The sequence below is a fragment of the Pinus tabuliformis genome, chromosome Q, assembly GCF_031772625.1.
Source record: "Pinus tabuliformis cultivar Carrire ecotype Pingquan chromosome Q, CPIR1, whole genome shotgun sequence".
Lineage (NCBI taxonomy): Eukaryota > Viridiplantae > Streptophyta > Pinopsida > Pinales > Pinaceae > Pinus > Pinus tabuliformis.
In genome coordinates, this window is record NC_142296.1 from 335,488,277 (window position 1) to 335,560,365 (window position 72,089).

The 72,089-nt window shown below is 39.7% G+C and overlaps 1 protein-coding gene across 1 annotated transcript; it reads right to left on the bottom strand.

Annotated features, from left to right (window-relative positions):
* Nucleotides 1-19,673: 19,673 nt before the first annotated feature.
* On the bottom strand, nucleotides 19,674-49,881 carry LOC149219557 (uncharacterized). Its single transcript, XM_089386859.1, has 3 exons — nucleotides 49,451-49,881; nucleotides 49,088-49,364; nucleotides 19,674-19,778 (listed from the first exon to the last, which is right to left on the bottom strand). Exons 1-3 carry the CDS (start codon nucleotides 49,879-49,881, stop codon nucleotides 19,674-19,676), a joined length of 813 nt encoding a protein of 270 aa, XP_089242985.1.
* Between the last annotated feature and the right edge of the window lie 22,208 nt (nucleotides 49,882-72,089).

The window sequence follows — 72,089 nt, forward strand, 5'->3', positions numbered from 1 at the left end:
TTATCACACTTCTTCGAGCTTCAAAGTATAGAGGGGTCTCCCTCTTTCTCTTCTCCTCTGGCTTAGGTGGCGTGCTGAGGGTGGCCAGCACAGCTGCTGCCTCCCTTGCTAGAATGTCTGCCTTCTTCTCCTTGGGTTTCACTTTTTCAGGGCTTCCTGTAGAAGACCCTGTTTTAGTCAATTTCGGGCTTCCTGTAGAAGACCCTGTTTTAGTAATTTTCGGGCTTCCCGTAGAAGACCCTTTTTCAATAATTTTCGAGCTTCCTGTAGAAACAGGTGTTGCCACCTTGGTTTGCTTTGCTGCATGGGTTTTGCTTTTTGGTTTGGTTGCAGGTGCTAATGAGGTGCTTTTGCTGATGTGGACCTTCTCAGCTTTGTCCGTTCTGCCTTGCAACCTTTTCTCTCTTGCTGTCAAGATGGGTGTGTTGTCTTTCTCCTTGGCATCCTTTTTCTCGTGCTTCTTCCTTTGTTCTTTCTTCTGCACTGTGGTCGGGGTCTTCTGGCCTGTTTCTTTCTTTCCCGCGGCCACTGATTCTTTTTCCTCACTGCTGGAGGAACCACTTTCTTCGGTCAACATCCTTATGTCTCCATCTCTTGTCATGTTTCTGAATGCTTCCCATGAGAGGGGAACCTTGTATGAATGAAGCGCATCCTCCACGAGAAGTTTGATCAATCCATGGTGGGCTACCTGGTCTGGTATGCCTTCTTTTAACTTTGTGGCACACTCAATTAGAGACTGTAGCAGGAAATAGGGGATGCTCAGTTTATTTTCTACAGGAAGATCAATCTGGTGCCTCAATTTAGTGAGAAACCTAAAGTGATACACATACACAATGCTAAAACAGCCTTCACAGGTTATATACTTCATGATCTGCAGGCTAACTTCATTCCATGGTGGCAGCAAACTGGTTCTACGCACCCCATTCTTGTCTTCCGAGAATTCCTCCTCTGGGGGAAAGAATTCTTTCTTGGCCTGTTGGCTCAACTTCCTTTCTTCCTTATCCCATGGCAAACCCATTGGAAGTTCAGTAATTCGATTGATATATTGCAGGGTGAGCTTGAGGCTTAGGCCCCTGAAGTTCACGGTGGCCAATGTTTTGGATTTCGGCCTCAAAGCCTGCAAAAACTCTTCTTCCACTTCGTCGTCCTAACCCTTCAATTTGTCACAGAAGGATATCCATTGTGCTCGTGTGAAGAGCTCCACCACCTCAAGATTTTCCCTTAACTTTGTTGGATCAGTGGGTTCCCTTCTAATGAACCCACCCGGCATGATAAAAACTGTTGCTTTAGCTAGAGGTGGCGATGCAGAAGAAATTTGGTCTACTGAGACAGAGCGTAGAATTACGCTTCTGTCATGCACAAAATCCACGAAGCTTATCTCTGAGGACCTTAACATAGCTTAATTACACTGACATCCTGTAGAATGACAGTTTATGCACAGCAGACAACAACTGCAACAATTTTCTACAACCAGACTGTAGACGACGATTCTGCCACCTTCAAAAGCCAATTGCATGGAGAGTTTAGGTTTACCTTTTTAATCCGCCACCTTTGACATGAGGAACCCGCCTTCCTATAGAAACAGCGTTCCTGTAGAAACAGCGTTCCTGTAGGAGCAGCGCGTGATTTCTGGGAAAGATTGCAGTTGGTCTGCGCTCTTAGTGTTGCTTCACAGGCGTTCTGATGGCCAAAGGCTCGGCATATCGAACTACAGAGGGATCCAGATGATCACTCAAGTTCCAAACGGTGAATGATAAATGCATGGGGCGATCTAGCCCATTAGATTTGAATCGGCGAAATCCGTGGCGCGGGGGTGAGCTGTCCCCGCCGGACCGTTGGATGACGTCGTCCCATCATTTGCCTGCGAGTTCACTTACTGCCGCATCATCCCCCCGCAGATCCGCCGCCGTCTCTTCTGCTAAATATGTTTTTCCCGATGGGATTGCTCTCACATGTGTGCTGCCCATTCCTTTTTCCATGGTCGCCACCCAAACATCCAACTAGACCATTAACTGGTCGACGTGGCCAGTCAAATGGCCATACAACCGCTCAACCCATTCACTTCACACTTTGCAAACAATTCAAAGTAAAATTCATGAAATCTGACGGAAGAAAGGGTCAAGACACTTACCTGTGCGTCCGCAACACGATTTTTCGGTTTTTGGACCATGATGAGTGGATTCGTTTGCCGCTGATGAATTTGCACAGGCCCGGAGGTTCATGTTTACAGGCTGCCGACGATGGATTGGATGCTGTGGCTACATGCGCCCGCGTTTTCATTGCATATGACTAGCGCTGTGATTGGTGTACACTCTAGCGAGCTTAACTGTTACAGGACTCCCGCGGGATGTCTTGTAATAGTTCTTCCTCCTCGGGTGCATGCTACACGACGAAGGATTTGGCCTCACGAACACGCTCCCAGAGCTCATGGATGGCTGGGATGGATATGGTGTGACATCTCAGCATTTTTTTATCTTGAAAATTGCTTTCTCTTTGATAACTCACCTCTGCTTTGCTGGTGCAGGTAACTTCATTGCATGTCGATAAGGATGGTAGAACGAGGTGAGAGCGGTGTGCAAGGGTGACAACAGTAGGTTGCATGCGTCCAAACCGATCCTTAGTCGTTAGATCTCCTCATAAAATGAATTTTGGGCCGTCCTGAACTTCTACAGGAAGTTTCCTGTAGAAATACAGAGCTTCCTGTAGAAAATTTGCGTTTCCTATAGAAAGTCTGCACCTTCCTATAGAAAATCTGCATCTTCCTGTAGAAGACTCAAGCCGTGATGAAATTGTGCACATACCTTGGAGAAAAGGAGTATTCTTGGAGGAGGTGCTGGTGATGTCTCCTGATAGCATGATAAGGATCCTTGGCTCCGAGTTGAGAGGCCTCCTCTCCTCCATAGAACACCTGCAACCTGCATGCAATTTTACATGATGAACTTGTTGTCCTTGTCTTTTTTTTTTATTGTTTTTTTCTTCTTCTTTTTTTGAAAGATAACAGGGGTGCCTCGATGAAGTTTTCACCCTTGCCATCTGCCTTATGCGCCTCAGAGAGGTTTTCACTCAAGGATCTTTTCAAATAATTTTTTTTTTTTTGAAAGACAATAGGGGCGCCTCAATGAGGTTTTCACCCCTACTACCTGCCTTGGGCGCCTCAGAGAGGTTTTCACCCAAGGATCTTTATTATTATTATTATTATTATTATTATTATTATTATTATTATTATTTTTATTTTTTTTTAGATCTTTCAAGGTATGCCCAAAGCAGAGGCAGAACCCTTCTCTATGACCATCACTGATTTCTCCATAGTTTTGATGAACTCTTGTCTTGAGAGAGGCTTCCTGTAGATCTTCAAGCGATGCCCATTGACAAGCATGGGGATGGCTTCCTCATCAATGGTTCGAATAAGAACAGATCCATTGTCATGGCATTTTTCCACTGCATATGGCCCTAGCCATTTGGTTCTCAGCTTCCCCTTGAAATCTTTGTATCTGGAGTCATACAACAAGGCCCAATCTCCCGGCTGGAATTGCTTGTCATGGAGGTGTTGGTCATGCCACAGCTTTCTCTGAAGTTGAACCACTTCCGAGTGAAGGAGGGCCTGCATCCGGTGGTCGTCCAGTCCATTCAGCTGCAATAACCTTTCTTGTTGTGCATGGCTGAGATCTAGATCTAGATGAGCTGCCATCCTCAAAGTGTTGTACTCGAACTCAATAGACAGCAAAGCTTTCTTCCCATAGACCAGCTCATAAGGTGTGAAGCCGGTGGTGGTCTTCCAGGTGGTGTTGTAAGCCCATGTGGCCTCAACCAGGCGATCTGCCCAGTCCTTTCTGCTGTTGCTCACCACCTTAGTCAAGATCCCTTCTAATGCTCTATTGGTGCCTTCCACCTGCCCATTTTCTTGAGGGTGATAGGGGGTGGAAGTCCTATGCTTGATCTTGTGATGAGCTAGTAGGTCTTCAAATAGGTTGGATGTGAACTGGCTCCCTTGATCGGTGACCAGCTCTCTTGGGTAGCCAAACTTGTAGAAGATGTTTTCTCTTAAGAACTCGGCCACCTTCTCTTCTGTTGCTGCTTTGATTGCTTTAGTCTCTGCCCACTTTGTCAGGTAGTCAGTGCACACAATGATGTAATACCTTTGCCTCGAAGGAGGGTTGATTGGAACCACAAAGTCCATACCCCACTTCTCAAATGGCTCAAGAGTCACTTGAGGTTGGAGAGGCATCTCATCCCTTTCAATCAGTTTCCCCATTCTTTGGCATTGGTCACATTGGCTGATATATCTTCTGACATCTTGATGAAGTGTGGGCCAATAGTAGCCTGCCTGCAGGATTTTGAAGGTAGTCCTCTTTGCTGCAAAATGTCCTCCACAAGGCCCATCATGACAGGTGAGGAGGATATCAAAGACTTCCTCCTCCCTTACACAATGCCTTAAGATCTGATCGGGGCCAAGCTTGAACAGATTGCCCCCGATCCAAGTAAATGAGGCACTTTCTCTGATGATTCTACTCTTCTCTCTTGAAGATAGGTGCGGAGGGAACTGTGCTGAAACAAGGTAGTTGGCTATATCAGCAAACCATGGAGAGAGTGTTTAGATAGCAAACAGATGTTCATCGGGCATCTGGTCATCCACTGTCCCATCCTCATCTGTAGACAAATCGAATCTAGATAAAAAGTCAGCAAAAACATTTTCTTTACCTGGTTTGTCAACAATGGTCAAATCAAACTGCTGCAACAAAAGTAACCATCTAATAATACGAGCATTCACATCTGGTTTATTCATTAAATATCTAATTGCAGCATGATCTGTATGTACAAAAGTTTGATAGCTAGTAATATAATGACAGAACTTGTTGAGTACATGGACCACAGCCAAAAACTCTTTCTCGGTTACAGTGTAATTCAACTCAGCTTTGGACAAGTTTTTGCTAATAAAGTAAATGGCATACGGAAGTTTTTGTTCAACTTGTCCTAAAGTTGCACCTATGGCTTTGTTCGAGGCATCAGTGTGGATGTGGAAAGGTAGGGCCTAGTTTGGACCTCTCAAGATTGGGGCTGACACCAACTTGTCCTTTAATTCATTCAAAACCCTCTGACAATCGTCAGTCCATTTAAACTCCACATCTTTTGCCAACAAGCCAAAAAATGGCGAGGCTAGCTTGCTGAAGTCTTTAATGAATCTCCTGTAATACCCTGCTAATCCTAAGAAACTCCGAACATCCCTTACCTTTTGAGGAGGTGGAACCTTCTTGATAAGAGCAATTTTGTTAGGATCCACCTGTAACCCTTGGCAAGAAATGGTATGGCCTAGCACGGTCCCTTCAGTCATCAAGAATTCACATTTTTCAGGACTAAGGGACAGGTTCATCTCAATGCATTTGGTTAGGACCTTTCCCAGATTGGACAATGCTTCCTGGAAGTTGGACGTGTAAGGGGTGAAGTCATCCATATAGATTTCCACCGCATCATGGACCAACTCTGAGAAGATGCTCAAGACAGCTCTCTGGAAGGTAGCAGGATCATTGCATAGCCCAAAGGGAAGAACTCAGTAGGAAAAGGTACCCCAAGGACAAGTGAAGGTGGTCTTATCTTGGTCTTCCGGGCTGATTTGGATCTGGTTGTACCCGCTAAACCCATCCAGGAAAGAGAAGAACTTCTTTCCTGCCAGTCCATCCAACACTTGATCTATGAAAGGTAGAGGGAAATGGTCTTTCTTGGTAGCTTTGTTCAGTTCTCGATAGTCCACACAGATTCTCCACTTCCCATTTTTCTTGGGAACCAACACTAGAGGGGACACCCATTCGCTATCTGAGATGGGGTAAATGAATCCGGCATCCAACAGTTTTTGCAATTCTTCCTTGACAATGTCCTTAAGGGATGGGTTCATTCTCCTCTGAGGTTGCCTAACCGGTTTACAATCCTCCTTGATGTATATGTGATGGGTACAGACCGAGGGATGGACTCCTTTCATCTCCTTATAGCTCCAAGAAAAAGCATCTAGGTGACTCGCCAACAGGCTACACAGCTCCTTTTCCTAGGAAGGAGATAGGGAGGAGCTGATCTTTAACGATCTCTCAGGGCCGAACTCCACATTCTTGACTCTGGGAGTAACAGGGTTGGTGGTACAAAGATCCACTAAGGTGCTGGCTTGGGCATCCTCCACCAATTTCTCTAAGGATAGTGCACTAGAAGGTGGATTTTGGATCAAAGTCTCAATCAAGTCATCCTCGGTTGGGGGGTCTCTTCTAGTGGTATCTAGGGTGCACAGAGGTGCTGAGTACACTTCATCCTCTTCTCCTTCCTCCAACCAAAGTGGTAAGTCATGCTCTAAGGAAGGTTGGGCAGGAGGGTATAGGACTAGTTGCTTGGACATAGGACCGCTTTTGATGGTCATGTTTCCTGCACGACAACTGATGTAAGCATCTGCAGTGGCTAACGAAGGCCTTCCCAAAATGAGAGGATATCCAGTAAGCTTTGCCTTGGGTTGCAGATCCAGGAAATCTGTAGGGTATTCCCAAGAGTCGACAGAGACCAAGAAATCCTCCACAATCCCTTAGGGAGTCACAATGGAGCGATCTGCTAGTTGCAGTACTGTCGAGGTCTTCCTCAAGGAACCCTGAAGATTGAGTTTGAGCATGGTATCCCTGGTCATCACATTAATGGCAACCCCCAAATCAATCAAGGTGTGAGGTATGATGGTGCCATTGATGTGGACATCTACTACAGGACTCCCAGGATCTAGATACTTTGGGTAGATGACTTGTCCTAACATAAGGTCAGACAGTTGTCCTAAGACATTGATGGTTGAAGCATCTCTCTTTCGCCTGCCTGGGTGTTTGAAACACTTTTCCTTAACCAGTTTGTTGTATATAGGCACATCCTTGATGGCTTGGAGAAGTGGTATTTTCACACACAACTGCTTGAGCTCTCCCAAAAGCTCATCCTCTTCTGGGTTGGGTTGTGTGGTGGCTGTTAGTCTCTCAGGAAAGGGTGGAATAGCCTTTGGTTCACTTTCCTGTTTATCCTCCTCGTCCTCTAGGGGAGGAGGTTGGCGATCTGGAAGAGTCTTTCCAGATCGAAGATTGATCTCCTGGATCTCCACAACATAGGTAGGGCATGATGTTTCCCCAGTGTATACCTGTTGGGCCTGTCTATTGTTGGGGTTCAGGTTTGGTTGAGCAGGTATTTGAGTTTGCCTTGGAGGAGCAGGAGGTAATGGCTGAGGTTGAACTGGTGGTGGAGGCAAAATGGTGGGAGGAGTGTTGTACTGGGGCCTCCACCCTGACTGAGGTGCATTCCACTGAGGCTATGGCTGGGCATGTGAGTGATAGGAATGAGTAGTGGGTTGAGTAGGGTACTGAGGTGGGTAAGACCATGGAGGAGGCATAGACCAGGAAGGATGATCAGGGGGACCCCAGGAAGGCATAGGAGTCGATTGGTTGGGGTTGTAATAAGCTTGATGTGCCCCTTGCATCCCCTGCTGGTAAGATCTAGGTCCTTATGGCCTCCTTTGGTTGAGGTAATAGAGAGGTTTAGTGGGAGCTTCTGTCCCTTGGTACATAGCTTTAAACCTAGGTAAGGATGGACATTGATTTGTGGGATGGTCCTCCTCACAAACGAAGCACACTTCAACCGAATGCAATGGGCATTCGTTCTTAGGGTGTCTCCTTGTGCATCTAGGGCAGAAGATAGCCAAGGCCCTCTCAGCTTCTTCCTTCTTCTGCTGGATCCTGAATGTGTCCAATTGCATGGCAATGGTCTGTCTCACCTCACTCTTAAGATATTCTAATTGATTTGCAAACTCATGCTTGCAGAAAGGAATACTAGCTGAGAGAGGGTTTCCTCTAACTCATTTCCGGGCTGCCCTAGAGTGGTTTCTGAACACAGTCTTGGTGTCCTCATAAGGTAGCTAGTAAATATCTCCCCCAGCTAACATGTGAAGGGTATCTAAAAGGTCTTCAGGGACGCCTCGGAGCAGGACCAACTTGAGGGATTCAGGGTCAAGTGTGCACCTGGCCCGCTTATAGCTAAGTTGGAACCTCTCCTCATAATCCTCTAAGGACTCATCATTTCCCATGGTCATCCGAAAGATTTCTCCCTTGGTTTCCTTAGACCTACAGTAGTCCCGGTACTTGGTATTGAAAGCTTGCTGCATCTGAGCCCAAGTGGTGATACTATTCCCAGGTAAGCCCATGAACCAGCGTAATGCTGCATCCTTAAGAGTGGAAGGGAAGAGTTTCAGCTTCTGCTCATCTTCAGTATAGTCATAGGTTCTACAAAGGATAGAAAACTCAAACAGGAAGGTATCAGGATCTTCAATAGTCAATCCATGGAAGTGAGGCAAAGCGGAGGGGCTAATGTTTTTCATTTTCATTTCTCCATTGGTCTCTCGGATGGGAAAGGCACCTTCTATTCTCTCATCTTCTCTTCTATTGTCAGCCATAGCTTCAGATGGGATGGTCTCTAATTCTTCTTCTGCTATAGGATCTTCGTATATCTCAGGAGGTTCACCTATAGGTTCTTCTGGATCACTGTCACCAAAGAAGAGAGAAGGGTGACTCAGTGATGTGGTGGGGGTGTTGGGTAGGAATTTGCCTGTTTTATCTCAGTTCCTACGAGGCATGAAACAGAAAGACTTTTCTTTTTTTGATTGCTTTTGTTCTTCTTTGGTACCTGCAAAACTGAAACAGATTGATCTACAACTAACTATCTTACTGAAATAAAGATGCAGAATTAAATTGAAAGCAGGAAAGAACTAATCTACTTTGCTCAAATGAAATTGCAGGAATGGAAATGCTAGTCTACGCTTGCAGAATTGAAAGGTTAATCTACGCTTGTAGAAATGAAATTGCAGAATTGAAATGCTAATCTATGAAAGCGAGAAATGCTAATCTATGAAAGCAGGAAATGTCTATGCTACTTTTGCATAATGGAAATGAAATAAACTACTTGGCAGAAGGCAAGAGTAAGAAAATAGAAGAAAAGCAACAATTACTAATACTCTGACGCTTCCCCGGCAACGGCGCCAAAAAGATGGTGGGCTCCAGTATTGTAGCAATAATGCTACAACTCCTGGAGCTTCCTATCTCTAATTTTATCAACCCGGTAGTTCGTAACAAACTTGGAAGCGACGGTGCTGTATGCACAAGTACTAGCTCTTGTCGCAGCTATCACTTGGTCAGCTGGCACAAGTCCGCTAGGGCTCAAGCCAACTTCTACATGTTCTCAGAAGAAGCTTTCTAAATGATGAACGAAGACTATCTCAAAGGAAATTAACCTACTTTGCAAGAATGAACTGAAAGACAACCAAACATGGAAACCCTAGTAAACCCTAATCTGACTAGCTTAATCCTTAGAATTCAACGATGGGAATGTAACTCCTAAAAATGATGCCATTACTTCTAGTGATATGAGATGCATGAATATAAACTACTTCCATTGAAAAGAACATTGTTTTTATATTTTTGCTTAAGTGGTTGGAGTTATTATGACTTTGTTTCTTATTAGGTTTTGACTGTGCAGGGGTAGTTCGAAGGGAAGGAAGGCTTGGAAAAGGTCAGGAGGGCTAGGGGAGGTTCCAGGGGGTCCCTAACATCATTCCACAGGAGCCCACAACGTTCAGGTGCTTGGAAACTGAGTTTGCAGGCTTCTACAGGATGTCTGCAGGGGATCCTACAGGAAGCTCGGGATTTCTACAAGACGTCTGCTAACTTCTACAGGATGTTCTGCGGTTGGAGTTTTTGGTGATGGAGGAGTGAAGGAGTAGTATGGGTTGATAGGCAGGATGAAAAGGGGGCTAGTGATGGCTCAAGGACAGAGAGATGGGATGGAGAGAGAGTGCATGATGTTGGTTGGTGGATAGAAGGGTGGAAGCAATGAAAAGTCAAAAAGATGGAGCTACGTGAACAGTAGAAGGGTTGGAAGGCAAACGAGCTGAACAGAGGTTAAGCAGGTGGCTTAGGCACGGTTGAGAAGAAGAAGAAGATAATAGAACAATGTTGCGCAGTGTAAATGGAACAAATCCTCTATGTCTTGCACAAAACCGAGAATTCCATCAACCTATTTTAACTGTGTTATTAAACCAACGAACAGCAATGTAAACTTCAGAGAGAAATCGTGCATGGTGTTGGAACGAAGAAGTACTGCTCAAGATCAGAATGCATGGACGGTTCTATGACTGAAATGATTGTGTTGCAGCTTGCATGAACGTATAAGACTGCGTTTTTTTTGTGGTTGGTACGGTCTACACCCCCAATCTCTAAACAGAGATGGCAGTGAGTGCACTGTCAACCTTTTCTTGGAGCTCTAATGAATGCTAATCCTCCTACTCTAATCTAAGCTACTGAAAGCACTTTAACCATAAACTAATCCTACTCAATCACATTAAAGAAATTAAATCAGCAGACTGTGTTTTCCAAATGCATGTCAAAACAAAGAAATGAAGTGCTGAAAGGAAAGACAAGTAACAATACAGGGAAAAGGAGGTCTATTGCTCTCAGGTTGGGCCCTAACCTGAGAGCTATAGCTCCTCTTAAGAACTCAGGATTGAATCCAAATATGCCTGCCTTTATTAAAAGATCATAATCATGAGTCTAGCATCATGCCAAAACTGGCTTACAAAAAGCAAAAACCGAGCTGTAGCTCGTGCTTACAAATTGCAACAGTAGTTCAAAAGTTCAAAAAGCTTCTACCAAAGGCTACGGCCTCAATATTTATACATGATGAGGATCAAGCTGGCTTCCTCAATTAGTGGAGTTCAGCTGTCCAACTAAAAGTAAACTGTTGTTCCTGTAGAATCCGTTGGCTGCCTTTTAGCTCGGTGGGGATAGCTATTGGAGCTCGGGGTTGGGGTGGAGATCACGAGGGAGGTCATTCAAGACTGTGGACAACCTCCCTATAAACCTGCAATGCCACCTTTGTTGTCTCCTTGTCTCCTTCTGCGTGGTCTTTGCTCCATTTAATGTCAAAAAAACCTGAAATCATCATGCATTAGTCACATAGGAATAATGCCTGCCCTTCTTCCTACAAATAACACGAATATACTAAGAAATGATGCATAAGTGATAAAAGATGAAGGGTTGAGCAAGGTAAGTAGGCCAAATGAGCCCAAATTGTTACCAAAAATTGGGGCTCATCAGTCATTTCCATGGATTTCATTAAATTTTCTTCGACGACATCTAGCCAGAATGATTATATCATGGTTTTGGTAGACAGGTTGACAAAGGTAGCACACTTCATTCGAGTGAAGTCTACTTATTTAGCTAATGATGTAGCACAAATCTTGACCAGAGATATTGTGAGGTTGCATGGTGTACTGAAGAATATCATTTCAAATAGAGGTTCCAAGTTAACTTCCAAGTTTCAGAAGGAGTTATTTGTAGGTTTGGTTACATAGTTGGACTACAACACAACTTATCATCTGTAGACAGATGGGCAGACCGAGAGGGTCAACAGGATTTTGGAGGACATGATGAGAATGTACGTCATGCATCAACAGTGAAAGTGGGAAGAGTATCTTCTACTGGTTGAGTTCGCTTATAACAATGGAAATTAGGAATCTCCGAGGATGAGTCCATTGAGGCACTCTACGGGTGGAGTTGTAATACTCCCATCAATTTGAGTGATCCAATGAATAGGGCATTGATAGGACCAAACATGTTGGCAGAGATGGAATAGGAAATGTAGGTAATCAAGAAGAATCCAAAGGCAGCACAAGATAGACAAAGATTTATGCAGATCAGAATAGGATGCTTAAGGAGTTTCAGTTTAGGGAACAAGTGTACTTGCGCATCAAGTCCAAGAAGAGCTCCTTGAGGATTGGATCATGTGCCAAGATGGCACCTCGGTATTGTGGACCTTTCAATATTCTTGAGAGGATTGGACCAGTATCCTATCGACTTGCACTACCTCTGATAGTGAAAGTCTATGATGTATTCCATGTGTCATTGCTTAAGAAGTATGTCAAAGATGTTTATCATTTGATTGGCTGGTCTATATTGTAGGTGGAGCCAGAAGGATAATTCTAGCTGGAACCTCAGTTCATTTTGTAGAGAATTATGATCATGCTCATGAACCGAGAAATCGAGCAGCTTAAAGTGCAATAGAAGCACTTTAGGCCCGATGAAGCTACATGGGAGATGGCTTATCAGATTTGGACTATGTATCCTTCTATATTCATTGGTTGAGTAGATGGCTTTTGGTATATGATTTGGTGTAGTGTTTTGGTATATGTATATATGTATATAGATGTAAATACTTCCATGAGATGTGTTATAAATCTCCAATAAGCGGTATGGTTGTCATGTTGTTATGTTACTATGCTTGTCATGTTGGTTTGATTTTTAGTAGGTCATTTATTGTAAATAATGCAATGACCTAAGTTATAAAACTCCATGGGTAGTATGTTTTTATTTTCAATGGTATTGTAGGTGTCATTGAACACTGAGGACAGTGTTCCCCCAAGGGGGAGGGTTCGGTAACAACTCTGGTAAAAAATCCATGTAGTAAAGTTAGTAAAGGAAAAATAATAATCGAGGTCATGGGACACGTATTCCAAGCTGAATGTTGGGAAAAAACATAGTGATGGTGATCAATTGTGATTAATAAATGGCTATGGAAATTAGCAAAGGAAATGGAAAAGGCTTTGGAAAGACATAAGAAATTCATTGGAATTTTATTTATGAAAATAATGGATAATAGGAGAAAAGGAATGTGAAAGGTCACAGGTTGCATGTGAGGAGGAAATTGAAGGAAAATAATGGAAATTGAAGAAAATAAAGGTCTCATTAATAAAAAATATTATGAGGATAGGTACACAACTTTTTTTAGTTTTAGCTTGGAGTTCTCTCTTCTATTCTCTCACTCATATTCTTGTTTGAAACTTAAATTTTTCTTGGAGATTTCTTGGAGGAGTGTGGCATACTTGGGATTTGGAGAAAGACGACAAAGGAAAAGCAGGAAATTGCAAGGGGACAACGGATCAACAACTAAGCAGGATTGCTTTGAAAGTACTAAATTGCATGTATGATTTCCTTACTAGTCTTGGCATGCATGACACATGCATGTGGTTTCTTTGTTATGATATTTCATTGGCATGGGGGATTGCATGGATTGACAATGGTTTTACCTAGCCTTGTCATTTCCCGGATAGCCATAGTGTTGTGGGTTTATCCTTGTTTTCTAATTGATTCTCATGTTCCTTATGGTTTTGGGTTGAGTTATTAGTTCCTAGATCCTTTGTAGGAGAAATGCTTTGGAAGACCTGTAACAACTTGGGTTGAGTTACTAGTCCTAGAACCCTTGGTTGGAAAAATGCTCTGGATCCCTTTGTGGGTTGAGTTAGTTGTCCTGGAAGCCCTGGTTGGAAAAACGCTCTGGAGTCGGGCAACAACTGCGGGTTGAGCTATTAGTCCTAGAAGCCTTGGTTGGAACAAATGCTCAAAAGCCCTAGAAAACTTGGGTAGAGACCGATCTGGTGATGGTTTGTGATGTTTGACTGTGAGGTGGAATCACTAGTTGAGGGTTGAGGTGGTTTTGCCTCTTGAAGCTCTAGTTTGGTTTTGTTTTGATTATTTCATGAGACCCCACATTCATGCTTGGAATATGGCATGGGGGTGATTAGATGAAATATAGATTTGGTTCAGCCCAATCTATGGTCGGGTGGTACGTGGAAGTCCCTGGCTTGGTTGGATTTGCATATGTTAATATAAATTCGTTTTCCTTTGCTGTCTCATGAGTAAATGTGATTGTCATTATGTGGCTTTAGTGGTTGTTTCATCATTGATATATCTTTGGTTATTTGCTAGTTATAAGCATGTCTTATGATAAACTTGATGTATGGATCTCATTATGTTTTGGTTAGTAGATGAAATATTAATGAACGAATGACCTAATAAATAAGAATACAACTATTGGGAGGAGACATCAGTCCTCCTTGATGATTCTTAGATAAATATGAGACCCTATGCTCATATCTATTGTTATGACCTGTAGATTTCATGTGTATGATATATTTGAAAAAATTCTTGTCATGGCTGGTAGGGGTTAGGTCAAGTCCTTGTTCAATCTTTTTGCATTAATAATTTTGTTTTGACGTTATTTATCAATTTTGGATGTTTCATGAAGTTCTAAGCAGAGGCCTGAGTCCTAGCCCCAGAAAGGTGGCTCAAAATTCAGGGTTGCTGGCAAAAAACTTCCTAAAAAGGCCATAATTTCATGGAAGCCTTGCTGTGAGAGCGAATGCAAGGTCTTAGTTGCTTGGAAGACTTGTCATGGGAGAGACTGGGGGTCCAGTTCAGCAGAACACCAAGTTGTCTCAGGGTTGGGAACTTGGAGGGGTTGGTTGTTTCCTATAGGTTTTGTAGCTCCTGAGGAAGGTCAGATTAATATTGCCTTGTCGGTTCCACTTCCTTAACTATACATGGGGCATTGAATCATATCATAGTAACTCTTCGTCACATTTTTACCCCGACTAGTCAGTTAGCTTGGGTAACTGTGGGAGGAGGTTGTTATACCCACATGTTACTCACATGCAAAGCATGCATACTTGAAGACATAGTGAAGTGAAAAACTAATAGTGAAATTTCCATCACAACACTTGTGATGAAGATATCACAAAGAATGTGATGAAATAGAAGTTAGGCGAGGATGCACCAACTAAAGTGTCAGAAAACTAATATTTGGGGTTCCTTATGGAGAGCACACATGGGATTTGTGATACAGGCACCGCAAGGGTATAGTACGACCAAGGAATCCCGCCCAAAATGTGAGTTGTAACGATTTAGCTCGAGTGTGAAGGGACCAAGCCTTAGAAGGAATAAGTGTGGTTGGACCAAATGAGGTACATTGAACATGGAACGATCCAAGCATTAGAGTTTGGCTTGAACCAAACCATTATTGTGAGAAAGAGCCACTCATAGGGACTAGTAAAGACAACCTAATGGATGGGCCACAAGGGAAAGAAATAATCGAGTGGGTGGGATGCATATATATTTAAGAGAGGATGCACACAGTGGAAGACATAACTTGAGAGATGTGAAGTCACAAGAGGAAGTTGCAAGATGAGAAGGAGGAGATAGCTAATAGTTCAAAGCTGAGTATGAGTAAAGGATCGTGAGTGCATCTGCAGTAGGGAAAACCCATCAGCAAGCAATGAAGACAAACTGAGTAGGGACACAGTCAGGTGAAGGGGACCCATGTAGGGTGGTAAGTTGGGTGACAGGTTTACTAGTTATTGTTTTATGGTTTTGGCATTACATTTTTATGAAGATCGAGCCATTTTCACAGGTTTATTATAACTTATGATTTCTATATAAAAGAGAAGGTTGGTGGGTCATTCCTATATATAAATTGTGTACATGTGTATTGTTTTATGTGGAAGTTGAATGTTGCAAACTAAATCATGGAATGTGGTAGATGTAGAAATATGATTATTGATCTATATTGATGATCCCACAATATAATAATATAGAAGTTAACAAGAGTAATATATTTTCAGACTTATTCTAGATGGATCAACATTGTGCAACTCTAGGCAGTTACAAAACATGTCAATGCTACACGCTTGATGGGTCACGGTGCACTGAGTTCACCTTGTAACATTGGGGGGCCCAAGGGGTCGTGATAGGTGGTATTAGAGCAATTCAGTAGGGCACCCAAGATGGAGATATGCAAGAAAAGAGGTATCTCTAAGTTTTGTGATTCTTGTTCCCTTAAAGACTTTATTAAGAGGATAGGTATCTTGGGGAATGAACAAGACAACCAGAGGCACAAGTTGTGCTTTGCAAACATGGAAAGTAGCAAAAGGGTAGAACTAGCACTTCTTAATGCAAGTTCATCGCACAATTTCTTGAAGGAAAGTTTGGAAAAGCAGTTTGATTTGGATGTAGCCATGAGTAGGACGATGTTGAAAGAAATAAAATCCAAGGAAAAAGTATTGACAATGTTGGAAGTATATGTGTTAGTTTATATTGATGGTTGGAAGGGAATTAGAGTGATACCAATGGATGCTTTTGTGGTGAGTTGGGATATGATTTCTTGAGAGAAAATTGGGTGGTTCTGATACCATGGATGGATCGATTGATTATCTTGGATGAAAACAATAAATTGGTCCAAAAGAATAATTAGTATTGTTATATGTAATGTATTACAATTCAGTCACCATATTCCCTATTAGATATAACATAATATATATATATATATATATATATATATATATATAGATAGATAGATAGATAGAGAATGCATATTTTTGGAGAATCAATAACTTCAATAAATTGACTTCCACTCTTACACCAGATACAAGTATTCATAAATATTATTAACCTTTCTTTGATTTCCATAGGAAGTAAGAGAAATTAGAGATGAATGAAAGCAAGGTGACACACAACTATGATTATGTTGGAATAGCCTGACTATTGAACATATAAATCTTGCAAGAACACAATAAAAACAAGAATCTATGAAAACGTGTGGCATGGCGCTATGATTATGCCATAGCGCAACTACTGGACAAATATATCTTTCAAGCATAAAGGACATACACAGTAAAAAAACCATCTCAAAAAAGATCACAGGCATTAAAAAATGGTCACAAAGTGATTAGTGAACGACTTTAGATCTAGATCTTTCTGAACATAATATGAGTTTCATTAATGCAATTTCAACATAATGTTTCAAAAATCAACTGAGAGACTAATAGAACATGTGTCATGGAACTTATGATTTACTTCAAAAGCATTGAAATAAGAAAGTTTACCCTAAAAGATACTAAGAACATAGGCCAATTTAATCATTAAATTACTCCAAAAGAACAATTAATACTGTTATATTTAATGTCATAAAATTCAATCACCATATTCCATATCAAGATAGAAGATATTATATACAAATACGGTAAATTTAATTTTATTTAATTTTTAACATTGATGAAAATATTTAGAGAGTTTGTAACTTTGATTAATCAGTTACTACTATTACATCAAATACAACTACTTATAAATTTAATAAATGACTTAAAGTAAACTCTTTACCAAATTTCCCAAACTAAAAATATTTAAAAATAATATTAAATATTAACCCACATATATTTGTTGTATTATTTTTTGATATTTTTTCTTAAAAAATTAATTTAAAAAACCATAAAGACATGAAAAATATAATAAAACAAAATCCTAATGGTTAAACAAATCAAAATTACATTGGTAAAATTTCAAAAAATGGAAAAAGGAACAATTTTTTTACAAACAAACCATACATACAAATTGTGAAATAGAAAAACGAGGATTTTTTTTTCCCGGAACAAACCTACATAGAAATTGTGAATTGAAGTGAAGTTAGGAGAATTTGACTTCTAATTAAAAATGATAATAATATGGATTATAATCTGGTTTAAAGTGTTTGATATGTGCATGGATGGTTTGAAATATTATTTACCTTTACAAAATTCTTGAATTTTCCACTGCCACGTGTTCAAGTGCGATTGGGAATGCCAACATCATGATGATGTCACCTTACGGTTATTGTTAATGTTAGCTCAAACAAATATTATTTACGTTTACCAACTTTGATCCTCACAAGTATGGGTGTGAAGCTACCCAAATAAATAGGTTAGAAATCTTGATGTTAAATTATTTTCAAATGATAGATTGTTTTAGTTTGTCGTTACATTGCTTATGCGGTCTGATTTCTGATGTTTGTATTAATCAATTGCAAAAAAATATAGGAAGCAACGCGTTTTCAGAATGGTGATTGCGAGATAAATGCCAACTTGAGGAGAGTGCGAATTATTACAATGAATGCAATGAAATATTTATTGAAACAATGATGGTCAGACGGTACAATATGGTAACTGCTTTATTGCCATCCATACTCAATTAACGAATTAACAAACTGAATTTAAAAATTGAAGAATCGATCGCATGCGATCAATCCATCTCTATCTCGTCTCACCTCCGACAATCAATTTATGGCACTCGCATCGCTTTTATTTCTGAATTTATGCAACATTTTCATATGACGTCCTGACGTTGTGAAGAAGGATAAGGAGCTCCACTCACTCTGCAAAACCAAAAGCAGAAGAGCACACGATCGCTTGAAACCAAAGCAACCAAATTTATGAAGAGTTATAGAAACCAATTACATACTGAGAACTTCTATTATAATCTATAGTAAGACAGTTGAAACCTGCTACTATTTGAAATTCTATTATAATCTATGGTAACACAGTTTAAATCCGCTACTCTAAATAGCTTGCTGGCTGCACCCAAGAATTTTGCAACAATAACAAAAGTACCTTCACGTTCTCATTAATAGATTGGTGTTGGCGGCGGAGAGTTGTAGTAATAGGGAGGAGGAGGGGACCATGATGGTGGTGGGGGCGACTTGTAGTAATACGGGGGAGGAGGAGGGGAGTTGTATAAGTAGTTGTTAAGCAAGTTCAGAGGGGACTTGTAGTACTGTGGGGGAGGAGGAGGCGGGGACACATAGCGATATGGTGGAGGAGGTGGTGACTTATATAGGTATTTGTTGAGCCAGTTCAGAGATGGAGACGACGGTGGAGGAGATCTGTAGTAATAGAGGGGAGGAGGAGATGGAGAGGGTGGAGGAGGGGACGTGTAGTAATAGGGAGGAGGAGGAGATGGGGATGGCGGTGGGGGAGACTTGTAGTAATAGGGAGGAGGAGGAGATGGGGATGGCGGTGGGGGAGACTTGTAGTAATAGGGAGGATGAGGAGGAGATGGGGATGGCGGTGGGGGAGACTTGTAATAATAGGGAGGAGGAGGAGATGGGGATGGCGGTGGGGGAGACTTGTAATAATAGGGAGGAGGAGGAGATGGGGAGGGTGGTGGTGGAGACTTGTAGTAATAGGGAGGAGGAGGAGATGGGGATGGCGGAGGGGGAGACTTGTAGTAATAGGGAGGAGGAGGAGATGGGGATGGTGGAGGGGGAGACGTGTAGTAATAGGGCGGAGGAGGAAAAGGGGACGGTGGTGGAGGGGACTTGTAATAATAGGGAGGAGGAGGAGATGGGGAGGGTGGTGGTGGAGATGTGGAGTAATAGGGAGGAGGAGGAAAAGGGGATGGTGGTGGAGGGGACTTGTAATAATAGGGAGGAGGAGGAGATGGGGATGGTGGAGGGGGAGACTTGTAGTAATAGGTAGGAGGAGGAGGAGATGGGGATGCTGGTGGTGGAGACTTGTAGTAATAGGGAGGAGGAGGAGATGGGGATGGTGGTGGGGGAGACTTGTAATAATAGGGAATTGGAGGAGATGGAGACTTGTAGTGGTGCCTTCCCGTCTCTTTCTCGGCAGATGACTCGTATTTGTAATAGAAGTTTAAGTCTCCCTCAAAGCTGTTTGAAGAGTCGGCAGCCAGGGAAAGCATGAATGCATGAACAGCGAAGAAAACAACGAGAAGAAGAACAGGAGTTGTTCTTCTCAACCTCCAGTATTCCATCATGATCAAGTCCTTTGGCTACTCTTAAATCTCCTTGAATATCTGATGGATGCATGTTCAGGTTCCGAGATGCGGGGTGTATTTATACATTTGAATGAGGATGCGGGCTTTAACGACGTGCTTCCCACGCTCGAGATGTAATACTCGAGACTCCACCAAAAGGATAGCTAATATGTGTTGGAGATTTCAATGTCGTGGTAAACATGCTTGCGACTCACTCTAAATTTTAAAATATGAATTGATAAACAAATTGCATCTCTGTAAACGGAAGTCAAAGATTGATGCTTGCCACGTCTCATTACTCTGCTTTCCTTCTTTTTGCCCCTGCCCCAAAGAACAGCAAAATATGAATTGAAATGATCAGCAAACTACATCACAATAAAAGAAAGTCAAAGATTACTCTTCTTTTCTTTTTTAGCCAAAAGAAGTGGCCTTCTCAAATTATGACATCAATTTAAAACACAATATCAGTTAAATATCAACATTTAGTGCCAAACTGAACAATGACTTATATTCTTTCTTCCGCTTGCGCACTACATTTAGATTAACTTGAATTTGATAGCGAAGAGATGACTAAGTTAAAAATTTCCCAAAAAACCAAAACATAACACTTGGCCAAATGTGAAACACTAACTCATGACAAAATACTTAGCAATCATGAAGGTGGTCCATAATGTGGTAGACATCCATCCCTATGACATTCATCTCATCACTACCATGATCATATGAAGAGTTACTTGCTATCTATAACACCTAGCCATCAACTCCATACATAAACCTCAAGATACTACACCCTAATATTTGGAATAATTTCTAAATAGATTTATCTCATTTAAGATTAATTTTATATTGGTAAGTAATAACTAATACATTAAAATAAAAATGTGAAAATGAAATGGACTAGAGTAGATCCATCTTAACTATGGATCTACAGAGATCAAATCTCCCAAGGTGTAAAACTTGAGGAAAACTTTCCACCTCAAAAGATGTGATCCCTCTCTATGCTTGATAGATCAAAGTTAAGATGGATTTACATTGGTTTCATATATATGTATATATGTTCTATTTTTTTTTTTATTTTTTTTTTTTTATTTTTTTTTTTTTTTATGTAATTTGACCAAATCAAAAATGTTGGATAACATAACATGCCAAGGCATTACATCATCTCTTCCATAGTGCAATAATTATGTTTATTATTTGTAATAATGAAAATATAAAATTTATGATATTTTTAAGTTTACAAATAATGAAAATTTATATCTATGTTACAAATTCTACATTTTACAACAAAATGACTGTTTCTATTCGTTGAAATAGTTGTATAGGTATAGGGCCTTGCTATCAATATTGGAGAGTAAATGAACCCTAGAAAATGACCAACAGTAATGCAAAATATACAGTTAAGCGAGTTCAATTAAATATGATACTTCTGACACTAACAAAAACCTTTTGAATATATTCTAGGTGCTATGAACATTTCTTTCAATGAGCCATTAGGTCATTGATATACGAAAGAATGATGCCAGCCAAGTAATTTAAACACTATTGCACAACCCACTAGAAAGTGGAATTGTGATTTTTCAATGGAAGGGCATGGCATTATAGTTGATTGTTCACCAAGGAGAGGTAAAAGCGGTCATGTACTAGTCTTTGGGATGAATTCAAATCTAATTATAGCCATAGAATCCATCAATAAATAATAAAACTCCATGCCCCACACAACCATAAATAAATTTGTCAATTAATGGAGTAGGGTAATTATGTTTGCCATAGGCCCCATTATGATCATGGAAACCAATAGAGACATGAACAATGCATTAATTCTTATTGATCGACATCAAATTAGATATAAAAGTGGTGTAAGATATCCAATAATTGAAAATATGTTGAAAAGGTTTGTTAATGTAGGATTTAATGCACAATGCCTTATTATGATTATGGAAATCAATGAAGGCATTAACAATGCCTCGCTTCTTGTTGATGGGGACCAGATTAGATATCAAAATGGTGTATGTGATCCAACAATTCAAAACATGTTGAAAATGTTTGTTAATGTAGGATTCAATGCATAGAGTCTTACTAATATAAATAATCCTTCATTTCTACCATAATGGTGATGTATTAGGACATGTATCAATATGGTATTTTAAAATGATAGGCTCAAATCTAGGAATTTCTAAATAAAATGAATACATCTCAAAAATATTAGAACAAGGCTTTATCAGCCACAAGCTTTAGGGAATATAATGCATAAAAGAGAATGTGTTTGATAATGTTAGGCTTAATAAAAATATCCACTTTAATAGTGGGGGAAATGTTAGCCATGTTACTTCCTTGAAGACATCCAAAGTGATAGATGGGGTTTTAAACCAATCAACATGACCCCAAGGTATAGAATTCTTAGATTTTATGGTCAATTGATCATAAGAATTATTGGTGATGAATGCATCCTGAGGGAGAAAATAAGCATAGTGATGCATATGTTGTACTTCACTAGCTTGTATCACTTTAGCATAAGCATATTAAAAGAATTCCTTAATGAAGTTGTGTAACAAAGAAATGAATACACACTCATAAATGTTTCAGATATCCATCTTGAAAAAAGGATGGACTTGAGCTGCAAGAGGAAGGATTAATGTTGCATAACGAGCTGCTATGATTGGCCTTAAGCTAGCCATTGAATGTGGTTATGTAGGTGAAGATGAAGAAGAAGAAGAAGAAGATGAAGAAGGATGTCAGGAAGATATTACTTGAGATGAAGAGGTATGATAGGAGATAGAAGGGGGTTGAATAAGTTGAGAAGGGATAACTAATTTCTGAACTTTTGGAATAGATTTATCTTCTTCCTCAAAATCGAAAGGATTGGTATAAATAGTAAAACCTTCCTCAGGTTTGATAGAATTAGGTGGGTAGGTATGTATCACAGAAGAAATTAGTTGGTTTGAAATTAGGTAATTGAAGCCCTAATTGAGATTCTGGATTAGGTATCTATGAAGTAGAAATGGGAAGGTGAATTGATTCAAATTGATGAACCAATAGAGTTGATTGAAGGTCAACTCCTTTAGATAATACTTCTAACACATTTGGTGGTAGATATTATAACTCTGTAGGAATTGGAATAGGTTTAAAAGGATCAGGTTGTGATGTATTTTCAGGTGGAAAAGATGTAGGAATAAAAGAATATGATTCTAATCTACGCTTGGCAGTGGCATTTCTCACTAACCTTGCAGGATCTGATAATGGATATTGAAGGTCAAAGCCAAAATGAGACCTAGTATGCTTCCATGAAGCCAGTTTTACCTAATGGAGTCACCGGGTGAATTATTTTAGCCAACTAACTTCTTATTCACTTTTAATAAGAAAGCTTTATCATTGTCCTCAGGAAAGAAACATCAAATTTTCGTTCCCTGGCAACAGCGCCAATTTGATGTTGTCCTTTGTAGACAATTCTAGGCTAAAGAATTATGTCAAAACATCTAAAATGTTTTTTTTAATTTGGGGTTTGGATGACCAATGTTTTAAACTATTAAACAAATGTAGATCCTAATTATCTCTTTTATATTAAAAGGGTTCATTCTTCACCTTTAACATAATTAATCTTTAAATTATTTATGAAAGGTAGAATTTAAGATGATCTTTATGATTCGTTAAACATTCAAATAAAATGTTTAACTTGTCATATATAGATGATGCATGTAAAAACCTTTTACAACCAAACATAAGATATGTAAAGATAATAGGAAGCAACAACTAAATTATGTAGAGGAATCAACTTAAACAAATAATTTGAGTTAATTAATCATTGTAATTGATTATAACTTTGTAGGGGATTTCAGAAAGATTGATATTCAATCTTATCTTACCTAGATTTCCTATCAACTTTAAGCATGTGTAGAAACAAATAAATATGGAAACATAATAAGAAACTCATAGGAGAACACAAGCTACTTCAAAATGAGTCGATAATCCTTCTATTAATTTCAGAAATAGCTCAGAAAATTACAATCGTTCTCAATAGCTTATTACAAGGGTTCAACCCTTCTTAGTTCAAATTATAATATATTTATAGAGTTTCTTCTAAAAATATCTAGACTTAATCAAAAAAATTATTATAAAATATCTAGTTCAGCGGATTTGAATTTTTTACAAAAATAGAATTAGAAAATAGGAAATCTGAACTAATTTGACATCTTACATAGAATTCGAGGAAAATTGCTGATGAATGGAGCCGAAAAAGTTGTTGTTATGTTTTAAGTTCTTGGAATTCTGTCTTTTGTTTCTGAAACATCTACTACCATGTCAGTCGATTAGCTCACATAGTTTGTCCCATCTTTCCTCATTAGGAATGGAAAACTTTATTAGATTTCTGTTTGCTTCATCAACTTCAGTATACTTCCCAAAAGTTGGTTTAGTTATGAATAAATGTTTTACCTCATGTTGAATTAGTAAATCATAACTCAAACTCTCGACGAAATCTTTACCATTGATGGCCCCTTTAAGTTTTGCAAATTTTTCCTTATCCACTGCAATGTGATGTAGTCTATGCTGATAATATTCAAGAGGAATTAACTTATCACCAATGCCCTGAAGACCTGGAAGTCCCTTTTGGTGTAAAATGTCAAATTTTCTATGAAACTTGTTAATACGAACTTCCATATTATGACACTTATTTTCTAACTGAAGAATTAAGTTTCTTTTGCTCAACACTCTTCTCACTTCGAGGAAAGTTTTTGTTTTGTCTTCAATTCCACATTCTTCAAGCTCGTCCTTTGTTTTAGAGTTTAGAATTCTGATTAATTTGGTAGCATCTCCTTGTTTGTGAACCAGGTCTCTCTTCACCTCTGCCACTATTTCCTTTGACTTCTGCAACAATTCTTCCTATTCAAAAATCATCTCTATAGATGGCCACAAGTAAATCATAGATTCATTTATATCTAACCATATGCTTTCCTTTTCTTGAGAAATGGTCTGAGAGCCATTACTGATTCACTTTCACATGTAGCTATTTGTTTTGTTAACTTAATTTTTTTCTTTATTTTAGCTACATATGCATTATGAGTCTTCAGTTTTTGTTCCTATAGTTTTTGCAATTGTAAATTGAGTTTTCCAATTTCTTGACCTTTGAGTGTCAAGTCTCCCATGGGTTTAGATAAATATTCTTCCATATCACCTGAGTGTGTGTCTGCTGGAATAATTGTTGTTATGGATGTTCCTGCTATCGAAGTACCTTCAATAGAAGTTGTTGTTATGGGGATAGCTACTGAAACAATGAGTTGTTGTTATTTTTATTTTAATAATGTTTCCATTTCATCTTCCATTTTCTGTATTTGGAGGTTTTGTTCAATTACCATTTGAACATATTTTCCTTATCGATCTCCAACTTTCCAACTTCTTTGGCTTGTGGGTGTTTTGTATTTGGAAGATTCAACTACTTCCTTAGTGCCTGGATATTAGCATTCTTACGTTTTATCATTTCCTTTGTCGCTTTGACATCACCAGGATTATATCCTAATTTTACTACAATATCCTCCAATGATTTTATCTTGGTATATTTGGCTAGAGAAGACATCTCCCCCATATTTAACTGTGAATGAATATTGTTCAGTGAGACCTGTAGTTTTGTTGCTGCCATGGCTAAAATGGTTAAAGTGGAATAAGTCATTTCACCTGCTTGTTTGTACAAATCAATTTGGTCAATTTCATGGATTTGTTTAGTGTAAAAGGAAAAAATAGATGTCTTGTAATAATTACCAGTTTTAGGAACTAGAACTTTGGGTTCTGAATGTAAGATAAAATTGTCCCTTCTCTATTTACAATGCAAAAAGAAGCCTTTGTTGAGTGGATGAGGTTTGTTTCCAAAAATGAGAGTATGTAGTGGCTTTGAGTGCCTCATTTTTTCTCTTGATTTATTTATACCTAGCAAAAATATTTTGATGCTATGTACCCCGGGAAACTGATGACATAGGACAATCAGGGGATATCTCCTCAATCCTAGGAAATGTTGTAGTATGTAAACCTATTAGTACCATTGTTTTCTACTCTTCTGAACTTGTTACTTGAAAAGTGTCTCCATGAGTATTATTTTTCTTTCTTCTTTTAAACACCTAAAATTTTGTCTCTTGAATTTCTGAAACTGAAGGAGATAAACTTTCTCTTCGCCTTTTTTTTCTTTCTCCTATGGAACTGGATTTTGTGAAATTGTTGAAGTAACAACTTGATCCTCTTCCTCTTGCAGTGTATTCTCCTGCCACTCCTCTTGATTTACATATTGTTCTATTTGTAGCCTTAGTGTATGTACATAAGGAGTTGTCTTTTTTTCAACGCTTAATTTAGAAATAATGCATAAGCGGTCATAAGACTAGGTGAAACTCAATTTGAATTTCATTTGCTTTAACATAGAATCTGCCTCCTTTGTCATTGCTCTAGTATTGACAATGAATGCTCCTATCTGTGCTTTCAATTTGAACTGAAACCTCTTCTTACTAGAAATAAAGTGTAGATCATCCATATTCATCATTTGTCTTATATATTGTAGTGCAAAAACCCTGACTGGTACAAATTTAGGCAACTTGTAAGGAGGTAAATCACATCCATAAACTTTGATCTCTGTGTAATTATGGTAAATATACCAATCTCCAATTTTTGTTTGCTTGCTGAGGTGAAGAATTCTTTTAATTTCAAGTGAAATCCTCATAATTACATCACTACTCAAAATACATAGGGCCATGTGCAGAAATTGACTTACATAGTCTGAGATAGAGAACTCTTTTGTATTCTTCCTTGCCAAGGAAGTCCAATGAACTATAGGCTGGGGGTTTCCTTGTGCATCTAATCTCTGTAATGGAAACTTAAAATTATCTTCTTAGAAGAACATGAGAAAATATATAAGGACACAATGATGTGTTAGTTCCCTATACTACTAGTGTAACCCCTTATTTTTATTTGTGCAATCCCCTTCTTATATTGTTGTGCCCCATAGAAGCCCACTCTTGTTATTTTTGTGCCCTTACATTATTATTGTTATGTCAGCTTTGATTATATTATGACCCCTTAGACTCCTATATACAGAAAGGAGGTTTTGTCATTTGTATCATCCAAGAATTGTTCATTTGTGTAATTTAAAAGAGATTGTGCCCTTGAAGAGGTTGATTTTGAAGTTGTTGATATATCTTTTCTATCTTTTTGTGAGCTCGTTTCATAACATTTGGTATCAAAGCCTTGGCTTCTAGGGTTTCGCTGTTCCAAATGGGTCATCGTGGAATGTTCGCTATAACTTTGTTTCTACGATGTTTCAGAAGCTAAAAGAGAAACCGGAGCTGAAATCTGGATGATCCTCGGGTCTAAATTTTAGATCTTGTCTCACTATACTTTCGGAGATATACTCTGAGGAAGTTATGGTTTTCCAAGCTCCAAACTTCCATCTCAAATAGGTCACCGTGGAATTTTCTGTATAAGTTGTTTTCTACAACTGTTCAAACACTGAAATTAAAAACCATTTGAGGTAAATTATTAATGAAACTCTGGCCTGAATTTTAGATCTTGGTTTGCTATATGTTCGAAGATATGGTTTAGGACATTTATGGTTTTTGCAGGCTCTCGAATTACATTCTAAACAGGCGATCTTGGGAAAATCGTCATAACTTTCTCTCTAAATATCATATTGAAATTTTGTAAGAATTTATAGAAATAGGATGGACTGTAGTTTTTTGATAATTTGTTTCCGGTCCGAAGGTCAAGAAAGTGACACGTGGCAGGTCATACAAGTTCATTCTACTGACCCAGTCTATAATCAGGTCATCATAGGGGATTTGGCATCACTCTTTATTGAAGAATCCAATATTGATTAGACTGGTGGGGTTAGAAAGAGGACTCAGATGGTTACCATAGGCTAAAATTTTAGAACTTTAAGATCTGAAATTACAAAGTTATAGTTGTTTAAATATCGAGCTCCTAAATGGAAGAAATATAATGACTCAAATCAAGAAAATAGAAACAACTAGTAAGCAAAATTGGATGGATGATTTGGAGAATGCGATCGAAACTAAGATAAATAGTTTTATATGTGCCATGGAATATAATATCGATGGTATGGAAGCAGATTTGAAGAAATACATGGAAGGTTTGAAGGAAGGTGGGACAAGGTTGCTACAAGAAAGACCTCCTAATGACGAAAAGGTAGTAGAGGAAACTCATGATGAGAAAAAAATAAATGTTAATACCGTAGAATCTAACATTGGATTGAAGACACACCATATTCCAAATATCGATATGAGTAATTTTGATGGAAAGATCCCATAACATCAATACTACATATGGAGAAATATTTTCATCTACATGATGTGCCACTGTTGCAAAAGGTATGTATTGCATCTTTATATTTAGAACCGAATAAATTTTTATGGTATAAAGGGATTTGTTCTCGTAAACCACTTGTCACTTGGTCAATTTTCATGGAGGAAATGATAACACATTATGAGGATACGAAGAGAAAAACCTTCTTTAGCCAGTTGATAAATCTCAAACAAAAGGGTTTAATGGTAGAGCACATTGAGGATTTCCAAAAATTGAATATAAGGGTAAATGATATTCCAAAGAAGCAGAGGATTGATGTCTTCATAGGGACTTCAAAGGATAACATTAAACATGATGTTTGTCTTTGGGAACCTGATTCACTGGAGAAGGCATTTAGGCTGGAAAAATAAATTGAAAGCAAAATTATGGCAACAAGAAATCCTACCACTCACAATTATAAATATGGAAGTGTTGTTGCTCCTAGCCTTCCAAAACCTACAAGGTTGACGCCACAATAAGTGGAAGAAAAAGGAGAAAACGACTTTTTTTACAGTTGTGATATAAAATACACTAAAGGTCATATGTATGCTGAGAAGAAATTATTTTACATTGGTTGTGAAGAGGTGGAATAAAAGGATGAAGAAACATCAAAAGAAGAGGATATACACCAAGAACCAACCCCGGAGAAATAACAAATGAATTTGACCATATCTTGTAATGCATTAGCAGGAATTACCACTCCTAAAACTCTCAAGGTAGAAGGACATATTAAGAAGAAAAAGGATAACCTCACTTTCATGCAGAATCGAATGAAACAATAGGAAGATCAACATTTCAACGAAAGAAGTTTTGATATAGGTGACTGGGTATTTTTACAAATACAACCATACAAACAAATGTCCCTCAAGCAAGCTAAGAAGGATAATAAGTTATCACCAAAGTAGTATGCCCTTACAAGGTGTTGCAAAAGATTGGTACTATGACATACAAATTGGAGCTTCCCGCATCTTCTCGAGTGCCCCCATTTTTCCACATTTGATGCTTAAAGAAGGTTATAGGTGACAAGCTCCTGGTTTAAAAAATATTGTCGAAACTTGATGAGGAAGGAAAAATCATATTGGAACCTAAAGCAATCATAGAAACAAGAACTTGACAGCTACAAAATCGATCAATTTCAGAGTATCTTATCAAGTGGAAGAACTTAATACCCGCTGAAGATTCCACATGGGAGGAGGAGAATTTTATATAGAAGAATCCACAACTACTCAAGCATTGAGGACAACACTTTTTGAAGGAGATGGGCATGTTAGCTCCCTATACTACTAGTGTAACCCCTTATTGTTATTAGTGCAACCCCCTTATTATATTGTTGTGCCCCATAAAAGCCCATTATTGTTATTTTTGTGCCCTTAAATTATTATTTTTATGTCGACTCTGATTATATTATGAACCCTTAGACTCCTATATATAGAAAGGAGGTATTGTCATTTGTATCATCCAAGAGTTTTTCATTTGTATAATGTAAAGGACGTTGCTCCCTTAAAGAAGCTGATTTTGAAGTTGTTGATCTATCTTTTCTATCATTTTGTGAGATCGTTTCATAACATGATGCTTGAAGGTATTTCTAGTAGAAAATTTGAGAAATTGATCATGAATAGATTCTACTAGAAGCTCACTATAATTGAAAATATAAGATGTTTTTCTTCTTGTTGAAAATACCAATAAAAACCCTAAAATTACTTCATCGACCCACTGGTCACTTGGATAGCCTAACAGACACGAAACCATGGAGATAACCTTCCCAGACATCTCTGGAAATATGGAAGAGGAGTAAGGTGGATTTGTTTTTAGTAATTCATAATTTTCAGGTAAAAAGGTTTCAAAGATTTTAACTCTCTGAGGGAATGTGAGTTTTTGATATATCTCCATAAGAGAATCTACAAAAAATGGGTACAAGGGGACTGTAGGATTGACCTGAAGGATTTGGGAATCCGACTTAGGGGTGACAGTGAATAAATATTCATTATTTTGGGCAATAAAATCCCTATAACTTGGGAGGTACCTAAAATTACACCAGGTAACAAACTATGGAAAGAAATGGATTTGAGAAAAAATGAATTGAGGCAAGAAGGAGTCCCACATACTTAATTCATCACTGACATCAAGATATTTCTGCTTTTCCCAATTGTGGAGATCATAGAGATCGAACTCACATTGGGTTTCACAGATTTTGTACTCCTTGTATAGTAAAGGAAGATTGTCTAAATTCATGATAGGGGCAATACTGGACTCTCAATTACTATTTTAGACTTTCCCTTTGAAGAAGTCATGTTGAATTGAGGATGGGTGTATTGAATTACCAGGAAATTCATCATTCGTTGATATGGTGACTGACTAGAGCTTGATGAAAATCAGATTAGCAACATTGCTACAAAAGGACGAGAGGAAAATAATTCGAATGGTGGTGGTATGATTTAAAGCTTATTCAGGAATATTATCGTTTTGGTGCATCTAATTAATGCAATTAGACATTGGTGAGGAAAATACAATGGTTAATTGGTTGTTGGATGAAGGGATAATGGTATCATAGGTGAGAAAATGAGTGAGGGACATGTGGAAATGTGTTCAGAAGTTATGTTGGGAATGGAGTGGTAGAAAGGTGGTTTTTAGGGGGGGGAGGCAATAAGTAGTTTCAGAAGGGGGGGGGGGGGGGTTGTGGGGGGTTTGATGTTCTGATGCATACACAAACCCCCCGATGATATTTATTTAGACCAATTTTCAGTTCCACCCCTCCCCAATTAAACATCGAAAGTGTGTGGGAAGGGGGGGTCAAGAATGCATCCCCCACCATCGATCAAAGCAGGGATGATCTTGACCATGAAAAATTGCGCGATTATTACAAATAAGGATAAAAATTTCAAATCCATCATATCAATCAATGATTTATTATAATAAACATAAATAATTAATCCCTCATTAATCTAAACTAAAGGATTAACTTAATGAATGAGACTTATGACGACATTTAAATGAGCGAGTCAAATACTTTGGGATTTTTTTATATTTTTTCAATTTTCACACACACACACACACATAGATATATTTTAAATCCAAATTACTTTTTCTATTTTTTCATTTTTCTTATTTTAATTATTTATTTTCTCTTTTTCATTTCTTTTCTTTTCAACTTTTTTTATATATGTTTTTATTTTTCTATTTTTTCAATATAAAAATAAAATGGAAAATATGACATGATAAAAATAAGTTACAACATTGGCTCCATGTGGGGACTGCTTCCCCTGCAGGATGTAGAGAACTTGCAGATCCATGTGCCTTCTCCTAGGGATATGGAGTCCTTGTTGTAAAAATCACACTCTGATAGTGAAATTTAAGGAAAATTGGAAATTTACAATGAACCATGGCTACAAGCATATTTAATATTGAATGTAATGCTTGTAGTGTTTCTCATTGACTGGAAATGAAAAGTATTGTCCTTCTGGGTTCTGCAAAATAAAAGTGTTATTATCTCTTACTTCTATAATGTTGAATGGTCCCAACCACAAGTTGTCAAATTTACAATGCTTTCCTCTGTCTTCTCTTATGGTATCCCATCTTAAAACTATATGACCTTGTCTGAAGTCTATTTCTCTAGCCTTTCTGTCAAATAATATTTTCATCTTATTCTAATATTGTCAAAGTTTGAATTGAAATTCATATTTTTCTTGATTTAACTCAATGATATGATTAATCCTCCTTGAAAAATCATCAACTTCCTCATATGATACTTGTTGAAATTTCATGACTGGAAATGCTAGTTGTGTATGTTATGAAACCAACTCACAAAAAGATAGATCAATGACTTAGAAATCAACTTCTTTGAGGGGGAACCTCCTTTACATTACACAAATGAATAATTCTTGGATGATACAAATGACAAAACCTCCTTTCTATATATAGGAGTCTAAGGCGTCACAATATAATCAAAGCGAACATAACAATAATAAGATAAGGGCACAAAAATAACAATAGTGGGCTTCTATGGGGCACAATAACAACAATATGGGGGAAATAGGGGCACAAAAATAACAATAAGGGCTACAATGACAATAGTAATGGATGAATCACTAGTATTATAGGGACCTAACATTCCCCTCTCCTTCAAAAAAGTGGTGTCCTCAATGCTTGAGTAGTTTTGGATGCTTTTGTATAAAATTCTCATCCTCCCATGTGGAATCTTCAGCGGGCAAGTTCTTCCACTTAATGAGATAGTCTGAAATTGATCAATTTCATAGCTATAGAGTTCTTGTTTCTATGACTTCTTCAGGTTCCAATATGATTTTTCCTTCCTCATCAAGTTCAGGCAATATTGTTTGAACTAGGAGCTTGTCACCTATAACTTTATTTAAGCATGAAACATGGAAAACTGGGTGCACTCGGTGTTTTGGTAAGTCTTAGTGTCTATGGATAAATGCCTAAACCCCTAGACTAGTAGCTAAGTCTAGAACAACAGTGCAAAGAATTCTCTACTTTTTCTATAACCAACAGATTAAATAAGACAGTAAAGAAGCCTACCTGAAGCTTTCCCTTACTCCTTATCTCCCTTGACCAATTTTGTTGGACCTTTCCGTACTTAATCCGCTTGAAAAGTACCTGCACACAGACAAAAGACAAAAATCGATCAAGGCATATGATAATGATCTATTGACTAAACATAAAATGGAATCAAGTGCATAATACACATATGAAAGCATCAATAAACAATACAAACATATGGAAAAAGCTTTGAACACTTTATTAGTAAAAGGAAGAGTTACAACCGAATTTGCTTGATTCAGTGCCACTCCTCATAACAAGCAAGACATTTTGGCATCATTACAATACTTGAAACCAACTCAAGTCTCATACTAACACCATCTCCATATAATTCCATGATTTCCATCCCCTGGTCACTTAGATGAGTGGTCTTTTTATAGGTGAATGAAGTTGTGCCATAAATGGTGACAATGAATGCCCTCCCAAACTTAGGATTTAGTTCCATGGAGGAAGGGATAAAGGGATTGATGTTCCTTAACTTCCTCCCTCATCCAATTTCGATCGCAAAGGAGTGGATAGCCTTGGGAAACTTCTAGAAGCATCCTATGGATAAGAATATTCCAAATCCCAATGCATATTTCGCTCAAATTTGCCTAGCGCAGGCCAAGGAGGGCTCAAGTGTGTTGCAATACACCCTGGCAATGTACTAGGCTACACTGCAGTGCACCCTGATAAAGGCCTGCCTGCGCTGATCTTCTTAGAGGCAGTTTTTGGATGATTTCAATCATGGAATATCTTAGGAAGGAGCCATTCTGATGGTTGATTTCATTAGGGCATGTAACAACTGAACTAGGGTTTGATGGGCCCTAATGATCTATAAATTGAGGTTGATGTGCCCAAATGGATCTATAACAATTTCCCCCTAAAGCATGAAGTCATAAATATGTATGTTGAGTGAAATACTTTACTCTGTGGAGAGAAGGTTTCGAAGTGGAAGGTGACCTGCATCAATTTCAATACATATATCATGATAATTTGTTTTTTTCTCATGAACTTGCTGAGGGAATGTTATGAAACCAGCTCAAAAAAAAGATAGAAAAGATAGATCAACGCCTTAGAATTCAGCCTCTTTGAGGGGGAAACCTTCTTTACATTACATAAATGAACAATTCTTCGACGATACAAATGAAAAGACCTCCTTTCTATATATAGGAGTCTAAGGGGTCATAACATAATCAGAGCCGACATAACAATAATAATGTAAGGGCACAATAATAACAATAATAGGCTTCTATGGGGCACAATAGTAACAATATGGGCACTACATGGGTACATCAATATAATAAGTGGTTTGTACTAATAAAAATAAGGGGTTACACTAGTAGTATAGGGGCCTAACATGCCCCTCTCCTTCAAAAATCATTGTGCTCAGTGCTTGAGTAGTTCTTGATGCTTTTGTATAAAATTCTTGTCCTCCCATGTGGAATCTTCAGTGGGTACGTTCTTCCACATGATGAGATACTCTGAAATTGATCAATTTCGTAGCTGTCGGGTTCTTGTTTCTATGACTTCTCTAGGTTCCAATATGATTTTTCCTTCCTCTTCAATTTCTGGCAATATTGTTTGAATTGGGATCTTTTGCAACTTTTGAATAAGTGGCCATACTTCTTTGTCCTTCTTCCATTCATCCCTTGCTTTGTTTATCCAATCTGGTTGGATAATAGAAATAGCACAAAACAATGCTTCCACATCCTCATCCTTGAAGAGTCTTGCCACTCGGTAAGGTTGCCATTTTTTAAGTGCATGTAGTATTGCCAACATTTCCTTATCATAAATAGCTTGCTTGAGATGTAGTAGTAAAAATACCCAATCACCTACATCAAAACATTTTTCACTACGATGTTGATCTACCTGTTGTTTTTTTTGATTTTGCACTGAAGTGGCTTTATCCTTTAAAATTTGGAGAACCTGTTGTTGATGCTCGATGTGATCTTTCACTGCTTGAACCTTTTTCTTCTTGATATGTCCTTCTATCTCTATAGTTTGAGGAGTGGTAATTTCTTCCAATCCTTTACAACATATGGTCAGATTCATTTCTTGATACTCGATCTGATCTTTCACTTCTTGAACATTTTTCTTCTTGATATGTCCTTCTATCTTGATAGTTTGAGGAGTGGTAATTTCAACCAATGAATTACAAGATATGGTTGGATTCATTTCCTCTTTCTCGATGTGACATTTCACTTCTTACACCTTTTTCTTCTTGATATGTCCTTCTATCTTGAGAGTTTGAGCAGTGGTAATTCTTGCCAATGCTTTACAAGATATGGTCCGATTCATTTCTTCCTTCTCTGGGGTGGGGTCCTGGCGTCTATCCTCTTCTTTTGATGTTTCTTGATCCTTTTCTTCCTCCTCTTCATATTCTATGTAAAATAATTTCTTCTCAGCACACTTATGACCTTTAGTGCATTTGCTATCACAATTGTAACAAAGCCCTTTTTGTCTTTTTTCTTCCAATTGTTGTGGTGTTGCTCTAAAGAAGGTGTTGTTCTTTGTATCCTCATAATGTGCTATCATTTCCTCCGTGAAAATTGACCACGTAACAAGTTTTTTACGAGAACAAAGCCCTTCATACCATAAAAATTGATCTGGTTCTAAATATGAAGATGTAATACATACCTTTTGTAATAGTGGTACACCATGTAGATCAAAATATTGCTCCATCTGAAGTATCCAATTTACCCGATCCTTGCCATCAAACTTCCTCATCTTGCTTTTTCTTGATTTTAGGAGCTCGGTCTTGAAACGATTGTAACTCTATACTTTTGAATCTTTAAGTTCTCAAATTATGACCTGCCGTAGCCCTTTATGTCCTCTTTCCAATGCCACCACTCTGATCCAAATTGGATTCTCCAAGAAGGAGTTATGCACAATCTCCCAAGATGACCTGATTATAGACCTTCCTAGAAGAGCGAACTTGTATGAAGTGTCACGTGTCACTGTTTCGACCTTTGGCACTGAAAAATATATACAAGAAACTAAAGTCCATCCTTTTTCTTTACCTTCTTATGAAATTTCAATCTGATGCTCAGAGAGAAAGTTATGACTCTTTTCCCCAGGTCACCTGTTTGGAATGTAATATAGGGGTCTACAAAAATACCAACTTCCTCAAATCATATCTCCGCAAATATAGTGCAAAAAGATCTAAAATGCGGATCTGAGATTCAATGCAATGTCTTCTCAAATGGGTTTTTTTTTAGCTTCTGAAACGTCGCAAAAAAAACATTATAGCGAAAATTCCACGATGACCTATTTGGAGCAGCGAAACCCTAGAATCCAAAGCTCTGATACTAAATGTTATGAAACCAGCTAAAAAAAAAGATAGAAAAGATATATCAACGTCTTAGAATTCAACCTCTTTGAGGGGGAAACCTCCTTTACATTACATAAGTGAACACTTCTTTGATGATACAAATGAAAATACCTCTTTTTTATATATAGGAGTCTAAGGGGTCATAACATAATCAGAGCCGACATAACAATAATAATGTAAGGGCACAATAATAACAATAGTGGGCTTCTATGGGGCACAATAGTAACAATATGGGCACTACGTGGGTACATCAATATAATAAGTGGTTTGTACTAATAACAATAAGGGGTTACACTAGTAGTATAGGGGCCTAACAGGGAATTCATACCCATGCTCAGCTTATAAACTTTCATTACATGTACAAATATAATTGTCCATAGATATAGACACATGAATGGATGACCATGACTGTAAGGCCATTGTACACTTGATTTACTACTCCTGAAAATATTGCAGCCCTGATGGATGAAATTAGGTTCGGGGTCTTCAATCTCCTTCAATCTTTTGCTCAAGTACAAGTCTAACCTTGTGAATTGATGATCTAAAGTCAAACACAGGAAGACATCGTCTGATTAGCAACCAATGATGTAAGCTATTAACAGATGCGAGAGGAATCACCGATAATGATAATGACCCTCAAGGTACTAAAGTACATTTCGCATGGTGTGAATAAATGATTTGATGTCGAACACCATACAAAGTTTTTCGGTCAAAGGCCAGTGATGTCAACCTATCGTTGGAAGCGAGAAACCTGCCATTGATGTATGCAAGCCTCAAGGTACTGAAGGGATGTTTCTAAGTCAACGTCTTGGATAATGTGCTGATGTTGACAAGAAGTGACTTATCGCAAGAGGTCCTTGATGTATCCCACATCAACGACATGAAACGAGGTAAATGATTTTAGAGATGAAAATCAACTAACGACAGAATGTTCAGGAATGGCGGTCATGAAAATGAAGGTTTACGGTATTGCAAAGGATGAAGTTTGAACTGAATGACTTCTCTTGAACATGTCGACGATGCCAACATGAATTGGTAGCATTGACCCAAAACAAAGTAATGGATGGTATGATAGACCAATGGTGTGATAACCATCAAGCTGAATGACCCAACCCACATAGTCATGGTGATGAGGTGAAAGTGTCATGTTCAAGAGCGACTTTCTACCATAAAGTGTTCCCCCCCTTTTCCCATTTTCCCCAGTCATTGCTGACCAGTACCTCTTTATTTTTATCAATTTTGAGTATGCGTCTAGCGAAGGTGAAACTCAGTCTTGTCTAGATGGACAAGTTTGTCATTATTTGATGTTTTTAACGAGTTTAACGAAAAATATAACTTGGTCCTTTTCATGTTTAGAGAGTTCGGAAAGGGACGAAAAGGAAACTCCAAAAGTTCTTTTTCGTAGATTTGTCTCTCAAGTCCAAAAAAGCATAAAACAATACGAGAGAGAACCTATTGACCATGTTCAATCAACTTATTCCTTTTTCGTAGTTAATCTATCTCAGCCAGAAAAAAGGGTTAAACTTATACTGAGTAGATATCAATTACAATCCATTAACGAGCTGGAAATGACAAGAACTCAGCAATCTTTTCATGTTTAGAGAGTCTAAAAAGAGCTTAAAGAGGACTCCAAGGGGGTCCCTTTTTCGTTTTTAACAAAGCTCGAAAAAGAGATAAAAGTTTGCTTTGTGGTCAAAGATGTTCAATTTACATTTGAACACGTCAAATTCTACATGTCATTTGTCAAACCTACTAAAAACACCATAAAAATAGATTAAAAACACCTGTTTCATGGATAAAATGAATAAAAACTAATGTTTACTCGATTAATGTGCAAGAAATAAACATAAAAACAAGTTTTACCATCCATTCTTACCATTTCACATTTACCCTTTGATTTTGGTGCTTTGGAGCAGTTTTTACCTCGAAGTTGACCAGCTTATTGTGGGAGATTCAGTGGACCATTCCTCATACCGCCTGGACCAGGTAGGAGCTATCTCTGTTCTCTTTCATTTCATAGCATTCATTTTTAGTTTTAGGCAAAAATTTTGAGTTTTTGGGGCCCCTGGGGTTTTAATTTTCAAACTTGGGATTAGCACACCCTTTCATCATCGAAAGGTGCACTGTAGTGCACTTACCTAGAAGGTTACCTACATTGTAGCACACTATCCCTAAGGCTGGGCTACGTTGAGTGCAAAACCCAATTTCATTCAGTTATTTTCACCCAAAAATTATTCTGTTTTTTGCAAGAAATGGATCCTAAATTACCTTATGATTGTCTTTTCAGGTATTCATCGGATCAGAATGATGATTACATGGAAATAATGAGAGCGCGAAGAATAGGATATGATTTACCTAAACAACTAGGGCACGGTTGAGGCCCTAAGGAATTGCGGGTTACTCAAATATTTCTGATTATCTGGTATGAGGAAGCAAATTGAGTTTTTGCAATTCCTTGTTCATTCATGGGATCCTACCGATCAAGCATTTCACATTAGAGACAAAGTGGTCTCAATTACCATCGTTGACATGTACTTTCTTACTGGACTGTCAAGGTGGGGTGCCCCCATCTCACTTTCTGGATTTTCCAAAGAGGGTGAATCAATGAGAGATTACATACAATAGTTCTATCAGCCAGATGCACAACCTAGCAAGGATGGAAAGATTAACATTAGGGATGTTAGTGATTTACCATTGAGGACGATCCTCTTTACCATTGCCAAATTGGCTGGCAGTGTGACACTACATTTGGCAAACAGATCATACATGCAGTATGCATTAGAGTGTTTAGAGCCAAAAGTGTTCAACTGGTGCGAGGCAGTACTTTCATCCTTGAAAGAACAACTGACCAAGGTGAAAAGTGGAAAGAAAAAGAACTTTGGCTATGGGTCGATCCTAATTTCTTTCTCCTTGGAGAGAATTCCACTTATGCAGCCACAACTTGTTTCACTGGGTGTATCTGGACCTAGGGATCCATAGATGCAGAGATGGGTAGATCTTATGGCTAGGCATGTTGGTCATTCATTGATTACATTTACGCTTGCATTCTTTGAGTGGCTTGATCGACAAGATATGGCCATCGAAGAGTATCCATGTTCAGGGATGGATTTCCATGAAGATCCAGACTTGATGTTACCAATTGGAGCACAGTGGGGTGCTATAGATAAATTGTTTGACCAAAGTGTTTCTTGATTTTAAAGTTTCTACATTTCCTTTGTGTTTTTTGATTATTTCCAAGACTAAACAAAATCATTCTTTATGTATGCAGATGTTGGACTTGTTTGACCTGTGGGGCACCAATGAGAGGCAGGTGGGCGAGCACAGAGACCTGTTGGGAGAGCATTTCTTTGAGACTTAGATTTAGCCAAGACACTAGCTGAACTACAGGACCACATAGAGGGTTTGACCCTAGGCATTCCAGATGTCCGGATCGAGGAGTTTCTTATGCAACTGTAGTGCCACACCATTGGTGTTCTAAGTCATTGGATGAGACTTTTACACATGATATCATAGGATGTGACCTGTTATCATGAACACCACTAGTCTACTTAGACTTTTTCTACATAGATTTTGAGTTTTCGGGAAGATGACCAATTTTTGTCTTGGACACAAACTGTTTGTAAAAACTTTTAAAACAACTATCTATTTTACTTTCAGAGTTTTATTATGGTTATGTGATGCAATCCTATTCAACTGATGATGTGAATTGAAAATATTTACTTTACATATGTCCCAAATGTCTATTTAACACATAATTTGCTAGAGAATCGGTTAATGTGTTTAGATTTATGGAAATATGTTGATATTGAATGTGTTCAAAATACCTTTCCAAAATATGAACTCTAAGGAACATGCAATGTATTGTTGGGTTTCAAATGGTATAAATTCCAGTAAGTTGTAGTACAACGAGTTGTGAGTCCAACCTAATGATGATTTGGCGTATGCCAAGTGAAATGGCATTAGAGAGAAGTTCAATCAACGCGCTATACTCAAAAATATTGTTCGTCGATCGACCAATACAAATCCCTCTAAAACTCACTAAATCATTGCTTGGAGTGAAAATGGCCCATGCTATAGAGGATAGGTTTTGCGTATTACAACTAGTACCATCGGTGTAACCAACAAATGGTTCCAAAAAGTTCGACATCTACAAAAAATGCAAGGTGGATTACTTAACCAAATAAAAAATCTAAAAGAAACACACACACACATGCAATCAAAGCATATATACAGTGAGTTTTACTACACTAAACTGAGCATAGTAACGTTTAAGGTACAACCCGTTTCGGGGCTACGACAATGGAATCCCATCATAGTCCACTAACTCGTAGGCACCTTTCATTAAAACACGCTTAACAATATAAGGGCCCATCCACAGTGGTTCAAATTTTCCTGCTCCAAGTTTATCATTCTCCTCATCGTAAAGAAAGACTAGGTCACCTTCTAAGAAGACACGAGGCTTGACATTTCTATCATATTTCACCTTCATACGTTTCTTATGTGCTTCATTAGCCAATGCGGCATCACGACGGGTTTCATCCAGATGGATTAACTCCAAGAAACATGCTTCTTCTTTAGAAGTGTCGGGTAACAGGTCAATTGCGAATTTGAGAGATGAGATTTCACATTGAATCAGTAAGATTGCTTCCAAACCATACACCAACTGAAAGGGTGTGAATCCGGTCACATTTCTCATCGAGGTTTGATATGCCCACAGAGCCGATTATAGGATTAAATGCAAATTTCTTTTATGAACTCCAATCATTCTCTGCAACATGTGCTTAAGGACTTTGTTGATGGCCTCAACTTGTCCATTAGCTTGTGGGTAGTATGGAGTAGAACTATCATGTGACAGTCCTAACTTGGCAGTCAACTCAGCCATCATGTGATTGCAAAAATGTGATCCATGATCTGTAACTATGGCTTGTGGTACACCAAACCTGGCAACCGTTTCGCCACTGTTGGTCAATGTTGGCATCACCTCGGCCCATTTGGTAAAATAGTCAATGGCGACTATAATATACCCATTTCCCCTGGCCGAGGTGAGGTTACATGTCATGAAATCAATGCCCCATTTGGTGAATGGGCCAACAACAACGACTGGATGCAAGGTTTTTCAGTCATATATCTGCATGCATGACAACTTATGATAGCAATAATGCAATCATTAAATATGGTTGGCTAGAAGTAACCAACATAGAGAATTCTTTGCACAGTAGCATACCCAGATAATTTTCCATGACAAGCACCTGAATGACATTCATTCAAAGCTTTCTCAGCTTCCTCATGAGTGAGGCACCTACTTAAAATTGTATCGACACCACGACGATAAAGCGTATTATCAATGATTAGAAATATTTGGCTTGGTATGGGGTACATCATTGTTCAGAGCGAGAGGTATTATGCTGAAAAGATTGGGTCTAGAGATAGACCAGTATATCCCCATACCATGGATCACTTGACGAGATAAGAAACAAAGACTCATTCAAGATTGATGCTTCTGATGTTGAATCATTGGAGGATGAGGGAAGGTCGCAAATTAATTCGGCGAAAATAAGAGATTTCTTTGATTTAGATTTGATGAATTCCAAATCAAATTCCTACAAAATAACTATCAATTTTGAATATTTGCCCAGCAGCAATTGACGTGAAAAAGTGTGTCATAGGGTTATAATCTGAAACAATAGTATTTTTACAGAGGAGGATGTAATGATGAAATCTATGCACAGCTTGAACGGCTACCAAAGCTAACTTTTAGACATAGGAATACTTACTTTCTGTATCATTGAGATTACAACTCAAGTAATAAATAGGATTCTTAGTTCCAATTTCTTTGTGAACTAAAACCATGCCAACGGTTGAATCTACAACAACGAGATGCAGGTAATAGTCTTTTTGATAGTTTGGGGCATACATTAATGATACTCTAATTAGGGCATCTTTAAGAGCATCAAAGGAAGCTTGCACAACCTGATCCCAATGGAAGGGTACCCCTTTCTTCAAAAGACGAGTAAAGCCTTTAGCTAATTCAGCATAGTTTGGAATGAACCTCCTCAAAAAGCTTTCCTTCCCTTGAAGTCTTTGTAACTGTAATAAGTTTAAAGGTGGAGGCAAGTTAAGGATTGCCTGAACCTCAATTGGATTGAGTCGAATTCCATCTTTTGAGACCACAAATCCAAGCAATTGAATAGAGCCATCACAAAACACACACTTGTGTACATTGAGTCGTATCTTGTAGTGTCGGAACCGTAAAAATATTGCTCTCAAATGTTGTGGGTGATCAGTCCGCTTTCGTGAATGAGCAGGCAAATCATCAAGATAAGGTTGAACAATGTGCTTGATGTCATGGAAGGCATAATTCATCACCCTCTGAAATGTAGCACCTACATTCTTCAAACCAAAAGGTAACTTTCGATAGGCAAATGTGCCCCACGAACAAATAAATGTTGTTTTAGATTGTTCCTGTGGGTGGATATTGATTTGATTGTAGCCATAAAATCCATCCATGAATGAGAAGATTTCACATCCAACACATTATTCAATAATCTAGTCGATAAAAGGTGTAGGGAGATAAGGAGTATGTGAAAGCTTTAGGTAGGCTTCTTTACTGTCTTATTTAATCTGTTGGTTATAGAAAAAGTAGAGAATGCTTTGCATTGTTGTTCTAGACTTAGCTACTATTCTAGGGGTTTAGGCATTTATCCATAGATACGAAAACTTCCCAAAACAAATTGGCGACTCCGCTGGGGATCAACTATCTATCATAGTAGCTTATCAGCCTCTTAAGAAATTTTTACAAACTGTACTTTTGGTCGTTGGTTGAATTTCAGTCTTATTTCATTTAAAATTGAGTCAAAACTGTGTCAAATTGCCTTCAAAAATGGCTTACTGTCACTAGTGCAGCCCAGTGAAGGACACAGTGCGCTACAATGCACTTCCTGCATAGAGACAGTGCACTGAAGTACACTGTCTTTCGCTGCAGCCTACGCTGATCCCTTGAGGGTTAGTTTCCCATCTAGGAGATGAAGTTTTTTGCCAATTTTGTCATGTTTGAATGATTTTCTAAATGTCAATGATGTCTTGTCTCTGAAAATATTTTTGATCTCCTTAGTTGGCCCTACATAGACTAGGATTGATAAATGTTTCTTATGTATTTACTTTGTCATTTTTAATCTATAGTCGAAAGTTAGTTTTTTAGTCGATTGATCTTTGTCGAAAGAAAGTGTCATAAAATCGTCTTTTCCTTCGAAAATTTAATTGTCGTAAAGTCTTCATTCATGAAAGATTGATTGATTGAAGTGTGCATATGATTAGTATTTTCATTAAAAGTGTCGTAATTCCTCATTTCTTTGAAAATGAAAGTCGTAAAGTCTTCCTTTCCTTGAAAAGAAATTGTCACAAAATCGTCATTTTTAGGAAAAGAGTTTATTGATCGATTGTGCATTAGTTTCCTTTTTTTTAATTCACATTAAGGGAAATCAAAAATAAATACATGCATGTTGCATTAAAAAAGTTTGTGTGTGCTGATAGGAATAGTGTAGGGAATTTGCATTTAGATTGTGCTCTTTTCTCTTTGATCAAAAGGAATCTGATCACTCTATCCCTAAGTAGCTAAGATTTTCATCGTTAAATTGAATGGAAAAAATGCTTATCATGATAGTTGCATTCCTAGGAATTTCAGAATACATCACATGGTGAACTGTAAAGGAAAATTCCTAAGCAAGATCAACTTAAAATAAACATCAATTTACCTAATGGAGCATTGTCATTAACAAGAACATTTAGTGGTTCTAGGATAGAGACGTGTTCCAGCGCTGTAAAACAAAGCAGTTGTCGCTAACTTGTCTACAATACATCTTGAGTGTGATACCTCATTCCACGTACGTGAGTATATCATATCTCATCCACGTACCTTCAGGTATATAGGGCGGTGTTACAGTACGTAAAGTATGTGAGAATTCTCTCACTATGCAGTTTTGCATTAGACAGCTCTTATATGGATAGGGCCTCCACGTACCTTCGGGTATATATGGGAGGACAACTCTAGGTTGCTATATATCCTTAACTAACCGAGTTGTCTGCCTTGTAAACTGTGATACACCAAACACAACATTCGGGGAGATTTCCTGCCCGTACTTCTTGGTTCACCAGGAGGTATTCTGCAGTTCAGAGTTTCTTGGTAAACCTTTTGCCTAGTATAACCCCTTTTTTTAATTTCTTTTTTGATAATAAAATTAATCAGCAATCATGGAGGAACATCAACCCATACCCCATCGTTCGTGGAGAATAGTGAGCAGACTGCCTTTTCCTCCTGAAGCGACACCAATTCGGGCAAAGCGATGTCGCTTAACTAAGTCTAGTACATAAGAACTCCTAGTTCTTCATCTAAGTTACCCTAATTATCTATTTCGGTAAGTACAGAAACTCCAGTTACTCCAACTATTTATGGTACATCTGTTCCTGAAGAAGAAGTTTCACAATTACCTCAAGACATTAGCACTGATCCTAGTGAAACAGTAACCGAAGTTGTTCAACAACAAGTTGATTCTCAACTTGAAATTACTCAACAAGAAAGTACTTTTGAACTTGAATCAGTTCAACCAAAAGTTAATCCAAAAGTTGTCCCAGTTCAAACAGAAGTTACATCTGAACCTAAAGTTGTTTAGGAACCTCTTTCTGAAACTGTTTTTCATTTACCTGAACATTTAGACTTTGAATTTGAACATTCAAAAGTTGTTACTTTACCAAAATATGATCAACCGGTTACCCCTCAGACATTAGTGACTATTGAAACTTCAATTTCATCTACACCAGAAATCTTTTATGGACCTGACGGTGAAGTTCTTCCACCAGGTTTAATTGCTATAGAGGAGGAATTGGAAGAAGATTCCACACCTAGAACCCCATTTCACTTTGGAACTAGGCTTTAACTTTACCCTAATACTAGTGATTTTTTCGCTTCATTTGATCCTGCTTCTTTTAAAGTACTCGTCGATTCTTTAGGACAACTTTTGGGTCAGCTAACTATGGTTTAACAACCATCAACATCTCAGACTATATCATCTGATGTAGTTGCAACAAAATATTCTGTCGTAACCTCTTCGATGTTTTCTACCACACCTGAGTCACACCTCTATGGTGAATCGTCCATCCCAATTGGTTACCAATCATTATCTAGAACCCACTCAGGGGTTGCTTCTACACTATGGTCATCACCCATGTCCTCAACTAGAATTTTACCTGGTTATTCTCTAATGGGAACTCAACATTTTGATCGTGCATATCAGTATCAAGCTGGGAAATTTGGTCAACAAATACCTATATATCCATTAAATACTGGATTGCCACCATATGGAGAGAAATATGCTTATTCACTGTATCCTCCTTATTCCGGGGGACTACCATATTGGTGAGAACCATTATTGCAGCAATAATGCTACAACTCTTGGGCTGCCTACTTTACTCTTATCAACTCGGTATCGTAAAAAACTTGGAAGCATCGATGTTGTATGCACAAGTATTAGTTCTCACTGTAGGTCGTCACTTGGTCAGCCGGTGTAAGATCACTAGGAGCTCAAGCCAACTTCTATGGATTCCAGAAGAAGCTCTATATGTGATGAAAGGAAAGAAAGATTACTCTATAAATGTTATTCTAACTGCAGAAGGAGAAAGACTGAAATGTAAAGAAACCCTAGAAAACCCTAATTAACCAACTAATTCTACTTTTGCAGAAAGCACTATAAAAACTATGAAATGAATGCCATTACCTACTCAAGGAAGTAAACAACATCTAACTAAGCTATTTCTGGAAGTAAATAAGCAAAATACATATTTTTGGATTTTTATGTGAATTTGACATGCATGTAATTTATTGTGTGTGAATGTGGCAGTGAATAGGTGGTGTTGAAGGGTGGTTTTGGGACTGGAGAGGATGTAGGATGGTGTGGATGGGTCCTAGGAGGTCTAAGGTGGAGGATGTGGTGGCTGATAAGATAGCCTACTGCTAGAAGAGATCTGTTGCAAAGGAACTGACAATCAACCAATAAGATCAAGCAAGCAATGAAATGAGTGCATCTAGAAAAAACAGAGTTTTGCATTAAAAATGGTCTAAACTATGATCTATGAAAGGAAATGTTATAGGAAAGGAAAGCATGAAAGAATACTATTGCAAATCAAGAAGTGAGCATGATGAATAAGATCTAAAGCAAAGCAAAACTGGACTATTAACCTACTAAAAAGCTGCAAACACTAGAAGTCCTATGAAGGAGGAAAATCTATGTTTTTTGGGAAACAAGAGGGTCTTTGCCTAAAATCATGGTCCCAAAGGGAGGAAGAGAGGCCAAGGCACTATTTCTAGTCGTTTGAGTCTTTTTTTATCACTATTTAACCTGCTCTAGAAAACACAAACAGAAGCAAACTACCAAATCATCAAAAGCAACCTATTCTTAACCATAAAAGAAATACATCAAACAACAAACTAATCTAAAACTGAAAAAAAGCATACAAATACAAGTAAATAGGAGCTTGGTTTCTTGGATTGGGCCCTAACCCAGGAGCTTTAGCCCTCTGAGATAACTCAGTGCTATCTCAAAAATGATTCCATCTTTATTTTCAAAACAATAGCAAGATTACATGAAACTGTCGCAAAAATAATAAGCTCGAAGTTTGAGCAGAGTTTACATAAGAAAAAAATCCGACAAAATTCTGACCCTAGTGAGGCCCTAGGCCCCTCTCCTTATTCAAATGAAGCTACCAATAGCTTCCTTAAAATGAGGGAGGCTTGGCTCCCAAAACTCAAGATAATTATCAGTCATCCTCCACTTGCTCGGTTGCCTTCTAGTGCATGATTCGGCTGCTTGTACTCTGAGCTGAATGAAGGGGAATTCAAAGTGAGGAGTAATAAATGAGGGGTATTTCCTCCTATAAGTCCTCTCCTTTGTCCACTTCGAGTTATTTCTACCATTTGTCCATTGGATCCTTGACTTTGACCTCGAAACTCATCACTAATCTACATTAAGTACATGTTAGACCACATGGCACAATAACTAACTCAACTCACTCTATAAGCATAAATATAATTAAAAAAATCATACGATAATCTAAGAGAATGGTTAATTTGACTAGGTTAGGAGGTAAAATGAGCCCATATAATTACCCATTTATGATGCTCATCATCACCCCCTACTAAAAGTGTTGCTCATCTTCTAAGAAACTTAGTCAATCTCCTCATATTTTATGGCCCTGGTGGCCTCCCTAGCATCCCAGGATTTTGATGCGGTCTGCTCTTCTTTGCCATAGAATCCTTCCTTCCAATCTATCTACTTTCACTACTCCTCCTCTTCTTCTTCTCTTCTGCCTTCCAGCATGCCTAATAGCAGTGGGGGAATCAGTTTGAGGCCAATCCAATTGCCCTTCATCCTCTGCATGGAGTTCTTGTACATTGGCACTCTTTTCAATGCCTCCTTCAGCCTCATGGGGGAATGATATTCCCTGATATGAAAACTGTGTGGTAAAGTGTTCCATCTCCTCATGCATGTATGCACACAGTCATCCTCAAGTAGCCTTTGCATATCCTCAAAGTGCACAATGGCTTGTGCCTGATTGGTGAGATATCTAGGGGCAATATGAGGGTCATTAGAAAGCAAGTTGTGTGTGTTGATGATTACCATAGGATCTGATGGCTCAACTCTTATCATTAGTGGCTCATTCTGCTCCTTTACCATCAATCCTTTTATTTCTGCTACCCTCAATTCTTCATGGTTCATCCATGAGGCCATGGCCATTAATTGCAGGTCCCCTAGATTGGCATTGGGGTTCCACATATTCATGTATATGAGGGCCATGTTATGTAGGTAGAATTCTGCCATCTTTGCCTTATCTCCTGATGTGCTTTGGTCACACAGATCCATAAATTGCTTGTAATCTTGGAAAGGAATTGTGCCTCTTTGTGCCAAAGTCTTTATCTTGAATTGTAACCATTGGTCCTTGAGATAGAGGTCATAGGACATTTTTGGTGTTCTACATTTCAATGCCTCCATGGATAAGCTGGCCATGCATGCGAGTTGAGTCTCTTTCTCTTGCAGCTGCCTCCAACAATGTAAACTTTGAAACGGGAACTGATACTGTTACCCGTTTTGTAGAGGTGGCAAAAAAATGACCAGATTTTCAAAAGTGTTGATGCAGAATACACATGTTTTTTTAAGAACATGTTTTTTGGAACTTTAATTTTTTTCATGTGCATTAAGTGGGTGAGGCTCGGTGAATGGTAGTGATTTTCATCCTGATTTTAAAAAGTGTGTATTCTGCATCACACCCTTTTTTTAAAAGACCTATTTTTTGACTTTAAATTTTCTAGTGTGTGAAATGTAAAAAATTATTTTCTAAATTTGATAGTTTTTGAAGTCGTCATTGTATTCATATTTTCTTGTTCTCTATCTTAATTTTTTATTTTTTTTAGTGGGCTTTTTATTGTTTTGCGTTTTTAAATTATAAAGTCGATAGTTTGAATTTTAGATAATCTACATATTTAGACATCTTTTCAACCCCCTTAATTAATTTTTCAATCGACATGAAATAATTGTTTCTAAAAAACAACATTTTTTAACAATGGACATAAAAAATAACCATTTTTAACATAAATATAACAAAAAAACTAAACGTTTTGATAATTTTTTGCTAGAATTAACATGTCAAAATCACAAATTTTATACAAAAATATTAACTAAAAATGGTCAAATAATAGTTTTTTTTATGAATTTCATGTCAAAAGGATAATAATAACTACTTTTTTTTCAAAAAAAAATGATTAACTTAAAAATCAATGCAAAAATCACATATTATCAATATTGAACGTATAACAACCCTAATTGAGTGTTTATTCTTCTCATAAAATGTCAAAGTCAAAACATTGCAAAGCTTGAGTTACAAGCACAACTTAAATTTAATCAAGAATGTCACGTAATCCAAACTCTTCGTCCTCTAGAGTTTCATCATTGTCCTCTTCCACAATATTTTCTGTTTCATTTTGCTCATTTTGCCCATTTTCCTCTTCTAATGGGTCTTTCATGTCTGCAAATCCCCCAATATGTGTCTTTCCATACATTCCATGTAATGGTGGTTGGGGTTCCTTTGCCTTTTTTGCCACACGTGATTCACTAAAGTCCCCTTTCTTCAACCCAATTTCTTGCATTGCATCTGGAAGAAATTGGAGAGCATTAATTCTTTGCTGAATGAAATTGCATTGTAATGGATCTTTCTCAATTGCAATGCAATTTCTTCCTTTTTTAAGGCAGCATGCTAGTGTTGTACCTAACTATCAAGCACAAAAAAATAATGAAGTAAATTAGTACAATGACATATTAATTAAAAAAAAGAACATATTGAAATTCAATTCCATGTGGCAAAACGTACCTGAGCCAGAAAATAAATCCAGAACCCAATCTCCTTCATTTGAACATATGTCTATAAGATAGTTAATCAATAATTGTGGTTTCTGATAAATGTTAACTATCTCTCCTTTCATTTCTTTGTCTTCATATGTTAGTTTTCTCACAACAGCATCATAAGACAGTATTTGGCTATGACTCTTTTTGTCCACCCGATTAAAAATCATAGACATATGGCTATCATCTTTTGCCCAACTATCAATATGAATGAACTCACAGTCATTTATAAATTGTTGATCTTCATTGTCAAGAAGATTTGACTTTTGCCTGTAACATAAAATAGTAAAATTTCAATTAACTTGTACATAAATTAATTTTTCAACATTAATCAAATATACCTTTAAACATCTTACCATGTAAGCTGCATCCTTGAATTTGTTTTCCCCTTGAAGCTTGACAATAACATTGCCAACTGTGTGTCTGAATGAAATGTCACAAATCTCCATAATGGTGATGACGTCACTTCCTTAAATCCCGCCACCACTTTATTAAAAGCTTGATAAGTATAAGGGTCATTATCATAGCAAATGTTTGGAATATTGAAACCATGGGGAATATCTGCAATAACGAGGGCATAATCCCTTTTTGGTATGAGTTTCGCAATGTCTTCACAGTCGCCTTGTATTACTTGATATTGAATAGTGTCTAGCCCATTCCAAATGAAATGATTAAGAGTTGGATCAAGTTCAACATTCTTAATACGTTGCTTTCTCAGTCTTTCAATCTTTATTTTTTCAATAAAAGTCTTGAAACTGTCTGGTGCTCCATTATCTTCTTTCTTCATCTTTTACCAAACAAACAAATGTATGTGTAAGTTTTAATTTAAATTAAAAATAGTACACAGATGATTAAAATTGAATGTATAAATCAAGTTACCTTTTTAAATGCAAGATAAAAAGCTTTCAATGTTGATGTAGAACTTGAATCTGGATAGTTGCGTACAACATCATCCCAACTATCTTCATTCAACAATTTAACCATTTGTTCTTGAATTTTTATGTAAACTTTGTGACTGCATAGATAAAGAAAAAGGTTAATATACTGATATGTATAACAAATACTACCAATAACAACATGTTTTAGTTAAAAGATAACTATAATCCTGGAAATAAGTAAAAATAATTCAGCAAACTTACTTTTGAAATTCTTCAGACATTTCTTCCAATGATAATTCCCCCGACTTCACACGAGATAATATTGTTTTGACAATTTTTTCATCTTTCACTCCTTGCATCGCCCTCCAAGGCGTGATGGTCATATTGTCTGGAAGTTGCTTCAGTTCAGGCGCTGATTTATTGTTGCTACATATCAATGGCTTAGACTTTCTGACCTTCTGGTTTTTAATGCCAATGTCTTCCCACATGCTAAAAATGTCATCAATCAAATTCCAAATATCTCCAGTTCTAAATGCCAATTGGAAAATGTTATCAACACCTCTGAATAAATCGCTAGATCTGTTGTCTTTTCCATTTTTTGAATTGCCTTTATCTTCAATTTGATAGCCTATTTCCATACAACATTCCTTTCGGAAATCTGTAGTAATATCGATCTTATCCCCACCACATTTTTCTAGGAATTCACTATGAATAAATCTAACCTTTTGGACCAAAGTCATAGACATCCTATATTCATTATCTGAATTATGATCCCATGCCACTAGCTTTGCTTCTGTTTCATTTAAACCAGCATAAATGATACATTTCATCGTTTCAAAACGTGGGTTATTAGGATATTCCTCCATCAATTGTCTTTGAGCTTCAACAGAATGGTTCCCCCCAAGCACATAATAATTGTATTCAAAACATTTTGACTTATCAAATGATTCTTTGTTGGGAACTTGAAGTGGATCAACAAGAAGCACATAACTAACCACATGAGCATATGGATTGTACCTCATCAATGTCTTCAAGTTGTGAACATGCAGATGGTGCGGCTTTCTGACTTGATATTGGCATTGTCCTTCACTTGCCTTATAGGTTTGTGTCACATTTAACTGAAATGTACGACCACCATCAACTAGGTTTCTCTTTGTCAAATTCTGTCGAATGGCATTTTGTTTTGTTTTGATAATGCCATCACCTAAATCAGCTCCTGGTGTAATGATTTCTCTGCTTTCTTTTGAAATTTCACTAGGTTCTTGACTGCTGGTAATGACTACTTCAAGATCTTCAACTCTACTTTTTTTCGTCTTAACATTCTGAAGAGATCTATTCTTGGCCATTGTTACTTTTGGTCTTTTACGACCTTCCACAATTTCAATGTCATCTTCAGTAATGGCAACATATGCTTCATTGTCAACTTCATCGTCTTCAAAAGTAACTTGTTTACCCTTGCTAGATTTATCCACCAGAGGCCTTTTTTTCTGATTCTTTGGATGTAGTTTTGTAGCATCATCAATTACTACATTTTCCATGTTTTGCATATCTTCCTCTGACACTGAGTAAAAATGGCTGACAACGTTCATGATATCATTCTCTATGTAATGAATGCCTCCCACCATAATTGAACAGCTTTCAACAAAATTCTGCCAAACAAAATATCATATGTCAATATAATCATAGTTAAAAAATATAGCGAGACATTTTCAAAACGCAAAATAAAAATACAAATAACAATACTTACCGTGTTTTGTGTCATATCATTTACGATTTGTTTACACAACTTTGTAGATACCTCTCTCCTATCATATAATGAATATGATAGTCGGTATTTAATCCTTTCATGTGACTTGGCAGTTTTTGTAAGTACGTAAACAACTTCAGTGTTTGGTACCGAACACATATCCATGACTTTTCCCATCACCTCCAAATTTTCAGTATTATTGCGTGTATCAATGTATAGATATATATTCACAGTTGTGCTCTCTCTTTCTTTCACATACCAGGCTCTTGATGGAAATTTCACCTCTTTTGAACTTTTCCAATCTGATATTAGCTTCTTATCACTTAAAACAGTTGTCATATTTGTAGGTATGAGCTCAGGTGGAGTTCGTTCACCAACGTTTTTTGTAGGTATGAGCTCAGGTGGAGTTCGTTCACCAACGCTTTTTGAAGATACACCTTTAAGACTCCTTGCTCCAGAAAGATTCACAGAAATTTTTCTTGATGCCATTTTCCTGAAAAAAAAACACATAAATCAGTAAAAAAAAAAATTGCTAGGCGGGGCTGGGCGGGGTGGGCTGGGCGGGGCGGGCCGGGTGGGCGGCCCGGGGGTGGCCCTGTGCGGCCGGGTGGGCGGGCCGGGCAGGCCGGGTGGGTCGGGTGGGCGGGCCGGGCGGGCCGGGTGGGCGGGCCGGGCGGGCCGGGTGGGCGGGCCGGGTGGGCGGGCGGGCCAGGTGGGCCGGGTGGGTGAGCCGGGTGGGCCGGGTGGGTGGGCCGGGTGGGCGGGCTGGGTGGGCCGGGTGGGGGGGGTGGGCCGGGTGGGGGGGCCGGGTGGGCCGGGTGGGCCGGGTGGGCGGGCCGGGTGAGCCGGGTGGGCGGGCCGGGCGGGCCGGGTGGGCCGGGTGGGGCGGCCGGGTGGGCCGGGTGGGCGGGCCGGGTGGGGGGGCCGGGTGGGCTGGGTGGGCGGGGCGGGCTGGGCCGGGTGGGGTGGGCGGGCGGGTGGGATGGGCGGGCGGGCCGGGCGGGGGGGATGGGCGGGCGGGGCGGGGTGGGATGGGCGGGGGGGATGGGCGGGGTGGGCGGGTGGGCTGGGCGGGGCGGGCCGGGTGGTCGAGACCACCCCGCCCGCCCCGCCCAGCCCACCCGCCCACCCCGCCCATCCCCCCCGCCCATCCCACCCCGCCCCGCCCGCCCATCCCCCCCGCCCGGCCCGCCCGCCCATCCCACCCGCCCGCCCACCCCACCCGGCCCAGCCCGCCCCGCCCACCCGCTCGCCCGCCCGCCCCGCCCACCCGGCCCACCCGGCCCCCCCACCCGGCCCACCCCACCCGGCCCCCCCACCCGGCCCACCCGCCCCCCCCACCCGGCCCACCCCCCCACCCGGCCCGCCCGGCCCACCCACCCGGCTCACCCGGCCCACCCACCCGGCCCACCCGGCCCACCCACCCGGCCCGCCCACCCGGCCCACCCGGCCCGCCCGGCCCACCCACCCGGCCCGCCCATCCGGCCCACCCGGCCCGCCCACCCGGCCCACCCGGCCCGCCCACCCGGCCCGCCCGGCCCACCCGGCCCACCCACCCGGCCCACCCGGCCCGCCCACCCGGCCCGCCCGCCCGCACAGGGCCACCCCCGGGCCGCCCCGCCCCGCCCGAGGGCGGAGCGTCGATTCCGGGAATCGACGCTCCGCCCTCGGGCGGGGCGGGGCGGCCCGGGGGTGGCGCTGCGCGGGCGGCGCCGCCGTCCGCGCAGCGCCACCCCCGGGCCGCCCCGCCCCGCCCGAGGGCGGAGCGTCGATTCCCGGAATCGACGCTCCACCCTCAGGCGGGGCGGGGCGGCCCGGGGGTGGCCCTGTGCGGGCGGGCCGGGTGGGCGGGCCGGGTGGGCCGGGTGGGCGGGCCGGGCGTGCCGGGTGGGCGGGCCGGGTGGGCCGGGCGGGTGGGCCGGGTGGGTGGGCCGGGTGGGCGGGCCGGGTGGGCCGGGCGGGTGGGCCGGGCAGGTGGGCCGGGTGGGTGGGCCGGGTGGGCGGGCCGGGTGTGCCGGGTGGGCGGGCCGGGTGGGTGGGCCGGGTGGGCCGGGTGGCCGGGCCGGGCGGGCCGGGTGGCCGGGCCGGGTGTGCCGGGTGGGCGGGCCGGGTGGGCCGAGCGGGCCGGGTGGGTGGGCCGGGTGGGCCGGGTGGGTGGGCCGGGTGGCCGGGCCGGGCGGGCCGGGTGGGCGGGCCGGGTGTGCCGGGTGGGCGGGCCGGGTGGGCCGGGCGGGTGGGCCGGGTGGGCGGGCCGGGCGGGTGGGTCGGGTGAGTGGGCCGAGTGGGCCGGGTGGGCGGGCCGGTCGGGCCGGGTGTGCCGGGTGGGCGGGCCGGGCGGGCCAGGTGGGCGGGGCCGGGCGGGCCGGGTGGGCGGGGCTGGGTGGGCCGGGGTGGGTGGGCGGGCCGGGTGGGGAGGGCGGGCGGGGGGATGGGCGGGGTGGGCGGGGCGGGGCGGGCGGGTGGGATGGGCGGGGTGGGCGGGTGGGCTGGGCGGGGCGGGCACACCCCACCCCGCCTGCCCCGCCCAGCCCACCCGCCCACCCCGCCCATCCCACCCGCCCGCCCCGCCCCGCCCACCCCGCCCATCCCCCCTGCCCGCCCTCCCCACCCGGCCCGCCCGCCCACCCCGGCCCGCCCACCCCGGCCCGCCCACCCGGCCCACCCACCCCGCCCGGCCCGCCCACCCGGCCCACCCACCCCACCCGGCCCGCCCACCCGGCCCGCCCGGCCCGCCCACCCGGCCCGCCCGGCTCACCCGGCCCGCCCACCCGGGCCCACCCGGCACACCCGGCCCGCCCGGCCCGCCCGCCCACCCGGCCCACCCGGCCCGCCCACCCGGCCGCCCGGCTCACCCGGCCCGCCCGCCCGGCTCACCCGGCCCGCCCACCCGGCCCACCCACCCGGCCCGCCCGGCCTGCCCGGCTCACCCGGCCCGCCCACCCGGGCCCACCCGGCACACCCGGCCCGCCCACCCGGCCCACCCGGCCCGCCCATCCCAGCCCAGCCCACCCGGCCCGCCCGCCCGCCCCACCCAGCCCGATTCACAGTTACCGATTCACCATGTGGTATAAAAAAAAAAATTGGCTTGAAAAATTTTTTAATTTAAAAAAAAATATTTTTCATTAGCGTAATTTAATATGAAAATTTCAAAAAAATAATTGTACTTGCCTTTCAATTGCGACAATTCTTCGTTGTATATATTGTTGATAGCAATATCGCTGCTCCACAAATTCACGAGTCTTTCAAGGAATTTCAGAAAACCTAGATGTGAGGCGAGTAATAGTGATAGCGAAATTTATTATATAAGTGAAATTACGAAGATGTTTTTCCATACGATTAATGTGGGATAATTTGTTTTACATTAGTATAGAGAGAATATTGTAGAGTTGTTTTACAACGAATTGAATGTGGGATTAATATGTTTGAGAATATATTATAAAAATTAGAAAAAAAAGAAATTGTTAAGTAAATATGATATACTTTAACTATTACAATAATTAATGTATAACTGATTGTGATTTACAATTTGAATTTTAGTGATTTATTTCATAAAAATAAATTAGTTTATGTTTTTCAATCAATTGTAGAATAAAATAATAAAGGTAAATAAATCTAACAAACTTTTGGAGGGAAATATTTTCGCGAAAATTTTTGGAGGGAAATATTTTCGCGAAAATTTTTGGAGGGAATATTTCATTCTTTAAGCTATATAATACGCTCAGGAGACTCCATTTGTGTCATTCAACATTTTCTATTTGAAAGTGATGGATTGCTCTGATGGTGAAGTTTCGGTTTATACACCATCAACATCTTCATCGCGTAACAACTCTATTCATATTGATGAATATAGTGGGAATCCTTCCACTATGAATAGAAAGTCAATTCTTCCACTTAGTCCCGATTCTAAGGACTACGAGAGCAACACTGATGAAAGAGGGGATGGAGAATTTAAAGAGTCACAGATTCCACTTAGTCCAAATTCTAAGGACTATGAAAGCAGCGGTGATGAGGAGCATGATGGTGAAGTTCAAAAGAATGGGGTGTCACAATGTCCACTTAGTCCTAATTCTGAGGACTATGAGAGTAGCAGTTTTGAAGAATGTGATGGTGAAGTTCAAAAGAATGGAGGGTCACGATGTCCACTTAGTCCTAATTCTGAAGACTATGAGAGCAGCAGTTTTGAGGTGCATGATGGAAAATTTCAAAATAATGGAGTGTCAAAGTGTCCACTTAGTCCTAATTCTAAGGACTATGAGAGCAGCAGTGATGATGAGCATGATGATGAATTTCAAAAGTATGGATTATCACAGTGTCCAGTTAGTCCTGATTCTAAGGACTATGAGAGCAGCGGTGATGAAGCGCGGGATGATAATTTTCAAAAGATTGGAGTATCACAATGTCCTCTTAGTCCTAATTCTATGGACTATGAGAGCAGCGGTGATGAAGCGCGGGATGATGATTTTCAAAAGATTGGAGTATCACAATGTCCTCTTACTCCTAATTCTAAGGACTATGAGAGCAGCGGTGATGAAGCGCGGGATGATGATTTTCAAAAGATTGGAGTATCACAATGTCCTCTTAGTCCTAATTCTAAGGACTATGAGAGCAGCGGTGATGAAGCACGGGATGATGATTTTCAAAAGATTGGATTATCACAATGTCCTCTTAGTCCTGATTCTAAGGACTATGAGAGCAGCGGTGATGAAGCGCAGGATGATGATTCTCAAAACATTGGAGTATCACAATGTCCTCTTAGTCCTGATTCTAAGGACTATGAGAGCAGCGGTGATGAAGCGCAGGATGATGATTCTCAAAACATTGGAGTATCACAATGTCCTCTTAGTCCTGATTCTAAGGACTATGAGAGCAACAGTGATGAAGAACAGGATGATGCAGTTTGTCCTAATTCTAATAAGTATAAAGGTAGCAGTGACAAAGGACAGGATGTAGCATCTTCAATAAGTAAACAGCCACATTTTCAACATAGTCCTAATTCTATGGACTATGAGAGCAGCACTGATAATGTACATGAGGAAGAATATCCATTAAACATCGAGTCAGATTTTCCATTTAGTCTGAATTCTAAGGACTATGATAGTAGCACTGAAGAAGGGGAAGATGAAGGGTATCCTCTCAGTCAAAATTTGAAAATCAGAGCAGATCATAGTGTGGATAACGTTCCTCTTAATGATGAAAGTCCTTATAAAAGTGAAGATCCAATGATGGAGATGTTGCCAAGAAATATTGTATCAAGGAGTAGGAGTAGACCTTTTCGTATCAATGCAAGCTATTCTAGTTATACAAGGGGTAGAGCAGAATATCTGACGAGAAGAAGTTCTATCAGCGCTCTCATTTCAAGTGAATGTTGCCAAAAAAATTGCTTGAAACGTATGGATTTCACATTTGCATTAGAAAGCAGGAAGAGATATTTGTCAATGAATAAAAGCATGCAAAACTCATATTTAGTTGGCTGCATGCAATCTACATTGTCAGGTTATGATTATCATATTAGGAATTTTTTATTGTGTAGAAAAGCTTTCAAAATGTTTCATTCACTTGGGAATTTTCGTCTCTCGAGAATTCAAGAAAATTTGGAAAAGGATCCCACATTTTATTCAGAAGTACGTTATAAAAGACAGTTTGGGCCATTATCAAATACTGCAATGTCATGGATGAAAGATTTCTTTTCAAAGCATGGAGAGTGTATGCCAAATAGAGAGACAATACATATTCCAGATAATTTTTCAAGACGAGAAATCTACAACTTATACAAAGAATATGCAGAAAGTGCTGAGGGACAGGGCCACTTTATTACATATCAATATTTTGTGAAGCTATGGAAGAAAGAATTCAATAATGTTCGTATTCCTAAGAAGACAAGGATGGGGATTTGCAGTACATGTGCTTCTCTTAAATAAAAAAGGGACAAATGTGAAGGCTCAGAAAGAGGTAAGTGTTCATAACTTTTACTTTTAAAATTGTATAGTCATCAACTATGAAAACATATTTCTTAATGAATTTCTTTTATGTTGTGTAGATTTAATTGTCAAAGAACTTCAGGAGCATCGCGAACAACAAACAAATGAAAGGAAGAAGTTGTACAAGCATCGAAAGAAGTGTTATGATAATCCAAATAAATATTTGGGTTTGATAATTGATGGTATGGACCAGAAGAAAACACTTTTACCACATTTTGTTCGCACACCCAAAAATCTACAAGAGGAAAATTTTATTCAGTTTCACTTGGTCGGTTGTATGGTCTTCAATGGGAAAATGTTGCCAAGGGTGTACTTCACAGCTCCAAATATTCATAATGATGCAAATCTGACCATAACCATAATTCATGATGTCATTTCTCATTGGTCTGGTAATCTTCCTGAAGTTTTGTATCTACAATTGGACAACACTTGCCGTGAAAAAAAAAATCAGATTGTTTTTGGGTATCTGAACATGCTTGTTGAATTGAGAATTTTTCAAAAGGTAAAGGTTGGTTTCCTTCTTGTTGGGCACACTCATGACCATATTGATCAGATGTTCAGTCGTTTTTCAGTCACATTGAGGAGGAAGGAAGTTGGGAGCTTGCCATCACTAATTGAATGTATTAAGAAATCATACATGCCAGAGCCTGCTTTTAAAGTGTTGGAAGAAACTGTTGACATGCAAAGGTTTATTCTGGGATCATATGGTGAGGGGAAATGCATTGAACAACTTAATGACATTAGCTTCCAACATCAATTTCGTATCAAAAAAATTGATGGGAAAACACTAATATGGGGCAAGAAGTATTAAACTACTACAGAGTGGGCACCGTCATTAGGATTGCAATTTTTGAAGTTCATTCCAGATCATCCAATATTTGCATCAAAAATATTGTCATTACAATCAGTTGGTGAAGTTCAGAATGCACGTAGACAGAACAGGGCTATAAATTATTCTGATTGCCTGGAAGAAATTAAAAAATGTATTAGATATACATATGAGTACTTTGACATTGCTGATTCAGTTTGGTGGGAGTCGTTTTTCAATAATCAAAGTGATCTCATTTCGACAACAATAAATGAAGATATACCTTTGAAAAATCCATTTATTTGGCCACAAAATGTGTCGAATGAACATGAGGAAGTAAACATTGTTGAACAACAACAATCTCAGGGTATTATTAATTCTTCACAGGCAGAGGAAAGAGAGATGTATATAGGTTCCAGAAGATCTCGTGCACAACGTGAAGCCATGGAAGACCTTTATAGGGGTTCAGTACAGGATATTAAGGAGGGTTGCATGATTGCAGTGCTAGCAGATGGAGATCCTAATGGCTATCCATTTTGGGTTGCTAAAGTTTTAAAGGTCTTTACAGAAAATGAGGATGTTACAGGTGTTGAAGTACATTGGTATGCCACAAATACACACCCATTCAATGGTGTGTATAAGCCAGAGATGGTAGTTGAGAAAAAAAATGGTGGAAAAAGAAAAAGAAAGGGTACAAATATAAATCGCCGCCGCACAGACATATTACAATTGAAGGATGTTGACATACTTGTTTATGACTTCAATTTAACAAAGAGAGGAACTCTTCGCTTCAAGACGACAGAGATTCTGAAAAGGTTGTTACCAGAAGGAACAGTGTTGACATGGGACTCTGCTGAAACCAGTCGTAGATCTAGAAGACTTTTGAAACCTGGAATCTTGGGCATGCATGTGGACTCAGATGGGGCACTAGTTGATGACAGAGAAGAATATGGAACATCTTCGTCAGCATCCAGTCACTCATCTGAAGATGTGAATTCTGATGGTGTGCAAGAAAATATGAGTGATTTTGAATAATTGTTTAAGACAGTTTATATAACTGATGTATGCATCGTATCTTCAAATAAAATGGATGTTTTCCATATTTTGTTAAATGAGAAGTTATGAAGCATTTTTATGTTGTTGGATTATGTCTTAAGTATGATAAATCTTATTGTTTAAATATCTACAATGCAATATCAAATTAGAGATATAATGTCTCTTTTATTCAGTGTACAAATAAAGACTTTTGAATTCATTCAGTGAAATAATTTGTTCATAATGTCATGTTTTTTTAGTTTTGTGGTTGAAAACATGTTAAATTTATACTAAAGAAAGAAAAATGATATTCTACCAGAAACATTAATGTGTTTTTCCTTAAAAGTTAACTTTGTTTGAGACATAAAAAATTGGTTTTATTAGCATTGTTTAAAAAGTATGAAAATTGACCCCTAAAAAAAAAATCATTATTCCAGTATCAACACTTTTTTTCTGAAGCTATATTTTGCAGGAAAATTTCGTAGAAAATTTCGTAGTCGCTGCCATTTTTAAAACAACCGCAAAATTGACACCTAAAAAAAAAAAACATCGTTCCAGAATACACACTTTTCGTTTTGAGCACTGTTTTTGTGGTTTTTTTGGGGTTTTTGGGCCAGAGTTCTCGTTTTGAGTTTATAGTTCCCGTTTCAAAGTTTACATTGTTCTCCTTAAAAATTCATTTTCAATTTCAAGGTGGCTTCTTGTAATTGCTTCTCTGTCTCTGAGAGCACTCAACTCTCTGTCCATTTCTTTGAGTTTGTTTTCCGTATGGCCAACATCCTCAACTCCTTTGGATTTGGCTATTTGCATCCACCTATGTGTTCTTATTCTTTCTTTCTCTTATTCAAAGAATAGTGGAATTGCAAATTTTTGTGGTATTATCCTTCCTCCCTCAAGTAGATTGTAATAAGAGGCAAGACTAGGCTGGGGATCGGGTTCTTGTAGCTTTGTTGCTTCCTCCTTTGCCTGTGGCTGTCCTTCCATCCTTTTCTCAAGCTTTTGGGTCTCTTGTAGTTTTGACAGTGTCTCTAGTAGAACTATCTGAGCCTCCTGTAGGACTGTTTTTGGGCCCTGTAGTACTACCTTTTCCTTCCATGTGGAAGATCTAGGAGTCCCCCTTTCATATGTGATAGGTGTCTTGGAAGGGGATTCTTTACCCTTGGCAGAGGGTGAATCTTCAATTGTAATTGGCACTTTTGAAGAGGGCTAAGGTTGGCCTATTTTGATTCTTGTGCTCTTCCTATCCCTGAAATACATGGAGGCTTGTCTTTTCCTCTTTTTCTTTGGCTTGATTGGTGTACTGAGGGTAGTGAGGGCAACTGCTACCTCCCTTTCTAGAGTCTCACGGGACTCTTCTCCTTGTTCTTCCTTTTCTGCCACTTTTTCTCCTCCTTCTGTCTCTTTTTTTGTCTCTTTTTATGTCTCTTCCTACTCTGTTTCTTCAAATTTCTCCTCCTATATTTCAGTTTCTTCCTCCTTCCCTTCTTGTTCTACTAAGTCACCAGTGGCTTCGCCTTCTCCCCCTTGCTGCTCTTCCTCCTCCCTGCCAGTAGGACTCACATCATAGGCTAAGGCCTTTATGTCATCCTCAGCTGTCATGTTTCGGAAAACTTCCCATACTATAGGGAGTGTAAATGTATGGAGGGCTTCCTCCAATAGGATTTTGATTAACCCATGGTGAGCTAGCTGCTCTAAATTTCCTACTTGAACCTTAGTGATCTGAATTTGAAACTACTTGTAATTTGTTTGCAAGGTATTCAATTCAGAATTATACATGTTTAAAAGATTTCCATGTCTTGCAGAAAGAAAACAAATGAAATTTTCAGTTGTTCATGATCCATTTAAGCATAGCAGATTTATTTCATTTTACTGTTTAACACACTAAAATGAATTTTTTCTGCAAAATAATTCAACCACAGATGCAAAAGAAGTTGATAAAGCAGTTCACCCCTCCTGGGCTACGTCTGCTGGGTCCAAAGCTCCAAAATGGGCTTGTCCTTGTTTTCATTAAATGCTAAAATTGAATACACAACTGAATAGAAGCATCTATACGTGAAATAGATGGTAAAAATGGATTCAGAACACTTGAATCCTTCAGGATTGACTATTGGATCACCTCCAATGGATACCTGCAACCCTATACAGTGTTCACAAAACTGGGCCCTAGTGGCTCCTAGAACTTTCATGGCTCCAAAACCTCTACAAATGACCTCAGATGGTTGTAATACCTGCACCAATGGATTCAGAAGGTCGAAAATACCCAAAAAAAAAAAAAAAAATCGTCCAAAACCGCCTTTCCTAGCCAAAATTATGGCCAATTAAAGTTTTCCCCCAGTTTTGCCTGGAAACACTCCAGCTAACTTTAGTTGGAGTCCAGTTAGCTCCGCCAATTATGGCAGGACCGCAAAATTTGGCGCTCCGCCAAAAACTACGCTAATCTAACTGCATTTACATTAAATGCTGGCGGTTAGCATGGGATTCCGCGCCGGGGTTAGTGCTGGCGGTTGGGGCTTAAGCCCTTGGTTCTGGGCCCGCGGTCATATGAAATGGGGGGCTGGCCCCCTTTGGTTTCCGCCCAACATAACTTTAACGTTCAAGTATCATTTGTTTCGCCCATTTAACAACAATTAGCCCCGTGGCCTAATGGTAAAGTGCTTGGCTCATAAGTTGGAGGTTGCGGGATCAAACCTCACCGCCACCCAAAAAGTTTTAACATGCGCCCATGAGCTTGCTGACGTCATCTGGGGGCCACGTGGCGGCCTCTGGGCCTGCCACGTGGCAGATTTCTATTGGCTGAGCGAAGGGAATATTCCTTGGAATATTCCAAGGAATATTTTGTGGAATATTCCTTTTTTAATTTTTTTTTTGAAAAATTAAAATTTCCAATGTTATTGACAAATTCTTCTTTTTGCCATAACTTCCTCATACGGCGACCGTTTTTCGAACCGTTCATGGCGCTGGAATCAGGAGGACGAGCACTTTCCATTCGTTCCACTTTGAACCAGTTCTGAGCACTTTAAATTTTGAGCATTTTACGACACTTAGGACATGATCACCTGATCACTTAGTGCTGGAGTCAATGAGGGACTGCAGGAGGAAGTAGGGGATACTGAGCTTCTGAGGTGCTGGAGTGTCCATGCCATATCTTAATTCATGGAGGATTCTAAAGTGATAACCATAGACAATGTTGTACCTCCCCTCACAGGAAATGTATTTGATTATTTGATAGCTAACCTCATCCCAAGGATATGGTATGCTAGCCCTTCTAATGCCATTTTTATCCTCTACAGGGGTTTCATTGTTTTGGAAAAACTTTTTCGTGGCATCCTGGCCAATTGGTTTCTCATCCTTACTCCAAGGCATCCCAAGAGGAAGGGTAGTGATCCTACTGATAAATTTAGGGGTTATCTCCATGGAAAGACCTCTAAAGGTGACAGTGGCATGAGTTCTTTTGTGGGGTACTAGAGAGAGAGAAAACTCTTGGGCAATTTCCTCATCAAACCCTTGGAATTTCTCAAAGAAATTTATCCAATTTTCCCTTGTGAAGATGTCCACCACTTGTGGAAGTGCATGGAGCCTAGTGGAGTTAGTGGGCTCCTTTCTCATAAATCCTCCTTTCATTTTCTTTATACTCTTTTGGGAAACCAAATGTGGAGATGGAGACAACAAATTTTGAGAAAAACAGAGAAACAGAGGAGACTGTTTTTTAATTTTTTTTGTATTTTCTCCTATCCTAAAGACTTTATTTCCTCCTTAAATTGAAACCACTTCTTACATATATTGATTTTCAATAGGGGGCATACATGAACCCTACCTCTTGAAACTGAAAATTGTGCTAAAACTTGTGTTTTCTCCTTTCAAAACAACTCACTGCCCCTCCTGTAGAAGCTTGTTGTCCCTCCTGTAGAATTCCTGTAGGTGCTCCTATAGAAAATGTTGAGAGCAGAAACATGGAGAAAAGTGTATAGAAGATGAGATGGGTGCTGGTATGAATGTTAGGGTTCCCTTGGCACCTTCTTCGGCTCCCTGTAGTCCTCCTGCAAACCTGCAATGCTACAAAAAAATCATTTTCTTTCTCCTTTTTCTGTTTTTTCTATTTTCTTTTTTGAAATCAACTAGGGTGCCTCAGAGAGGTTTTCACCCTAATTGCCTACCCTGGGTGTCTCCAAGGGAGGTTTTCACCCAGGGATCTTATTTTTCTCTTCCTTTTTCTTTTGTCATCATTGGGCCGCCTCAGAAGAGGTTTTCAACCCAATGATGGGATTCAAGTGCCTCATGGAGGTTTTCACTTGATTTCTTATTATTATTTTTATTTCTTTTCTTCAATGAGTGGATGAAGTGGAAGCTGACACATGCTCCACTGCCATCACTGTTTTATTTAAATCTTCAATAAATTCTCGCTTAGAGAATGGTTTCCTATAGACCTTCAACCGATGTCTATTGACAAGCATGGGGATGGCTTCATAATCAATGGTTCTGATCAGAACTGAACCATTGTCATTGGATTTCTCCATAGTGTAGGTTCCCAGCCATCTTGTCCTCAACTTGCCTTTGAAATATTTGTACCTTGAATCATAGATTAGTGACCAATCTCCCTCTTGGAATTGCTTCTCCTTGATATTTTTGCCATGCCATATATTTCTCTGAAGCTAAACTACCTCTATATGGAGAAGGGCTTGCAATCTGTATTCATCCAATCCATTGAGCTAAAGTAATCTCTCCTTCTATGCATGGCTGAGGTCTAGGTCCAACTGAGCTACCATCCTTAGTGTATTGAACTCAAACTCTATTGACAGCAAAGCCTTCTTCCCATAAACCAGTTCATAGGGTGTGAACCCTGTGGTGGTCTTCCATGTGTTGTAGGCCCAAGTGGCCTCAACTAATATTTCCGCCCAGTGTTTTCTGCTACTGCTCACTACCTTGGTTAGGATCCCTTCCAATGCTCTGTTAGTGACCTCCACTTGCCCATTGGCTTGTGGATGGTAAGGGTTGGAAGTCCTGTGCTTGATTTTATGATGTGTGAGCAGGTCTTCAATCAAATTGGAAATGAATTGACTGCCTTGATCTATGACCAACTCTCTTGGATACCCAAACTTGTAGAATATGTTTTCTCTCAAAAACTCAACTACTTTTTCCTCTGTCGCTGCTTTGATTTCTTTTGTCTCTTCCCACTTTGTCAGGTAATCAGTGCACACAATGATGTATTGTTTCTACTTTGAAGGAGGGCTGATATCAACCACAAAGTCCAAGCCCCACTTCTCAAATGGCTCAAAGGTCACTTGAGGTTGCATGCACATCTCATCCATTGGAGTAGGTTTCCCCATCCTTTGACACCAATCATAGTGGTTGGTATATCTCCTCACATCCTGATGAAGAGTGGGCTAGTAGTAGCTTACTTGAAATATCTTGAAGGCAGTTCTTTTTGCTACAAAATGACCTCCACAAGGCCCATCATGACAAGTCAGGAGGATATCAAAGACTTCCTCCTCCCTGACACATCTTCTCAAGATCTAATCTGGGCCAAGTTTGAAGAGATTTCCCCTAATCTAGGTGAAAGGGGTGCTTTTCCTTACTATCTTGCTCTTCTCTTTTGAGGATAGGTGTGGTGGGAACTGTGCTGAAACCAAGTAGTTTGCTATATCAGCAAACCATGGAGAGAGTACTGAGATAGAAAACAAATGTTCATCTAGCATTTGGTCATCCACCATTCCTTCTTCACTTGTAGACAAATTTACTCTAGACAAAAAATCAACATCAACATTTTCTTTACCAAGCTTATCAATAATGGTGAAATCAAACTACTGCAGTAAAAGAAACCATCTAATAATGTGAGAATTTACATATGCTTTGTTCATTAAATATCTAATTGTAGCATGATCAGTGTGCACGAAGGTTTGATAGCCTTTGATATAATGTCTAAATTTGTTTAAGGAATGCATGACAGCTAGGAGTTCCTTCTTGGTCACTGTATAGTTTAACTCTGCGTTTGACAAGTTTTTGCTTATAAACTATATGGCATAAGGTAACTTTTCATCAATTTGTCCTAAGGCTGCTCCTATTGCTTTGTTCGAGGCATCTCTGTGAATGTGGAAAGGTAGGGCCCAATTTGGGCCTCTAAGAATTAGGGCAGTCACTAACTTGCTCTTCAAGGTATCTAGGGCTTATTGACAATTTTTTGACCATATGAACTCAACATCTTTGACTAAGAGACCAAATAAAGGAGAGGCTAGCTTGCTAAAATCTTTAATCAAACTACTGTAATACCTAGCTAAGCCTAGGAAACTTCTAACATCTCTCACCTTTTAAGGAGGTGGGACCCTTTGGATGATGGAAATTTTGTTGGGGTCCACCTGTGGTCCTTGCCGAGATATTGCATGACCAAACACTATCCCTTCAGTCATAAAAAATTCACATCTTTTCAGACTGAGGGATAGGTTCATCTGAATACACTTGTCTAGAACTTTTGCTAGGTTAGATAAAGCTTCCTGAAAGTCAGAACCATAAGGAGTAAAGTCATCCATGTATATCTCTACTGCATCATGAACTAATTCAGAAAATATACTCAATATCAGTCTTTGGAAAGTGGCTGGAGCATTGCACAAACCAAAAAGAAGGACCCGGTATGCAAAAGTACCCCAAGCACAAGTGGAAGTGGTCTTATCTTGGTCTTCCCAGCTAATTTGAATCTGATTGTACTTGCTAAACCCATCTAGAAAGGAGAATTTTTTTTCCCTACCAGACCGTCTAACACTTGATCTATGAAAGGTAAAGGAAAATGGTCCTTTTTAGTGGCTTTGTTCAATTCTCGATAGTCCACACAGATTCTCCACTTACCATTTTTCTTTGGCACTAGCACTAAAGGAGAGACCCATTCACTATCAAAATTGGGATAGATGAATCCTACATCAATCAATTTTTGCAGTTCTTCCTTAACAATATCTTTAAGTACTAGATTCATCCTCCTTTGAGGCTGGCTAACTAGTTTGAAATATTCCTTGATGTATGTATGATGAGTACATACTAAAGGGTGCACTCCCTTCATTTCCTTATAACTCTAGGCAAAGGTATCTAGATGTTTTCTCAGTAGGTTGCACAGTTCCTTCTCCTAGGAAGTGGATAGGGATGGATTGATTTTCAACTTTCTTTCTACACCAAACTCTATATTCTTAACACGAAGAGAAGTGGAGTGGGTTTCACAAAGATCAGTTGAGGGGTTGTTTTGGGTTTGTCTTACTATGTCCTCCAATGTTGATATACTGGGAGGTGGATTCTGAATCAAATTTTCAATCATATTATCCTCATCTTCCTCTTCCAACGAGAGAGGTAGATCATGTTCTAGCAAGGGTTGGACAGGAGGATATAGGATTACTTGCTTGGACATGTGCTCGTTCTTTATGGTCATGTTCCTAGCTCAATAGCTGATGTAGGCATCAGCTGTAGCTAACCAGGGTCTTCCCAGAATGAGATGATACCCAGTGAGCTTTTCCTTTGGTTGGAGAACTAAGAAATCAGCAGGGTACTCCCAAGAACCAGTGGAGACCATCACATCTTCCACAATCCCTTGAGGGGTCATGGTGGAGCGGTCTGCTAGATATAGCACAGTCGTGGTCTTCCTCAAGGAGCCCTGGAGGTTAAATTTGAGCATTGTGTCCTTTGTCATCACATTAATGGCATCTCCCAAATCAATCAAGGTATGTGGGATCATGGTGCCATTTATGTGGACATCAACTACTGGGCTTCTAGGGTCCAGATATTTTGGACAGACTACCTGCCCTAACATCAGGCCAGACAGTTGTCCTGTGACATTGATGGTTGGGGCATCTCTCTTGCACCTTCCTAGATGCCTAAAGAACTTCTCTTTGATCAACCTATTGTAGATAGGCACATCTTTTATGGCTTAGAGAAGTGGTATCTGCACACATAAATGTTTCAATTCTCCTAGGAGTTCAATTTCTTCTGGGGTAGGCTAGACTGTCACGGATAGTCTCTCAGGAAAGGGTGGAATTGCTTTAGGTTCACTTTCCTCTTTATCTTCCTCAACCTCCCTGGGTGGAGGCTGCTTATCTGGGATAAATTTTCCATATTGCAAGTTAATTTCCTGAATCTCCACATCATAAGTTGGGCATGATGATTCCCCACTATACACTTGCTGATCCTATCTATTGTTTGGGTTCAGATTTGGTTGGGTAGGCATTTTTGTTTGCTTTGGTGGAGCAGGAGGTAATGGTTGTGGTTGGGCAGGTGGTGGAGGCAAAAGAGTGGGAAGATAGTTGTATTGGGGCCTCCACACCTGATGAGATGCATTCCATTGAGGTTGTCGTTGAGCATAGGATTGAAATGAATGGGTGGCTCGTTGGGCATGATATTGAGATGTGAAGGACCAAGGAGAAAGCATGGAATAAGAAGGTGAGCAGCAGGGCCCCAGAAAGGTATGGAAGTGACTTGGTTGGGGGTGTAGTATGCTTGAGATGTCCCTTGCATCCCCTATTGGTATGGTCTAGGTCCATGTGGCCTTCTTTGGTTTATGTAATAGAGCTGTTCAGTGACTCCCTCAGCCCCTTGATATACAACTTTAAGTCTAGGAAAGGAAGGGAACTTATCTGTAGAATGATTCTCTTCACAGATTGAACAAACCTCTATAGAGTTCAATGCGCATTCATTCCTAGGATGCCTCCTGGTGCATCTAGGGAAAAAAATGGCCAAAGACCCCGCTGCTTCCTCTTCTTTCCTTTTGATATGTAAGGTATCCATTTGCATGAAAAAATTCTGCAGCATCTCACTCTTGAAGTTTTCCAGCATGTTTCCAATTTCTCCTTTAATGGATGAGTTAGAGGAAGAGGTACTGGCTATGGGTTGACTCCCCCTACCTTTCTTTCTAGATGCTCTAGAATGGTTCCAAAAAACAGTCTTTAAGTCCTCATAGGATAGTTGGTAGATGTCTCCCCCAACCAGTAGATGGAGGGTATCTAAAATATCTTCCCGAATTCCCCTGAGCAAGACCAACTTCAGAGACTCAGGGTCAAGTGTACACCCAACCCTTTCGTAACTGAGATGGAACCTCTCTTCATAGTCTTCCAGGGACTCATCACTTCCTATGGTCATTTGGAAAATTTCTTCTTTAGTATATTTTGACCTACAATAGTCTCGATACTTGTTGTTAAAGGCTTGTTGCATCTGAGACCATGTTGTGATGCTATTGCTAGGTAATCCCATGAACCAGCAGAGTGCTGCATCCTTGAGAGTAGAACGGAATAGTTTCAAATTTTGCTCATCTTCTGCATAGTCATAGGTTCGACAGATGACAAAAAACTCGAACAAAAAGGTGTCAGGATCTTTTGTAGTCAGATCATGGAAATGAGGTAGGGCAGAAGGGCTTATATTCTTCATTTTGGTGTCCCCATTGGTCTCCCGAATGGGAAAGGTAACCTTTATTCTCTCTCCATTCCCCCTAGCATTTTTGTTTTCAACCATTGGCTCTAAAGGAATGTTTTCTTCTTCTTCTTCCCCTATAGGTTCTTCAAATATCTCTTGTTGTTCACCTAAGGGTTCTTCTTGATCACAACTGCCGAAGAAGAGAGAAGGCTGACTGTGTGAAGCAGTGGGGGTCTTGGGAAAAAAATTCCTGAGTTATCTCTATTCCTACGAGGCATGAAAGGAAATATTTTTTGGTTGCTTTTTGTTTCTTTTTCCCCACATTGACAGTACCTGCAAAAACTGAAATTGTGATTGAAAAAACAAATTGCAACTAACTGAAATGAACTTGCTGAAATGAAATTTGCAGAATTGAAGAGGAAAGAAAGGAAGTGCAGAACTGAAGGAAAAGGAATGACTAGTCTACTCTTGGTGAAATTAAATTTGCAGGATTGAAAAGGAAAGCAAGGAAATGCAGAACTGAAGGAAAAGAAAGGACTACTCTACTTTTTCTGAAATAAAGTATTAGTAGAATGTGTTATGAAACCAGCTCAAGAAAAGATAGAAAAGATAGATCAACGCCTTAGAATTCAGCCTCTTCGAGGGGGAAACCTCCTTTACATTACATAAATGAAAAATTCTTGGATGATACAAATGAAAAAACCTCCTTTCTATATATAGGAGTCTAAGGAGTCACAATATAATCCAGCCGACCTAAAAATAATAATATAAAGCCACAAAAATAACAATAGAGGGATTCTATGGGGCACAGAAATAACAATATGGGGGTAATAGGGGCACAAAAATATAAATAAGGGGTATAACTACAATAGTAATGGGGTAATCACTAGTATTATAGCGACCCAACATGCCCCTCTCCTTCAAAAAAGTGTTGTCCTCAACGCTTGAGTAGTTCTGGATACTTCTGCATAAAATTCTCATCCTCCCATGTGGAATCTTCAGCGGATAAGTTCTTCTACTTGATAAGATACTCTGAAATTGATCGATTTCGTAGCTGTCGAGTTCTTTTTTTTGTGACTGCTTCTGGTTCTAATATAATTTTTCCTTTCTCGTCAAGTTCTGGCAATATTGTTTGAATTGGGAGCTTGTCACCTATAACCTTCTTTAAACATGAAACATGGAAAACTGGGTGCAATTGAGATGCTGCAGGAAGCTCCAATTTGTATGCCATAGTACCAATATTTTGCAACACCTTGTACGAACCATAATACTTTGGTGATAATTTATTATCCTTCTTAGCCTGCTTTAGGGACATTTGCTTATATGGTTGTAACCGTAGGAATACCCACTCACCTACATCAAAACTTCTTTCACTGCGATGTTTATCTGCCTGTTGTTTCATTCTATTTTGTGCCAACACGAGGTTATCCTTTAAGAGTTGGAGGACTTGTTGTTGATGTTCGATGTGATGTTCCACTACCTGAACCTTAGAATTTTCTCTTAAATATGATGTGATGGATGGTGTTTGATACCCATAAAGTGCCATAAATGGGGTCATTTTTGTTGTTGTATGGACGGAAGTGTTATACCACCATTCAGCCAGAGGCAACCATTTGACCCATTGTGTCTGTTTATCAGATACAAAGCAACGAAGATATCCTTCCAAACATTTGTTTACTATCTCAGTTTTCCCATCAGATTGAGGATGATAAGATGAGCTATGAGCTAACTGAGTACCAAGACAAGAAAATAATCCAAAAAGTTCCCGTGAAAATGGGATCTCTGTCACTTACAATAATCTTTGGGTTTCCATGTAGCTTTTGAACTATTTCCATAAATTTAGTAGAAACTGTACTGGCTTTAAATGGATGTGATAATGCACAAAAGTATGCATACTTGGTAAGTCTGTCAACTACCACCATGATGACACTCTTTCCCTCAAACTTGGGTAAACCTGTGATAAAATCCATTGAAACCTCCTCCCAACGTTGGCTTGGAATGGATAAAGGTTGTAATAGACCCGGTGTCTTAATTGTTTCAACTTTATTTTGCTGGCAAACCAAACATTCCGCCACAAACTTTTGAATATCTGATTTAAGGCCATCCAAAAAAAATTCCTTCTTAACCCTGTGGTAAGTTTTTAAAAATCCTTAGTGCCCTCCTAAGGGAGAAGTGTGCAATTCCATAAGAATCTTTTGTTTTAGCTGGGAATTCTTATAGAGGTATAAGCAATCTTTGTACCATAACGAATCATTTTGCCAGCTAAATGTATCAGAAGTACTGGAATCTTGTTGTAGCTTTCGAATAAGTGCCCACACTTCTTCGTCATTCTTCCATTCCTCCCTTGCTTCGTTTATCCAATCTGGTTGGATAATAGAAATGGCACACAACAATGCTTCCACATCCTCATCCTTTCTTGAGAGTGCATCTGCCACCACATTTTGCTTCCCTTTTCTGTAGATGATTTCAAAGTCATAACCCAACATCTTTGTGACCCACTTTTGTTTCTCTTCAGAGGATAATCTTTGTTCTAAAAGTATTTAAGGTTATCATGATCTGTTTTTACCTTGAAGTGTCTTCCCATTAGGTAGGGTCGCCATTTCTTAAGTGCATGGAGTATTGCCAACATTTCCTTCTCATAAATAGCTTTGCTTAAAAACTTTCCCATGATTGGACGACTTTCAAAAGCAATGGGTCTTTCATCTTGCATTAGAACAGCACCAATTCCATTTCCTGAAGCATCACATTCCACAATAAAGGTTTTTGTGAAGTCCAGTGTAGCTAAGACCAGTGCTTGGCACATTGCCTCTTTAAGATGTTCAAATGCCTTTGTTGTTTCCGGAGTCCATGAAAATGAATCTTTCTTCAATAATTGTGTCAGAGGTGCTGCTATTCTCCCATAATTCTTAACAAACTTGTGATAATACCCTGTCAACCCAAGAAATCCTCACAAATGCTTTATGGATGTGGGGATTTTCCATTCCTTAATGTCTTTAATTGAAAAAAGGGACCTCTCTATCTCATCTTCTTCCAGAAAAAAATTTAGATTTTGCTTGTCCTCTTCCTCCTTTATGAAAATATCAACAAATTGTCCTTCTTTACATGTTTCACCTGCAAACATACACAAATTGTCAGATTTAAAACCATGTGACCCTTTGGCTTCACTTGAACCTTCAG

Excerpts from the sequence above, each read along its gene's own strand:
- LOC149219557 (XM_089386859.1), bottom strand. The coding sequence starts at position 49,881 with ATGAAGAAAGAAGATAATGGAGCACCAGACAGTTTCAAGACTTTTATT. Across the intron at positions 49,365-49,450 it reads TCAAGGATGCAGCTTACATG|GCAAAAGTCAAATCTTCTTG; the intron begins GTAAGATGTTTA and ends TTTATGTTACAG. Across the intron at positions 19,779-49,087 it reads GTTCAAATGAAGGAGATTGG|GGGCAAAAAGAAGGAAAGCA; the intron begins GTTCTGGATTTA and ends TCTTTGGGGCAG.